The following is a 72089-nucleotide window of genomic DNA, read 5'->3' on the forward strand; positions in this document are numbered from 1 at the left end:
ATGTGATGCTGGAGAAGAGTTGTACTGATACTGTGGACTGCTGAAAAGACAATTAAATGGATCCTAAAGCAAATCAAGCCTGAACTATCCCAAGAAGCCAAGATGACTAAGCTGAGACGGTCATACTTTGGCCATATGCCAAGAAGCCATGCTCACTAGAAAAGACAATAATAATCTGTAATGTGGAAAACAAGAGGAAAAGAGGAAGACCGCATTACAGATGGATAGCCTCAATAAAGAAAGCCATAGCCTGAAAACTGGAAGGCCTTTCATTTGTAGGATCACCATAAGTCAAAGTTGATTTGATAGCAGTTAATAACAACAGCATTAGCACATCTTAATTTCTGCCTTGTTGAGTTGCTTTTATGTGCTGGGAGATTTTGTTTCTCCTGGTGGTGGCACCAGTACACAGATCCTCAAATATGAAATACTGAAACTGAGCAAATAGAACCAGAGAAATAGCTACACAGCCCTTTGACAGCTGATTAGCCGGAACACTCTCTATTTTGGATTACTTATAAATATAAAATTATACCTCACTCTTTACAGCCTTAACCCATATACTTTTTCCGTAAAATAAGTACAAGTTTGTACATTAATATCTTTCTGCTTTATGGTCAAAGCAGATTACAAATAAGCTAATGCATAGATCTTCAATCTGAGAGACACACAACAATGCCCAAAAACATTCTAGTGCGTAAAGAACAAAGGTGAATTGTTGGACAAAGAATGAAAGAATCTGTAATAGATAAGAGCCATCGTTTCACTGTTGAAAACAAAGCATTTGGTGCTTGTAAACAGTCTGCAGACTACTCTTATGGCACAGAAAGTTCAACAGCAGCAGCAATGCAGTGAATATAATCTTCACAGGCTCCTGCTCCCAAAAACAAAGGGAAGAGTTCTAAAATGACTTTAAAACTGTGGTTTACTGCTGACAGTACAACAAAAACTGGGACAATGAATTCTCTTGATGTACATAATTCCCACTGGTGTTAGAGAACAATAAAAGATTCACAAGATTTACTTTGGGATAAATCTGCCATCTTCAAAATACCTAAAAATCTCAGATAGCCCTGCACGTTTTAAGCTACGTTATTTCCATTGCAAGTTCATCCATGTGTCCACCAACTGACCATGTTCCCATTGGTGATAACAAACATTCAAATGTTTCTATTAGTTGAAAGCAGTGTTTGGTTGCTGCTCAGTTCTGCTCTGTTTGTTATGCAGACAGAGTTTTTCAACTCTGAGTAGGAAAGGGTTAAGGGAGAGGCAGTGGGCGGAGTCATACAAATTCCACATCAATGGAGAGAGTAAGAAACACTGGAATGTAATTGGTGGACGAATCACGTAAAATCTAGAATGAAATTGTCCTCGAATGAAAGCATTCCTTGGGTGGTGGGCTGTAGTGTTTGGGGAGGACATTGGCAGGGTTTGGGCTACATGTTCATGGTGTTTGCTATAACCTGAAATGTCATTGGAGGAACTGCTTTTGATGGCGCCTCAGTTCTATGAGTTATAGCTGTTTGTGGAAGCGGGAACCTGTCTGTGGAAATGAGCACCCCAGCCGCATACAAACAAACAGATTTTCACTTTTATTATGTGTACTAGCTTGGGGATGCGGTGGTGCCCGGATTATTAGAAGAAGTCATTGATTGTTTTGGGATGTTAGATAATAACACTGAAGTTTGGTCCAGATCCGTTGTTGGTTGGGTTCAGTGCTGTTTGGATAAGGGTGAACTACAACCTCCAGATTCCCAGGGTAATCATCCCCAAACCTTGTCAGTATTCACAGTTGGCCATGTTGGGTCTGTGTGCCAAATGTATTCCAGAACCATAGTCAGCTGGGTTCAGGGCTCTCTGGATAAGGATGAACTACAACTCCCAGATATGTCAATCACCCCCCAAACCAGGCCTGTATGCACAGTTGGCCATGATGGGTGTCTTTGCCAAGTTTGGTCAAGATCTGACATCAGCTGGATTCAGTGTTTTCTGGATGCAGATCATAGAATCATAGAACAACAACTCCCAAAATCAAGGTCTGTTCCCCTAAACTCCTGCAGTATGTTCAGTCGGTCATGGGGCTTTTCTGTAACAAGTTTGTCTCAGTCTATTGTTGGTGGGGGTCACAGTATCAGTGAGGGTACTGCAAGTCCCATGATCCGTGGCATGTTTGGTCCATCGTTGGTTGGGTTAAAAGTGCTCTCTGGATGTAGGTCAAGTACAACTCTTGTAAATCATGGTGAATTCTCCCCAAACCTCTCCAATATGTTCAGTGGCTGATCAATTCCTCTGTTAACTGTGTGCCATAGGAAAGGGTAGGAAAGGGTAAAGGGAGAGACAGCATGAAATTAAGGAACCCTGGGATGTCCATTCTGGAGGAAAAACAGAACATCTAGGATGAAATTGTCCCTGCATGAATGTCTTCACATGGGTGGGGGGCAGGATGGTGTTTGTAGAGGATTCTGGCAGGGTTTGGGCTACATGTTAATGGCACTATGACCTGCAATGTTCCTTGGAGGAAGAGCCATGGGTGTCTCCTGGTCAGTGGGAACTATAGCTGTTTGTGGAGGCAAGAAGTTGTCTGTGTAAGTGGACACCTCCTCCAAATACATACACATTTTTCACTTTTATTATGTGTACAGAAGATAGATAAATCATTAAGTGTGCTGTCCTCAGTACTATTGTCTTCATCTTTCCTAACCATTCTATTGTATAGTTTGGCAATCTTGGTTCAATTTGCTCATTATCTCTTGCATATCATCCAAACTGGTTTCTTATTTCTCTATAATGTTTCACTAATCATTGGCTGGTTTTATTGTCATTATTTGTTTTACTGCTTTACTGTTTTAAATTTATTTTTATGATTGCTGTCAGCCACTGTTTTGGTGATTGCAGTCAATGACATGTGAAACAAAAGAGCAGCATTGAAATTTCTTAAGCAGAGAAACAATCAAACAAAAAGACCCAAACTACAGCGATTCTTGCATTTGCTGGCAATTCTTTTGTCTTTTGCCTCACTTTTTCTTGTCATGTAATACAAATGAACCCCGCCCCATTCAAACTGGACTTGATGATGGCTAAGAGAAATCTCACCTATGATGAGTATTCCTGGATTCCTCACACAACCTATTATTATTATTACTACTACTACTACTACTACTACTACTACTACTACTCAGTCTTTCTTCTGTCCTTCATCATCTCTTCTTTTCTCTTTTACTTGAATTAAACAAGGGAAAGCAGATTGGAAGGATAATCCAGGAACAAGCTTGCCATTTTTCTAAGTATTAACTAGCACTCTCTCATAGATGCTTAAAAAGGGAGAATCACATCACTTTTCCCTATCAGGACATGCTAAGCTTTTACCCAGTGAGAATATTTCTGGAATTATGTATCATTAATAACTGCGCATGGATCACTTCAACTTCAGATTTATAATTGCTCTTTCAGCATATGATCTTTTTCCCGGACTAGTTTAACATCCATTTGTACATAAAGAAGGGGTCAAATATTTGACCACAGCAATATCTAGTAAAACATGACTTTGGAACACACCCTGTTCAGAAGAAGTTACCCAGAAAAACTTGGCATGTCCAGGAAGAGGTCACAAGGGCTCATGTTTCCCTTCTATTCTGAGCCTCTTCATGAAATATATGCAGCACAAGTTCTGCATGAGGCTTGCCAGTGTCACTGGGCTTGGGGAAAGCACTTTTAGAACTACAAGTCCTCATATAAAGCAGGAAAAGGTGGGGGCTGATTTTGAGTGCATAAATGGGATACTGAACTGTCTCTACTTTCCTCTCTGAAAGTAGTCTCCCAATTGTTTTACTCTCCTGATGCAGTCCTAAAATAAGGAAACCTTTCAAAAGACATAGAGACAGAGTTGAAGCACTTTCACTGGTGATGAGGAATGTCAGCACCAACTTCCCACACATTTTCTCGTAATTATGTCTTGCTTATCTATTTAAGGACAAAAATCCTGTAGCAGTGATGATGCTGTGGGGCCACTGCATTATTTACTAAAGCTAATTACAATCTCTCTCTCTCTCTCGCTCTCTCTTTCTCGCTCTCTCTTCCCCCCCCCCCCCCCTTACCCGAGGTGAATTTCTTATACTACACTTATGCCTATGATCATGCTGGATCTTCTTTCGATGCTAGTATTATATTACCTAGTTTATTCTAAATGAGTTTAGAGGGCTCTCTTTTTAGCGGTAATATAAAGCTTGGAAGGAAGCAGCCTCAGACAACTAGTATCTTAGAGTTAAGAAGATACTGAGCATGGGCGTTGTGGCCAAGACAAGATTACAACTGGCAGAATGCCTGGGATAGGATAAAATGGAAAAGATGGCGAGACAGAAGAAGCTATTAGCAAATCATCACTTTGCTAAGTGCTAAGCTTGTAGACATGCATGAGAAGAAAAGCTATGATCTAAATCCAATTCAAGAAAGCAAGCTGGGGAGATGTTGTTGAATGAACTATAGATTTTAGGAATACAGGGGAGACTCTGCTCTTTATGAAAGCATAGATTCTTATCAACAATCAGTGGAAATTGATTATAGAGATGGAGAAGCAGATGTAACAGTCTTCCAGCCGGAAGGCCCATGTTGTGACTGCGCCTTCGGGGATTATGGTTGATGGTGATGGGATTCGTAGAGGAAGAAAAAACCCTCGTGATGAGGGTTCACTGGAGGAATTGCGCAGGAAGCGACTTAGAGAGCTATATGGGGGATCTTCTGAGGAAGATTCAGATGGGGAGTTTGGGGAAATGGATGCTGAGGAACAGGTGGTGGCTGGGGAAGCGGGCACTGAATGGGCACAGCCACCGGAGATATTTGGGGATTTGGGGCCTATGGATACTACTGAACCTGGGGTTTCTGCAGGAGTTGATCCCACTTGGGATGCTTGGAGAAGGGAGGATGGTTCTTTAAGTGTTCATGGGGCTAAGTGTGGGCAGGATGATTGGGACTCCGACGAATTGCTAGGTACTCCGGATACACGAGCTCTAGCTGTGTGGAGTTCAGACTCTGAGTAGATTTGGGACACCTGGTGTTTGGGTGTGAGTGTTTGGTCACCCAGGAGGAAGGGGAATAAAATGGGAATGTTTGGCCACTGCACTTTGCGTGTGGCAAGGTGTTGCTGAGGCGCCATTGGGATCTCTGTGTTTCCGCGAAGACTGGACTTGGACTATGATTCGGATGTAAGTTATCTGGGACTGCTCTGCAGCAGAGGGATGGAACTGTGTGGGTTTCCCTGGACTGCATTCTAATTACTATTTCTAGCTGCTGATACCATCTGGCTTGGCTCTCGCTGTGTCTTATCGTGGACCTGGTTTGGATGACTGCACCCTCTTCGGACTTTGGATTGAATTTGACCTGACTTCTCTCTACGCCCTCTGACTGACGACTACTCCCGGCTTCTGACTACTGGTTTGCCTTTCGGAATTTGCTGCTGCCTCCTGACCTGACCTTGGATTCTTCTGACGACGGCTATTCATCATCCCTTTGAAGCTCTCGGCTTTATCTGCACCGTGGAAGCAGTTTTACTGCTTTTCTAGTTTGTTTGTTTGTTTTCTAGCCAGTTTGCTGTTTTTCTTTTGGGAACTGTTCCTTTAAATCCGCAGAGCCGGCTGTCTGTTTTCAGAAACGGTTTGAAGCCAAGAAAGGCTTTTGCACTTTCAGTTATACTCTGTAGTTTCTGGAAGGTTTCTAGCCTTCGTTTATTTTACATATTTTCTAGCAGTCAACTCTATTTGTTCTCCAAAGCTGAATTGAAGCGTCTTTTAGTTTTTTATTGAATGCCAGCATGGGAAAATAGCGTGGCTTGTTTTTGAGTTATTTTTGTCCAAACTACTCTTGAAACACTGATAAGTGAAGTGTTTCAAGGGTACTTTCTGTGTTTATGTTATTTTTGGCTTATCTTCGGAATAAACTCTGTTTTGTTTGTTAACTGGCGTCTGACTCTTGACAGCCCATGAGAAAAACTCAGCTTGTGCGTGCCCTGTCTCAGTTTTTACCGGAGGCTTCCAAACGGTGCCTCCGGTAAAAACGAATTAATTCAGAACAAAGCAACAACGTTTCCCTAGACTGTTCTGAATTAATTTGATACCCCATTAGATAGATTTCTGAAAGGCCCAGGTCTAATAGGGTATTGGGCCTGTGGAGAGTTACTTCCAGGTAGACTCAGGATTACCTGGGGGTGTGTTTCCATTGCCATCTCGCACCTTTTGGTCTCCTGGAGCCCAAAGGCATGAGATGGTGCCCAGTCCTCCAAGGCCCCAATTTCACCTTTCCACTTCATATTCTCTTGGTACTATAACTTTCCTCCTCGCCCCTTCCATCAGGCCAGGTACCTTTTACTTAACTTTTAGGGGGAAACTGAGGGGCTTTGGAGTGGCTGCATGCCGTGTAGCTATCCCCCCTGGAAAAGCCCAGGTTTTGGGGGGAGTGGAGTGGGGTCTCAAACCCACAGCAAAGCAGGTCCTGTCTGGAAGCACCCTGCAACTTGCACATTTGTTGTCTTCACTTATCCAAGTCACTGTTTTGCACCTGGCTACCACTGATGTTAGGAGTTTTAGGGGATTAAAGCAAAGTATGCCCTGCAAGGCTGAAGACTGAACTCCTCGAACTTAAAGCTGAACATCAGTTTTCAGAAATCAGAGCCAATTAAGAAGCACAGGAATATAACACAAGTCTGTGCTTCTCTCACTTCATTGTCATGTAGACACACATTAATATTATTTCCTTTCCTTTCCAATACTTAGGAGTTGTCATAACTTGCAATAAACAAGTCAAGAAGAACAATTTTAATGGGCAAAAACATGAAGCAGGAACTTGCTTCTCAGAATTATACCATTACAGGCATCATCAAAAATTAGAATTCTCCCAGGCTCATAAGAGTTCCATTATTTCAAGAATGACAGAGATTTTCAGATATGAGGCAAGAGATCCAGCTGAAGCAAGCCAACTAATGGGGATTGTGTGTCCTCTAATGGGAAATAACACTATGATTTGCTCCAGTTAAAGCATGCTATTGCTATTAGGAATGATCAAGAAAGGGAAATTCACTCCTGAAAGAGTTATCATGGGGAAATAGTGTCTACACTGAAGCTTTACCACCAATCCTTGTTTCCACAGCCAGCCAAAATTTTCAAAATCCAATTATCACAGGGACAGAAAATAGGGTGATCTCTTCTGAACAGAGGCACAGACATCAAAATAAATGCTACAGGACTGTTAACCCTTTCCTATGCTGGCCAAAGCGAAAACATATATACGTATATTTGGCTAGAGTTGTACTTTAAAAATGTAGCTGTTCTGATTTACAAACAAATTCAACTTAAGAATAAACCTAACAAACCTATTTTTTTCGTAATTTGGGGGCTGCCTATAATGTGACCATAACAGGGGAAGGGGAGAAATACAAGGGAGGGGGGCAACAAGAAAAAGTCAGGATATTTCAAGAAAGAGTTTGGTAATATGCAGGTAAAATCCAAGGAAAAGGGATCGAAAACTCTCAATACTTCAGGACCCTTCCACACAGTCATATAACCCAGAATATCAAGGCAGATAATCCACAATATCTGCTTTGAACTGGATCATCTGAATCCACACTGCCATATAATCCAGTTGTAGATTTTATACAGCTGTGTAGAAGGGGCCCCAGAGACATCTCCCCCTCATACTTCTTCTGGATGAACCAATGATTACAATCAGCCTCAGAACTGATAAATTTATAAATATACAATGATTCCTATGTCCAAATCATCCCCAAACACTTGTCCTGTGTTTTAGCTAGCTACTGCAGGTAAGGAGATTGTTGTGAATGCGCCTTCAGAGACTGTGAATGATGATGGTAGGATCAGAAGAGGAAGGAAAAACCCTCGCGAGGAGGGCTCATTGGAGGATTTGTTTAGGAAAAGAGTCAGGGAGACTGATGGGGAGTCTTCTGAGGAGGATTCATGTGGGGATCCTGAGGTGGAAATGGATGCTGGGTAACAGGTGTTAACAGAGGAATTGGGCACGGACTGGGCACGGGCACCAGAGATGCTTGGGGACGAATCAGGACCCATGGATACTGCTGATGCTGTGGAAGCTTGGGTGTCTTCAGAAGCAGATCCCACTTGGTCTGCTTGGAGGAGTGAGAGGGGGTCCACAGGTGTGGATAGAGTTGGGCATGGGCAGGATGATTGGGACTCTGATAAGGAATTCAGAACACCTGACCCAAGGGCATTGGCTGTGTGGAGTTCTGATTCAGATTAAGAAGTTGAGACACCTGCTCTTTGGGCGTGGACAGTTTGGAAGCCCAGGGAGACCTGGATATATTGGGGTTGTTTGGCCATTATACCTTGCGTTTGGCAAGGTGTTGCTGGGCGCCATTGGGTTTCCTGTGTGTGTTACTGAAGACTGGACTGGGACTTTGCAATGGATGTAAGTTTAATCTGGGTTATTCTTCAACGGAGGGCTGGAATTGTGTGGGTTTTCCTGGACTGCACTGTTATTACTATTTTGTATTAGCTGCTGTTCGCCCTCGTTGCTTTGGCTCTCTGTACCATTTTGTGTTGTGACCTTCTTGGATGACTTCAACCTCTTGGACCTTGGACTGGAACTTGACTCGGCTTTGCTCTTCGCTCTCAATCCATGGCTTGGCGTCGTTCTCCATTCCATGGCTGTCTGGTGTTGCTGACTACTACCTTCACTCCTGATACCGACGCTGTCTGCTTATCCCGACTTCGGATCGGCTTGATGACGTTCTCCCGCTCTGCTCCTTTAACTCTTGGTTTGGTGTACGTTCCAGCAGCAGTTGCTGCGAGCTCGCCAGCATCTCGCTATTTCGCTGGCTTTGCTGTTCTCAACTGGGAGTTCCCTAGCTCAGTTTGGGCGTTTGTTTGTTTTGAACTCCTTTTTGTACTTTTGAGTTTTGGGAAAGGTTTGTGGGCTTCAATACTACTTGCTTTAGTTCATGCCTCCGTTTTTCAGCCCATTGTGAACTTTTGGGTCAAGTTCTAGAACTTTAAGTTTAACCTGGATTATATCTCTGGCTAACCCGGATTATTTGCCAGTTCTTGTTTTTTGGGGTTTTTCCCGCTTGTTCTATTTAATAACACTGAAAGTTAAGTGTTTTAAGTCTTTTTAGTTTGTTGAGCTATTTTTGGACTGTTGCTTTAATAAACTCTATTTTGCTCTCTAATTGGCCTCTGACTTTTGACAGAGATTTTCAAACATTGGGAGACTCAAATGCTGAAATGCTAGGATTTGACAGGCTTAGCAGAGAAACAGAATCATTGTAGTCAACTGTAGAAACGTGCTATTTGATAGAAATATAGTTTCCCTATCTTTCATATCGAAATCAAAGTCTTTCATCTCTGGTATTGCAAACCTCCTTCTAGAAAGATTAATTTACATTAGTAATCAGGTGGGAGAGCCTTAGTCACAAGGTTTCCCCATCTGGTTCACAAGCTTCTATATTTGAGCTCTGCCCTTTCTTCCTACCCAGCAGGCAAAGGGTGGGGAGGTGCTATGTGTACAGGGAAACCTCATTTCTGAGATTTTTCCAAAATTAGAACTCTACCCAAAGCAAAAAAAAAATGCACCCAACTTGATATAACCCACATGAGTGTTGTTTTCTCATTCTGTTTCATTTATGGTATTTTGGGTATAAATGGATGCTTGTTGAATTTCTTATTTCAGTTTGAATTATAATTTATCACATGAATAATTTAGTAACAAAAGAAGCATATTTATGGGAAGCATGATATTCCTTAAAAGTGCTAAAAAGCCCCCCCCCCCCCCTTTGGATGAGAACATGAAGCCAGAATGTACTAATGCAATGGGAACAATATTATCCATTAGGAACAATAGGGTGTGGGCTTTTGGTGAAAAGTTCTAGCCAAAAGAAGAACTTGCCAGAAATACTGAGAACAGTGGCACAGAGAACAGAGAGGCAATAAAACACTGTTTTGCACCTAGTATTGCTAAGCATCAGTTTATCCCAGCTTGGCATTCCAGCAGATAAAGGCATGATATCATCTGCTTTCATTTGAGAACACTAGAGTGATACCTTCCAACGTTTTATAGATAAAACCAAGACACATGTGGCCAAGCAATATCAGAGTGTGGCCAAGTGGGCAAAAGTCTTTAAAGACAAAGAATATATAAGCTAGGACAGTATTTCTCAAACTGTGCCTCTCCAAGTGTTTTGGGCTTCAGCTCTCAGAAATCCCTGTCATTTTGCCAGCTGTTAGGAATTGTGGGAGCTAAAGTTTAAAATACCTGGAGGAGTACAGTTTGAGAAACTCTGAGCTAGGGGATGCTACAGTTGCTTGCTTTTGCCTAAACTAATGGTTCTCAACCTGTGGGTCCCCAGGAGTTTTGGCCTACAACTCCCAGAAATCCCAGCCAGTTTACCAATTGTTAGGATTTCTGGGAGTTGAAGGCCAAAACATCTGGGAGCCCACAGGTTGAGAACCACTGGCCTAAACCTCGCTCCTCCCCTCTCCATCCTGTTAAACTAAATGATGAAGAAAACTATTTCTGTATTTATTGCACAAATGTCTATTGTTTGCTAAGATACAGAGTTCCTTGTTATCCTTTTGTAATGACCTGGTGGCTAATTAAATGTAATACAATGAAATATATTGAGTTTATATTGGAATACATTTTGGTATTTAATTAAATGTTTGTATTTTAAATATACAAAGACACAGGACTAGGGTCACAGCAGCCAAAGTGGGGAAAAGTAAACCCCTTTCCCAACCACTGCCCTGGCGAAAATCACCATTCTGTGTTGCTATCACATTGGAAGAAAGGCTCACATTGGCATGAATAAGAGCTTTCCAACAAAAGCCAGATGGCCACATATAACATTTCCTCTGGAAGGATGGTGAAGGTACGAGTGGGGGTTCTTCCCTCATCTTATGGTCTTCTTAACCTATTCATACCTTAATGTCAATGCAAAATACATTTAATGTCACATTTAATTTAACTGCAACATGGAAACTCCATGGTGCCCTGTGGAAATTGAATATAAACCCAATGTTTTCAACCATACTATCCACAGTAACCAGTACAGAGAACTGCACCAACCGTAGCTTTTTGCCAAATGCTTTGGTTATGTATCTTCAAGTCAACTCCAATTTATGGTGACCCTTTCATAGGGTTTTCTTGGAAAGATTTCCTTAGAGGAGGTTGGTGGTGGCCTTCCTATAAGGATAAGAGAGCATAACTTGCCCAAGATCACTCAGTGGGTTTCTACAGCTGAATGTGGTTTTCAATTCAAGTCTCTCAGAGTTGTAGTCCAACACTGAAACCACTACACCACTTTGGCTTTCATGGTGTTAGATGTTAACTTCCTAGTTGATAAATCGCTCAATTTTTTTTTCCACAAAAGAAGCTACAGCAGCCAAATTAGAACTGGAAACTATGCTAGAGTACCCAGGTTGATTTGTATCAATAATGCTTTAAGCATGCCAATATTTTTTGTTTCCTCATTACACTGTGTAACATAATCTTTGTTCCTGAGTTATAAATGTCATTTCCCAATTGGTTTTATCATAAAAACAAGGAAAAAGTTTATTAAACTGCAAAAACTTTGCGTTGTTGAAGGCTTTCATGGCTAGAATCACTGGGTTGCTGTAACTTTTTCGGACTGTATGGCCATGTTCTCATAGCATTCTGTGGCTGGCATCTTAAGAGGACCTTTGAAGATGCCAGTCACAGATGCAGGCAAAACGTCAAAGGAGAATTCTATAAGAACATGGCCATACAAATTTATTTATTTATTTATTTATTTACAGTATTTATATTCTGCCCTTCTCACCCCGAAGGGGACTCAGGGCGGATCACATTATACACACATAGGGCAAACATTCAATGCCCATAAACACATCAAACAGACGCAGAGGCAATTTAACCTTCTCCTGAAGGGATGTTCGATTCTGGCCACAAGGGGGAGCAGCTGCTTCATCATCCACTCTGACGGCACTTCCTCATTCCAGGTCGTAAATTAGTTAAACTTGCCTCCCCACTTTTTTTTATAAGTGGTACCTTATTTCTTACTTGATAGATGCAACTATCTTTCAGGTTGCCAGGTCAGCAACGAGCAGGGGCTATTTTTTTTTAATTGACGGGTGCTCACCCCGCCACGGGCTGGCCTCGAACTCATGACCTCATGGTCAGTGATTTATTGCAGCTGCTCAACAGCCTGCGCCACAGCCCAGCTCACAGCAAAACTCACAGCAACCCTGCATAAACTGGAACATCATGCAGCACATTTTACTATAGTTTTTCAATTAATATTTCATAGAATCTCAACCAATTCAACAGTTTGTAGCATCCACAAAAATTACGTTTCTGGAGTATAACAACTACTTTTAAAGTAAGTACCACACACAAAAATAACATTTTCAAACTAGGAACAGAATTATTTTCAAATTTTGTTAAATACTGTTACTAGAAAAACACAAGCAAAGTTTTTGGAAAGTGAATGCCTTACAATGAGCACAGGGAATATTAGTTTTTTCTGCAGGAAGTACTCTGCCTGCATCACAACTTGTCCTGCTATGAGAGAAAGAGAAGAGAAACCAAAAGAGATGAAGATGGAGAGAGAAAAAGAATAATAACAACAACAACAACAATAATATAAACTTTATTTATGTCCTGCCACATACTCGGGGCAGCTCACAGAACACTCAAGGTATGACATACAAAATACAGTAGAGTCTCACTTATCCAACACTCGCTTATCCAACATTCTGGATTATCCAACGCATTTTTGTAGTCAATGTTTTTAATATATCATGATATTTTGGTGCTAAATTCGTAAATACAGTAATTACTACATAGCATTCCCGTGTATTGAACTACTTTTTCTGTCAAATTTGTTGTATAACATGATGTTTTAGTGCTTAATTTGTAAAATCATAACCTAATTTAATGTTTAATAGGCTTTTACTTAATGTCTCTTTATTATCCAACATATTCGCTTATCCAACATTCTGCCGGCCTGTTTATGTTGGATAAGTGAGACTCTACTGTACAACAAAAACATAGACAATAAAGTCAAACACAACATCATAAATTCACAGTACCCCGGGTAAAAACAAACTACAGCAGTTGCTGTTGATAAAACAGCAGTATTTGTAGGATTGTAAAGTGAAAATAAAGAATCTAAAGGTCCTCATATGTATCATTAGAGAGTCTAAACATGATTGAAGGCTTGTCAAAGAAAGCGAGAGCAAGAGATTTTCCCACACCTGTGAGGCATGAAAGGGTGTGTCAGCTGGTAACTGTGATTCCATGTACTGCAGCTTTAGAAAAAGCTGCTAATTATGTGATACTTTATGCTGTGTGAAAAGAAAAGAAAATGATTAGTTGAGATAATAATCTACAATTCTAGGACCATAGAAAACACAGTTTAGAAAACAGAATACAGCCACAAAGTTATTTGACAAACTGAAGGTCCTCATTTTCAACTCACTGAAAAAAAATTAAACATCAAACAGCAACAAATAAGAAAGATAACTTCTTACTTCAGACTAAAACTTTCCAGTGCTGGTTGAAGTTTTTACCCAGCTGTTTCTCTTATTCTTTATTCCTCATTCTATTCTTTCAAGCCGTTGTCCTCTCCGTGCTACTTTGATATTTCTATTTTAATACATTATGTGTTTATTGTAGCACTTCGTGTATTTTTATTTATTTAGTTTAAATACATTGAACTGTGTTATATGAATCTACTCTACACTGACCAAATGATGCAGTTGCAAACTGCACTATATGGCAGTTGCAAGCTACAATAAATGACAATGTAGAGACCAAAACAAAGTTGTTCAGTCAGTTTAGAATCAGAGATTGAACCATAGACTACAGAAAGAGATATATATTTTTTCAAATATGTATATTGGGTAAAGTAATGGCACAAAATGCAACTTTTAAGGGGAGATCAAGCAGTTCCCCTCTCACGCCCTTCTCCAAGCATGACCTGTCCATTTCTAGTGCTAAAATTTTGCCCTGGAAAAATGTGAATAAGAAAAAACAAAACAATACAGGTAAAATAAGTGGAAAGATGAAAGATTAAACATCAATCTTGCAAAACAAATATCATCCCTTTGTCCTTCTATTGTAATTACAAAGCACACATGGAAAAACAGAAGATACTGGGTAGGTTTAGTCTGAGGGCCCTTCCACGCAGTCCTATATCCCAGAATATCAAGGCAGAAATTCCCACAATATCTGCTTTGAACTGGGTTATCTGACTCCACGCTCAAATAATGTGAGATTTTCTGCTTTTATCTTCTGGGATATAGGACTGTGTGGAAGGGCCCTGAACAGAAAAAGGTGGAGTAGAAGCATGACAGCACTTTCAAAATACCAAAAGGACTATAAGAAAGAGAAGAAGAATGTGTTCTCTGCTGCCCCAATGGGTGACACTAGTTGTAATGACTTTAAGTGGCAAGATAGATTTTGGTTCAATATTAGGAGAATTTTCTTGACAGGAAAGAAAACTAGTCAGCAGAACCAATTACTAAGTGGGCTTACCTTTCTCTCAATGAAGATTCTCAAATGGACATACATCTGCTCTATAACTGAATTTCCAATATCAAGCAAGAGCTCTATGATTCTAAGAAAAACAGGAATGGGAAATGTAATTAATAATAATAATAAATAATAATAATATCCTATGAAAAAAATAGCCATCAGAGAGTGTGTGTTGACAGTTGAGACAGTAAATTGAAACCTCCTAACTTGTTCTTGGTGGTTTATAGAAGCAAATCTCAGCTTACAGAACTACTTATGGTAACCCTACTCTGTTCCAACCAAAATAACATGTGACATACTTTGAGAACACAAACCATAATAAATACAGTGGGGAAAACAAGATTATACTGCCATGACAAAGTGATTACTTTGTAATTGCCATGTATCAGAGGGTGTAATAACTTGGATCCAGATTGCAAAATGGGCAGGCTCCAACGAACATATGAATTTTTACACATATTAAAGAATTCTTCATTTGTGATTGTGAAACAATTAACTTAAATGTAAAAAAATTCTATGTAAGGCTTTCTTGTATTTGTTTTTACAACCAAATCACTTCCTTTTGGGTCAGAGACTACATATGCACATATGAATGCTTCTCAAATTGTGTCAAATATTATATGTAGCATGCATTGTACACATCTGTATCCAGATGTTCCAAAATAATAATAATAGAACAAGGGTTATCCAGAAAGTAGATTATGTTTTGGAATTAAAAATGAACAAAGTATAGGAAAAAAAATATTTATTATATGCAGTTGAAAGCCACACTTAAATATTACTTTTGAACATAGTCCCCATTCAAATTTAGGTACTTATCATAGCGATGAATGAGCTTGGCAATTCCTTCCTCATGAAATTCTCCCGCTTGCGTCTTCAACCAGTTGGTCACTTCTTCCTGCAGCTGCAGCTGCGCATCGTCCCTTGTGGCGCCGGGGTGTCAGGGAGGGCGCCATGGGCTCACCTCGGAGGGCTTCTTCCCCTTGGGGAATCCTGGAGGGCTAGCTCTGTCGCCTTCCCTCCCCACATTGCCTGATCCTTGCCTTTCCCCATCTCTGTGGCTCAAGGGAGGAAACCAGGTCAGTGGGCCGTAATCTACTTTCTCGATAACCCTCGTAACAACAACAACAACAACAAATAATCATTTTATTTGACACCCACCCCTCCTCACAGCTCAAGGGTGATACAATATAGATAAAACACAGAGATAAAACACACCATAATATTATTTTTTTCGTGTCAGGAGCAACTTGAGTCGCTTCTGGAGTGAGAGAATTGGCCGTCTGCAAGGACGTTGCCCAGGGGGCGCCCGGATGTTTTGATGTTTTTACCATCCTTGTGGGAGGCTTCTCTCATGTCCCCACATGGAGCTGGAGCTGATAGAGGGAGCTCATCCGCACTCTCCCCGGGTGGGATTCGAACCTGGCAGCTTTCAGGTCAGCAACCCAACCTTCAAGTGAAATATTAAAACATAGTATTAATGGAATGAAAATTTTAAATGCATAGTGTAAAAACAATCATTTCACAGTTTTGCACAAGACAAAGACTGTGTAATGGAGGCATTTTTCTGTGCCAGCATGACATAGTGGCAGTGGCACTTGACACCAAAAGCCTATTTATAGGTACCATGGTACCTTCTCTTCCCAATTTTTCAATTATTAAAAATAAATACATTTGGTTTCCTTCATTGAGGCATGTGGGGAAGATGAATAGGGTATCTGTGTGTTTTTATAGTGCAGTGGTTCTCAACTTGGAGTCCCCAGATGTTTTTGGCCTTCAACTCCCAGAAATCCTAACAGCTGGTAAATTGGCTGGGATTTCTGGGAGTCATAGGCCAAAAACATCTGGGGACTCCAGGATGAGAACCACTGCTATAGTGGATGAGTGAAGATTAACTGCATAATTGTGCATAGACAGAGGTTCCTATAGGTAAGAGAGGGCAAGGGGAGCAAGGTAAAGAACACCACCGTGATCCAGATGAGAAGAGTTATATGTGATGGTGATGAAACAAGGAGAGGAACATACATTTGATAGAGTAAACAGAATCATAGAGTTGGAAGAGACCACAAGAGCCATGCAGTCCAGCAATAAGTTAACTTTAGATGTGATTTGGGAATTTGGGTGAAATCATTGTTTAATATCTTCTTGAAATCCCAAGATTTCTATTGATGCAAAAAGATTAGGGGGTCCTGATTTAGGTAGCACAAGAAAGGCTCTAAGTGGGTCATGAGCACATTTTTGAATTCTGATCTGCTCGACACTCAATACAGAAAGTGTTGTAGTTCATCTCTTGATTGTGCCTGCACCTGATGTCACTGAGGAAGTCACTGGGATTTCTGGGCCTATGAGCCAGCAGGAGATTTTAAGTCCTGAAACTGAGCCGTCTCTGCCTCCAGTAGCTAGTGAAGGCCACATTCCAGAAAGTGGCCCAGATGTTGCTGAGAAGCCTTTCACTAGGGAAGCAAGATCAGAGGCTGAGATGAGCTCAGGGGTTGAAGTTCCAGATGCCCAGACTAATGAGCTGATAGATAGGAGATTTAGTTTTTACGAATGCAGAGTTACCCAGCAGAGTTTGTGAAAGTCACAGCGCTTGTTAGTAAAAAAAGCCGTTATCAACTTCTCAGGGTAGACAGCATGATTTCATGTCTAGATTAGAGACACCAGAGGGATTTTTCAAGTCTGGTCAATGTTGGAGTTTGAGAAGCAACACCAATGGTCAAATCTTAGCTAGCCTGCTAAGGGATTTCTAATTTCATGTTTCATGCTTTCAAGTTTAAGTGATTATTCCTGGATTTCTGTATTGGATTTTTATGCTGCCTTTTTTGCATCCTATGGTGGATGTCTTGTGTTATGATTTTGAAACAACTCTTGTACCTTGAATCTTATGGACTTTTTTTACATTTAGACTTTGACATTTTTACTATTTTTGCTGAACTGCTTTTTATATAATCTTCAATAAATTGCTTTGTTGTTTTAACTTGAACTGAAGTGTGGTGGTTAAGTGCAGAGGCCCTGGAGTACAACAGATAGCATGATACTCTGGTCGCTATAGAACTGAAGAGATCTGGGTTCAAGTCACTGATGCTCAGCCTGTTACTACCTTTTAGTCCAACATACCTCACACAGGTATGTTGTTGTGAAAACAAAATGGAGAAGAGCTTCTCCATGGAAGAAGTTTGTAATCAAAAAGTTATATTTAGTAGAACTGAATTTTGAAATTGAATAAGCCTTGGTAATCTTCTTACAAGCATGGCTGGGCAGTCAGCCTCCAGAAGTAAGGAAATACTACAATACAGCCGTAATGGCTAATATTTGGGCACTGGAGACAAACTAAATGTGTTCTAGTAAATTTGTGATATCCCTATTGATGTTGCTAAGTACAAGGTAATATGACTTTCTCTTGCAATAGAATTGATTTAAATATTGTTTGCTGGATTTACTCCCTAATCTTTATACATTCTTGGACAGAAGCAAGACATTTGTTTTCAATTACATTACACTATATGGCAACCCTTCTGTCATGCTTTAATCTACTCACCAAAGCTGATTAGTTACATTACATTTGCTGCAAGCCTTATTCCTCCACTCCCCCCTTTTCCATTAATGAATATTGTACAACACATTCCCCCATCTCTGATCAGAGACTGTTCAGTTGAGTCAGAAAGACATGCTGGAACCATGAACCTTGGAACTGCTATACCAGATCAGGCATGCTGCGTGCATAGTCCAGGTAACTTGTTTCTAGATTACTCATTATAACTATACAGTCAACTTTACTCACTTGAAAGTCCCAGCAGCACAGGATAGAAATTTTCAAAGGAGACTCAACAAATAAAAATAGTTTGTAATACAATTAGCTTCCTGTAACTACAGAACTCATAGTCACGGTTTCACTTGCTCAAGTCTAGAAGAAATTATCACTTTAGGAGTTTGCTAGGTTCTCCAGGCAATACTATAATACGTTTTTGCCAGAAGGTACCATAGAGTCAACCAGAAGAACATAGAGATTCCTAAAGAGCAATGGTTCTCAACCTGTGGGCCTCCAGATGTTTTGGCCTTCAACTCCCAGAAATCCTAAAAGCTGGTAAACTGACTGGGATTTCTGGGAGTTGAAGGCCAAAACATCTGGGGACACACAGGTTGAGAACCACTGCTAAAGAAGATACTTGCATGGCTACTCCATAGTATGCTGGGACTGGAAGTCTGGTAATTTAATAGTTTTTGATCATATCCATGATTTCAGGTAACCGTGATCCGGCCAGCAACACATTCCTTGTAGATATAAAAATCTTCTGCATATATATTCATTTAGGCTGTGACCCTTTAACACTTACTTGGAAAGGGCTGCCTGGGGCATAGGCCTTGCATGCAACAGGTCCTGCTCCAGTCTTCATAAAGTGTCACCAAAGAAGGCAAGATAAAATTCCATCATGGTTGAAATTGTGAAGAGCTGCTGCCATGACAGTTCCCTGCTTGAAGGAACAATTATTGATTCCAGCTATAGCTCCCACAATTCCTCCCCAGAAAATATATACCGGTAGTCCAAAAACATAACTTTTTCAGGCTCTGGGTCTGACTCAGCTTTAAATGTTTTATTTATTCAAATATCAATTAACCTGGTTAGAATAGTAGCTCTTTGAACACAATTAAGTGCCTCCATGTATGGTTTGTTATTCAGCTCTTTGTCATTTCTCCGTCCCAAGGATCCACATGCAGCTTTCTCACTCATTTATATGAATAGCGATGTTCCATGTAGGAGCTCTTTAAACACACCAGATGAACTTAGAAGACTTTTGTTTGAGTGGTGCATTTATCAGAATACCTGAGGCTTAAGAACTATATGTTCATGTTTAATGTATTAACTCCAAGTCATAATATAAAACATTAGATAAAGCATATAGTTGTTAAAACAGTGGCTTCAAGAAAGTATTGCAGGTAAAAAGGAAAAATGCAAGACAGTGGTTGCAACACATAATTTAAAGAAAATCCACGTATAAAATTTAAAAGGCCTACTACAGTTTGACCAAAGATAAAACAGGCACAAATCTTTTTCTGATTTAAGAGATAAAAAGGTAAAGCTAGCAACTTGGTAAGTAACAGATGGGACTGCATCTTTGGGTAAACAGTTGATACAATATAAAACATAGTTTTTAATATCTTCTACTTGTCTGAAACCAGAAAGAAAGCCACTGTTCTATAAGGAGCTTGCATCTTCCTTCAAGACACACAGAAGGGATACTGTGGAAAAATAAACTTGTAAATACCTTCCGTGAGGAAGCATTACTACTAAGGTCAGTAAGGTAGCAAGATTATTATTATTATTATTATTTTAAAAAAGGGTACCACTTGGAAAATTTCCAGTGCTGGGCCAAGCTAACATCTTTTTCTTAGTCTCAAAGCTACTATAAGATCCCTTTGTAAACCATACTATAAATTGATCAGTACATTCAGAAATATGTTTTCTGGAATGAGATTGTATATCATGCATTGTATTACACCCTGAACAAGTTTCGTGATTTTTATTTTAACAGAACCATTTGCCGTTCATTCCTGGTGTGATTTCTGCCTCTGTTCATACTTCTCTCACACACCTCCAAGCCTGGAATTCCTTTCTTTCAAATGCAGACAGTCTAGTCAGCAGCAGCTGTAGAGACTACGCTTGCCAGACTGCAATTCATGGTTCAGGAATGTCTCCTGTACGGGTTGAGCAATAACCGTTTAGTGAAATGCTTTTTCACAGAAACACAAATACCTTGGAATAGGGAAGAGACTAGTACTAGTATGGCTAGTAGAGGTTTTTCTTTTGCAGGTCTTTACAGTAATATCTGCAGGCTAGGCCATGAAATCATCTTTCGAAAACTGAAAAAGGTCGGCTTTTTCCATCCATCAGGACAGCTTGGACTGAATGACAAATAAAAAATAACAGTTTTCCCTCAATGATGTCTACCCCAAAATGATTAACCTGTTCTACTGCAGAAAACATTAATCTCAAGTTTCTTAAAGCAAGAATGTATACAATTTAGAGCAGAGCTTTCCAAATATTTAATATTGGTGATGCACTACTTTGATACATGCATACTTTCATGACACAGTAATACTAGCAAACCAGACGTTACACCAACCCCTTATAAGAAATACAGACACATACATAAATTGTAATTACGAAATGTATGGGGACACCACATAATTTATGAAAAATTTTCATTTATCTATATTTAAAATATATTATTTATTTCACTATGGAACCCCGGTGGCGAAGTGCGTTAAAGCACTGAGCTGGAGACCGAAAGGTCCCAGGTTCAATCCCCGGGAGTGGCGTGAGCGGCCGCTGTTAGCTCCAGCTCCTGCCAACCTAGCAGTTCGAAAACATGCCAATGTGAGTAGATCAATAGGTACTGCTCCAGCAGGAAGGTAACAGCGCTCCATGCAGTCATGCCAGCCACATGACCTTGGAGGTGTCTACGGACAACGCCGGCTCTTCGGCTTAGAAATGGAGATGAGCACCAACCCCCAGAGTCAGACATGCCTGGACTTAACATCAGGGGAAAACCTTTACCTTTTACTTTACTATTTATTTCACCTTCCACCTCATCACATTGGGACAAATTGCCTCTTTGCAGCACTTTGGGGACCAGGCCAGCTGAGTGCCATCACATGATGTTTGGCAGGGCCAGCCCAATGACTCTCCAAATGCCCAGGAAGCATTGCAAGACTCTTCCTCAGCTATGATGAGACAAAGTGTTTTTTGAGTTGCTCCAATGGAGCTACCGGCATTTTCATCTCCTTTTCCCCATCTGATGAGGGAAAGGGTAACACAACAACTCGTGTTGCCACCCTTTCCCCCATCTGATGAGGACGGGGACAGAAACAGGACGGCAACGCGCCTTGTCCCGTCCCCCACATGTGATGAGGGAAGGAGGGAGGGCACACAGGGTGAAACAGAGCAACAAGGAGGTAAGTGTGAAGAGGTCTCTAGACTCAGAGGTTTCTTGTTATGTTCATGTGACCCATCTACACACTGCAGAAAACACCAATGTGACAAGGTACACTGTTTAGAAAGTTTTGATTTTGAACATGTTTTCATTACTTAAAGAAAATGCAGGATTGGCCTTCTTATTTGGTGGAATGAGACATCTACTTCAAGTGACAGATGCTAAGAAGTTGGAAAGGCTAAAGGTGGGTGTGTGCCACGGAACCTCCTCTTTTCTTCCTTTGAGTTGCTCAGGGTGGCACGGGAGATGTTGTTCTAACATCAATGCTAAAGTAAGAATTATTTCTATTCACAGGTAAGATTCCCAACTGCAGACTGCAAAATGTTGTGAGCTTTGACTGAAACAGGAACTTCTCACATCTAAAGCAACACCTATCCTTCCAACACTGAGTTCCATGTGCTGGGAAAGAGAATGTGTCAGATTTAAAATTAGGCATTGGATCTCATTTAAAATTTTGGAGCATGTTTCCAAAAGGTATCAAATCCATCTGAACCAATTTTACAGAAATCTAAAAAAAAAAAAAACCATGCTGAGGATCAGAGCCGGTCCACCCACCAGGCAAGGGAGGCATTTGCCTGTGGCGCCATCGTCTGGGGGCGCCATTGAGGTCCTGGATGGCACCAGCCCCCACTTCCTCTTCCTCCTTTCCAGGCCTTCCTGCGGGGGGCGGGGCCGTGCAGGGGCGGGGCCACGCAGCCTGGCCTGCCCCTGTGCCATGCGGCCCCGCCCCCGTGGCCCCGCCCCTACTCGAGGCCAGGGCTGCAAATGAGGCCTGTTTGAAGGGAAGGCCGCAAGCACCGCCGGTCCTTTCCCCTTGCCTTCTGCCTGGAGGGAAGAGGGCAGCCCTGGGCTCAATGGCTGCCGGGCCAAGAGAACCGGGGCCCTGGACTCATCGGATCCATTTACTGCTGAAACGTGAGTAGGGGGGAGGGGTTAAACTGGAGCTTCCTGGGGCTCCCGCTCCACCTCTGCCTCACTTTCCCTCCTCCCCCTGCCATCCAGCCCCCCTCCCACTGCCTGGTGCCCCTCAGGTGCATCTACATGCAGGCTCCGAGGCAGTTTGGCACCACTTTCCCTGCCCCCTACCTGAGGGGTGCATCTATATGCATCCTGCTCCGCCCCCTCCCTTCCCTTCCCAGCTGAGCCCTCTGCAAGGCTATTCAATGCTCATCAAGGTGGCCAATGGCAACATTAGGAATTGTGGGGGTTATTGGAAATAATAATCAACCAGTATTTTTTTAAAAAAAACTCTAAATAAATAAAGTAAATAAAGAACAACACTCAGAAGACAGGAATTCTAGACACAAAACAATCAGGGACAGCTAACACCCCCCAACAAAGGATTCCCCCAGGCAGGAAGCAGCCAGGCTTTGGAGCTGCAAGACTATTTAATGCTAATCAAGCTGGCCAATTGCAACGTTCACACTTGCCTCAAGCAGAAAAGAGTTCTTTCTCCTTCCCTGGACATCATTCCACAGATATATAAACTCCACTTGCCTAGTTTCCAACAGACCTCACAACCTCTGAGGATGCCTGCTATAGATATGGGTGAAACATCAGGAGAGAATGCTCCAGCCCTCCGTTTCTATTTCATGTCATGGGATTTTTAGGTGAATATTTGTTATTTGCATGAAGGAAAGCCAGCAAAGGAGCTGGAAAAAGCCTTCTGCAGGACTGCCAGCTCCTCTTCCCCTCCCTCCCCCCATCTCTCTCTCTCCCTCTCTCTCTCTCTCCCTCCCTCTCTCTCTCTCTCTCTCTCTCTCGAGTTGACAGTGGGGCCTCCTTCTCTGGAGGCTTGAAAGCAGGCATGGGCCAACTTCAGCCCTCCAGGTGTTTTGGACTTCAACTCTCACAATTTGTAACAGCCGGTAGGGAAGGAGGGAAGGTCCAAGTTTGCCCATGCCTGCTTTAAAGCAAAAGCCTGATGGCCACCTGTTGACTGTGTGGTTCCTAGGGTTCAGCTTTCTCCCATACTAGGATCTTATGACTCCTTAGGAAACCTATCGGGTTTCCTAGCAGTTTGAATACATGCAAATGTGAGTAGATCAATAGATACTGCTCTGGCAGGAAGGTAATGGTGATCCATGCAGTCATGTCGGCCACATGACCTTGGAGGTGTCTATGGACAATGCTGGCTCTTCATCTTAGAAATGGAGACAAGCACCAACCCACAGAGTTGGACACAACTAGATTTAATATCAGGGGAAAACCTTTACCTTTTACTTATATTTATTTATTCTGTATGTCACCTTTTCCCCTCTAAAAATGCTCCAAAGCAGAGAATATCCATTAAAATAGCAACAATTTAGAAAATGTGTTAAAAACTAGAAGTTGTGCTAATTAGCATTATTGTTAGGATACTATATTTTATTTTTGATATTACTATTAATGTATACTGTATACCAATAAGCATTAAAATAGAATTAAACCTACAAAGGAATCATTAAAACAAATTTAAAATACGTGAAACATTACCCAACACAGATTAATGGTACAAGACACATAAGTGCAAACAAGAGATTTATTTTTATTTCATTAATGCACATATCTAGATCTACCAACTCTATTATTTTGTTCTGGATACAACACATTGAGTGATTCTTCTTCAACAAGAAGCCTATTATCTTTGCTATTTATCTCCATGGCTCTCTTCTCCCACTCTCTCTGCACTGGGTTATCTGACTCCACACTGCAATATAATCCAGTTGAAAGCAGACAATGTGGATTATCTGCCTTGATATGGCTGTGTGCTATATAACCCCGAATATCAAGGCAGAATAACCCACAATATCTGCTTTCAACTGAGTTATCTGTGTCCACACTGCCATATGAGCATTATCTGCCTTGATATTCTGGGTTATATGGCTGTTTGAAAGGACCATCAGGGCTGTTCCACACAGCCATATAACCCAGAATATCAAGGCAGAAAATCTCACAATATCTGCTTTGAATTGGGTTATCTAGGGTTCTCTCTCTGGCCCCTTCCACACATAACTGAATAAAATCCCACATTTTCTACTTTGAGCTGGATTATCTGGAGCTGGATAATCCAGTTCAAAGCAGATATTCTGGGATACAGGGCTCTGTAAGGGTCCTCCCTCTGGCCCCTTCTACACATAGCTAAATAAAATCTCACATTTTCTGCTTTGAGCTGGAATATCTGGCAGTGTAGACTCAGATAATCCAGTTCAAAGCAGTTATTCTGGGATGCAGGGCTCTGTAAGGGTCCTCCCTCTGGCCCCTTCCACACATAGCTGAATAAAATCCCACATTTTCTGATTTGAGCTGGAATACCTGGCAGTGTGGACTCTGATAATCCAGTTCAAAGCAGATATTCTGGGATGCAGGGCTCTGTAAGGGTTCTTTCTCTGGCCCCTTCTACACATAGCTGAATAAAATCTCTCATTTTCTGCTTTGAGCTGGAATACCTGGCAGTGTGGACTCTGATAATCCAGTTCAAAGCAGTTATTCTGGGATGCAGGGCTCTGTAAGGGTCCTCCCTCTGGCCCCTTCTACACATAGCTAAATAAAATCTCACATTTTCGGATTTGACCTGGAATATCTGGCAGTGTAGACTCAGATAATCCAGTTCAAAGCAGATATTCTGGGATACAGGGCTCTGTAAGGGTCCTACCTCTGGCCCCTTCTATACATAGCTGAATAAAATCCCACATTTTCTGCTTTGAGCTGGATTATCTGGAACTGGATAATCCAGTTCAAAGCAGTTATTATGGGATGCAGGACTCTGTAAGGGTCCTCCCTCTGGCCCCTTCCACACATAGCTGAATAAAATCCCACATTTTCTGCTTTGAGCTGGATTATCTGGCAGTGTGGACTCAGATAATCCAGTTCAAAGCAGATATTCTGGGTTATATGGCTGTGTGCAAGGGTCCTCTCTCTTTGCCTCCTTGTCATGTTGCTCAACTGACCCATGATTTGCATTTTTGCCTGCTGTAGCATGCAGAAGGAATCCCCAGCTTGCCAAAGTTTATATGCCACTTAGGGCCCTTCCAGATGGGACCTATATCCCAGGATCCAATCACAAATTTTCTGTTTATCCCAGATTATGTGGCAGCGCAGACTCATATAATCCAGTTTAACATCAAAAGCCTGGCCTGGGATCCTATTTTCACACCCTGCTCCTTTGGATCTTAATAATAATAATAATAATAATAATAATAATAATAATAATAATAATAATAATAATAATAATTTGTGTGTTGTCATGACCAGAATCAACGCTTTTATTTTTCAGTGATTGGTGTATGTGTGTGTGTGTGTGGGGGGGGGGGGGGGCAAAATTTCTGTTCGCCTATACTTGAAAATTACCTTGGACCTCCTCTGCTGAGGATATACATTTTTTGCTATAAAATGCAATTTTCCAAATCCTGTTCCAAAGTGATTTGATACATTTTGATAGTTTGATATGTACATAATATTCTATTCCTAACCAACAATGTGCTGCCACCTATAACTCATTTCTCAATTTTTTTGGATGTGTTACCTTTTAGAATCAAGTACCACAATTGTAGTTCCCGAAGACACTCAGAAACATGAAAAATATATATATATTTCAATCCTCAATGTAATATTTACTAAATTGTAGTGAAGGAATTTATTCTTAAATTTACTTCCTATTTGTTTTGATATATCTTGGCATGGATAATAGATGATGTTTTAAAAATGAAAATACGTAGAAAAGAATCACTGCTTTTTCCATGTGTAAAAGATTCTGCACATTTTAGTAATGATTTCCCCACGCTAACTTCCTTTATTCTGGGCCATGAAAACATACTATTTATTAGCAGAAACAACAATATTATTATATTATAAATGGTTCATACTTGACTTAATATGGTAAAAAAATGTAGCAGAAATCCAAGTGGCAGAAATCCAAGAACCTATTTAATAGCTACAAAGGTCAAACAAAAATGCTTTCTGAAAAGAGACTGATGCATTTATAGCCTAACAACTATTCAAACACATTGGAACCCATGACACAATCTGATTCAGATGACAAGCAATATGTTAAACTCCAGAAAAAAGCAAAAGCTATAGCAATCAGTATCTCACAGGAGAAGAAGAGACAATTGCATCTTTCGAACATGCACTGAGAGAAGAAAGTTTGGAAAATGCTGAGACTAAATGTATAATTCTTTCTTCAAAAATTTACATAGGGCAGACTTCAGACAAAGCTAAATACTTCCAAATCCGTTTGTTTTTTTCAATTTGTGCCCAACTTTTCCCCACAAAAAGGGATGCAAGGTGGCTAATGATAAAATTACTAAAACAAATGTTCAAAATGAAAATTCTAATAATTCAATTAAATGTCTTTTAAAGCCATTGTAAACACATCAGTGCCATTTACATAAATGGGATATGTCAATCCAGCAATGACACCTACCTGTTTTTTCAATTTAAATCAGTAAGAATTAGAAGTATTTATCGTTTTAAAAAGTAAGATAAATATGAAACACAACTCTTTCTTAGGATTTCAGTTTTTTCTGTTGAACATAATATTGAAAAGTTAAATGATAATTCATTACAAAATAAATGAGGCCAGCACTACCTGGGATAAAGATGCTTTATGTGTGTTTATAAGGGTGTATCATCTACATTGTTCTCATTGCTTTCATCCACTTTTCCCCAGAGCATAATAAGTACTGTAACATGTTCAAAATAAATTGTCATAATTGCTAAGAGGGCTGAATAAAGTATGAACAGGCTAAAAAAAAAATCAAATTTCGTTTTTAATTTGTCTTCCCACTGGAAGAACAATGGCTTTGCAAAATTTTAAGAGGCTGTAACAACATTAACAATTGACACTGATCAGTTTGCAAAGCAGATAATAGATTAATCATTTACATATGAATTCTTGCGTTAAGTCTAGGAATGAGATCTAGAGCATGAAAAAGAATGGCAAAGAGAACATGATCCATGATTATACAAATAATAAATTAAGCAGAAACAACTAAAATGGTGGTTATAGATACAAGTTTTAAAGGGTCGAAAGTCCTTAAAAGGCCAGAAAACATGTGACTCTATCATCACAGTGAATGAAAAAGCCTATAGAGAGGGAATCGAAGATTAAAAATGAAATTATAAAAAATCAAATGGAGTGGGGGGAAAAAACAACCCGAATTACCTTTGGATCACTTACTTGTTGCGGAGATAGCGGAAGGGAGGGTACTTCCTGCTCCATTTATATCACCATATACTGTAATTGTAAAAAAAAAAAATAATAATTCTACAGATAAGACATGTCAATAAAGGAGCATACCTATTCTGTGAAATCAAGCATTTCAGATGTAAAAGACATTTCATGTAATGGGCCTTTCTCTTTTTCTCATACCATTTGAAATCCTCTATGCTCCCTACCTTGGCAACCCTTTTCTGCAACTAGAGAAAACCTACAGATTATTGTGAAATACGGCTATAGGTACTGCACTAAAATGTGGGACTTTGAACAAGCAGGGTAAGATTCTTCCTCTTTACTGCAGGCAATTATTTCCATTCATTGCAGTCTTATAAGGCTTAGGCTCCTTCTAAACTGCCATATAAAATCCAGATTATCTGATGACAGTGTAGACTCAGATAATTCAGTTCAAAGCAGATAATATGGATTGTCTTCTTTCATAATCTGGATTATATGACAGTATAGAAGGGGCCATAATTATCACAAGAATAGTGTCCCCATTCCTCACTTTTAACTGGCTTTTTGATGAGGAATCTGCAGATGGAGAGGGAAGATCTGTTACACGCACTTCCACTTATGGAAGGCTAGATTTAGTCTAATTTATATTAATTATTTGGCTGAATGTTGTATATTCAATTAAAACTGACCAATTAATTGCTGGGAAATTAGGTTCTTTCTTAAAGTTAAATGCAAGGACATTTTTTTAAAAAAAAAAGCTTTTATGGAGATGGACAGCAGAGAAGAGGGGTTTTTTTGCCTTCTTGCCTGACAAGGATCACTAAAATCATATTCTAACTTCTTTTAGCTGCATCGTTTCTTTTTAATTGAGAAAGATGAAAGCAAATTCAGAATACACTAAAGGAGTATCACCAGTAATGTAGTGGGAAGAGCACCAAGTGAAAACGAGAGAGTGGGTAGGTGGAGCAGGAAGAATCTCCGAAATAACTCTTGGAAAATAATAGAGAAGAGGGCTGGAGATCATCAAATAGTCGTACGAAAACTTACTATATTAAACAATTTCAAGGGCAGCGGGTTAAATAGCATTACTAGTCCTTTTTATGGTAGTTGGGAGAAAATGTCGATGTCATTAGTACTTCCTAGCTACCATTCGAAAGAGAAAAATATATTGACTCACTAACTTTTCATGGATATTTCCTGACAAATTAAGGGATGGGTGCCTGAGACATCTTTAGCAGCAGCTATGCAATCCAAGTAATGTTACAAGTCTAAATATAAGAAAACTTTTATTCATATGGAAGCATCCAAACTATCTGACCTTGCTTCTCGCCTTCTTTGGAGAGAAGGTTGAACTGGTCTGACTTTGCCAATCTACTCGGTACATTTAAAAGAAAGTCGAGAAATGAAAGCGTCCATTTTAGACACCATGAAAACTAGGAAGATAAGAAAAGTTGAAGTTCTGAAAAGAGCCCTTTTCACTGAGCCTGCTAATAAAAACGGGCCATCTCTTCATTACCATGCTACACATCCACCTCAGTTAGACTTCACAAAGGGGGAAAAAGCGGTCTTTATAGTTGTACATGATTATATTTTTCTTTTGTATTGAGTTCAAAGTCTTTTTTAAAAAGCATGTGTAGATTGCTCACAATGTAATGGGCCATTCCCTGGAAATGGGGGGGAATGTGGCCTTGGTGTTTTATATTAATACAATAGGTTATGTATAAAACAGTTTTTAAAAAGTTAATGCATATTAGCTTCGAACAGCCATATTCTAACACTGTGCGGCTCTTCCAGTAGAGCAGATGAATGGAGGTACAGAAGAAGAAAAAAACCCCACAATGACAAAGGGATAAAGGTTTAACTAAAAGGACATGGATCTATGTTTCAGGTAGCTCTTTACCTTCCATCAGGAAACGAGTTATTAGGAGTAATGAAATCAGAGATTGACAATACAAAAACTTTTCAGATCCTCTGTACAAGGCGGCGACAGTGGCCTTTTACTTCTCCACTTTGTAATGATTTCCTTTGAGTTGCAGTTCTGAAAAAGCTGTGAGACATCTTCCTGTTAGTTCTTTTTCATCTGTTCCAAACACTGGCCAATAATAACCCTGGTCCTATTCTTTCCTTGCTTTTTTTGAAACACATATTGACTATAATGACTATGAATTATCTAGTCAATGTGCCGGGTTTGTGAAAGAGTTAGAGCTCCTCTGTGCTGCTGCTTGGTGCCTAGGTAGAAGTTTGACAAAATGGAGCAGGAATGGAGAGGGATCCATACTACTGTTACGTTCCCAGTTATAAGCTGCTGTAGCAAAGAAAATAATGTAAATGTTGTGTTCACCAGCAGGAATTGAGGTCAATTGTTATAAATAATTCTTCAATGGAGATAATCTTTTATTTTAAGTGTGGAAGTTCAAACGGGAATGCATGTAAAAATGCTTGAAAAGCTTTTCTAAGTGTCTTCATGGCCTACAAAACCCAATGAGAAAAGCTGCAGTAATCAAAACTAGCCAACTATACTTCCAATGTGAATGTATAATCTCTTGGTTAGTTTTTTTTAATTTAATTATTTATTACACCTATGGATGTAGATGAATAAATTAAAACATAATATTTTAAATAATAAAACAACAAGTAGAGTATAGTCTAAGGCACTGCTTCTTAAACTGTGGGTCCCAATCCCAAATGGGTCCCCTGAGTTCTATGTTGGGATCCCAACAAATTGGTTGGCACTAAATGTGGCTGTATTAGACATTTTACATAAATGTTGTACAGTGTTTATAGTGGCCTCTGTAAGAGATGCTTCCGCTATACTTCATAAAAATCAACTTGTTTAGCAAGCCTTGTAAAGGCGGATTTGATATCGGTAAATGATTGATTTTTATATCTATTTCAAGGTCACATAACATTTCTCAGGCCAAAAGGGGCCATGAATGGAAATTTTTAAGAAGCCCTGGTCTAATGTATTATTATAGTAATATTGTGGATCATTTCCTCCACACACTAGGTTCTCCAAAGATCTTCAAGAGTTTTTAGATTTGTTGGGGAACTCACTAACGGACTTGCTAGTTGTGGTTGTCATTTTTTTCAGTTCTCCCATCAAGCATACATCAATCATAATATGTAGCTCACTTGCCTTCACTCAATGCTTTCTTCAGTGGATTATTTTAACTAATATTTAGCCTTGCTTTGATTTAAAATGACATGGTTAGGCAAATTCTCATTCCATTTTTGTTTTACTTGGAACTTAGCACAATGCAACTTCCAGCAATGACACTTTACCATGTAATAATAGCAAAATTAGTGTTTCATTGACTAGATGCCCATAAAGTGTATAAACATCTCAAATGGTTCTCAATCTTATGTTTAAAAATATCCATTTTAATAATTTTAACCAAATATTTTGCTTTACTATATCATTATTTTTCCATATATTGTGAGCTATCTAGAACATACATTTGTTTTGAAGAAGGCGGCATACAAATTAAAATCTAAATCAGTTACTTATGGTCTCTTAAGAAGAATATCAGTATTACTTTCTTTAATTGGAAATATAAGAATTATAAATTGCTTCTAGTATCATTATGTCCACCCAAAGAACTGATACAATGTAATATAAAACTTGGAACAACAAAACTCTCAAATTCGTTAATTCCCTTGATTGTGACAGTCCCATAACACAATTGCACCAACATAATAGTTTCCCAACTAATCTCACTACCATAATTTTATATGAAATACATTTTACCTGTAAATATAAATATTCTATCTATATAACACAGTGCATTCATTTTATTACAAAATATCAGTTTATATGTATTATTTTCTTATCTCAATAGCAATGCCTTCATAATGGAAATCATTGCATTTTTATCGGATCTGTAAATTGCAAACAAAAACAAATTCCTGTATGACATTTGCATCTGTCCAGGCACATGTGCCAAGCAGCTATAATTTTACAATCAACCACAAAAGTTTAATCAACATACGCTAATAAATTTGTTAGAGTGCTTCCAGATAAAGTAATATGTGGCATCAAATTGTGCCTCTTTTGTGAGGCACCCTGAGTCCCCTTTGGGGTGAGAAGGGTGAGATATAAATGCAGTAAATCAATAAAGAGCTCTTAGAACATCTGGGTCCCCAGATGTTTTTGGCCTTGTTGTTGTTTATTCATTTAGTCGCTTCCAACTCTTTGTGACCTCATGGACCAGTCCACGCCAGAACTCCCTGTCGGCCGTGGCCACACCCAACTCCTTCAAAGTCAAGCCAGTCACTTCAAGTTTACCAGCTGTTAAGATTTCTGGGAGTTGAAGGCCAAAAACATCTTGGGACCTCAAGCTGAGAACCACTGTTCCTAGAAAGAAAGCTCAAAAGACCCTATACATTTAGTCTGTCATTTTTGCCTTATTTGATTTTTCTAGGAAGAAAAAAGATGGAAGAACCAGGGGAAAAATAATGTTAGTTACCAGTCTTCTAGTGCACCTAAAGTTCCTGTATAAAATACAGCAATCAGTTTAAATTACAAATTCTGCAGTAGGACATGTGGTTTTTAACTTTGAGCATGTTTTAATGGTTTTAACTAAGATTTTTAAAATACTGTTTATATTTAATCCTGTTTTAATTTTTTCATATTTGTATATTTTAAATTGTATCCTGATGCTTTTATGTTAAGCCACTTTGAGTCTCCTGCAGGAGAAATAAAGTGGGGTATAAGTAAATATAATAATAACAACAAAGATTTCACAAAGTAGTAAGAAGCTTTGAATTTTGGCGGATTTTTTTAAATTCCAGTTCTGCTCTTACAGATTTACTATTATTTATCTAACAATATTCATTTCCTGCAATATTGTTCACGGTCCCTGTCTAGTATGCAGTGACAAAACAACATTTAATTGCTTGTATGTTCTAATTGTTAGTCCATTCTTGCCAAAAATCATCACAAGGAAACATTATATCTACACTTATTTGTATGGAAATAGCTCCTGTTGTCATAGGACTGTCACAGTAGTGAGGCCTTAGCAAGCACACCAAGAGCTTATCTAATATTCTAGCCCAAACTATTACTGGCATCAAGATCAAAAATTTTAGTTTTTGCTAAATGGGTGTCATCATTTTCAAATACAAATAGCAATTGGGGGAGGGGGAGATTGGCATACTTCTGATTTTGCCTGAGGCTGTGTTCTGTGCAGTTTGCATAATTGTAGCAGAAGGCTGGTTTTCTCCATTGTAATTCCCAAAATGTGGAATAATCTCCCCATTGAAAGCATGTAGATCCTCAATGTAGCCATGTTTCTGTTGACAACTCTATGCCTTTCTGATCACAAGCCAAATCGATTAATTACACCAGTGATTTCAGTGACTAAAGTTAAACATTTAATAGTTTTATTCCTCCAGCCCTGTTTGGTTACTTGATATTATCATATTTTGTAGATATAGGTACCATAATATGTGGAAGGTAACGTCACATAAAAATGTTGTCCTAGATAGATAGATAGATAGATAGATAGATAGATAGATAGATAGTAGGTATGTGCAATCCAGAAAAAAATGGTTCTAAACTCTGTTTGAAGGTAGGGGTGCTGGTGCTTCATTTCTAAAGTCATTGACGAATTTTAAAGGCAAAAAGTTTGAAACTTTCCGGTCCTTCCAAATATTCATATGTACCTCATTAATGGCAGACACGCATGTGCATGAAGGAAAACATTACTGTCAATGGGGAAACTTGAGGGGCTTCTCTCTCCGTCATTTTTTGAGCTATCCTGATGAAACGTGCTACAGTGGTAGAGCACATTTACCACTGTTAGCTCACAAAAGGTTTGACTTATCCTCAAATTTTTGGTGATTTTAAAAGTTTTTCAAAGTTTTAATAAAAAAAATATTTTAATAATAACAAAAATGTGTTCCTGGTTTGAAAGTGTTATTTTCTGTTTCATTGGGTTGTTTTTACTTTGAAAGCCATTGTTCTACTTCAGAAACTTGGTTTTTGTGGCTGAAACTTTGTTAAATTGGTGGAGATTCAACAAACCATAATGTGCTATTTGTAGGACAATGTCCCTTGCACAAATACAAAGTTTTGGCACTGTAATAAAGTTTTGCCATGTTTTTATGACAGAACCAATTGGGAAATGACATTTATCAACCAGGAACAGAAATCATAGCACACCATCAAACCACTCCTGACAGATATCAGTCTCTGAATAAGGAAATCTGTTCCTGGTTTGAAAGTGTTATTTCCTGTTTGATTGAGTTTCCTGGGGCTGAGAGTGTGTGACTTGCCCAAGATCACCCAGTGGGTTTCCATGGCTGAGTCACAATCAAGCCACAATCGTAGTCCAACTCTCAAATTATGCTGATGCTGTCTCTCTCTCTCTAAACTTCTCATACCTTCCAAGAATTCATAAATGAAATCAAGGACACCTATGGTCAAGCATTGCAACATCCAAGTCAATCTTATTAATAAGGAAAGAGTGAGGACAAAAGGGGGTGGGGAATAGAGGAGAGAGGAACTGGGACATCTGGGAAATGTAGTTTTAAGGCAAACATATGGTTCCTCTGATACTATTGGGGAAATTTCAGGGGCTATCACCCTTATTTTTAAAGCTATTGGGGTGAAACTTGCAAATTTATCATGCTTTGCCCATCAAGCTTCATAATGTTTCACTTATTTGAGGAATTTTAGGGAATTAAGATTTTTAAAACAACTTTTTTAAAAGATCCTCTCTGCCCACCCCCTCCCTCCTCTGTCAGCCTTGATTGGCTGAGAGGCACAGGTTTAGCTTGGCTTCCCTAGTATTGACACACAACCACAGGTTTATATACCTGTACTATTATTTTCTTAACTCCTCTTTGCAGATTCCATGATTGTATATATTATAATAATTAGGCTGTCTCTCAATGCCAGAAATAGCTGCTCCAGCCCAATGCATTCTGGGAAATGTAGTTTAATGCAGGCATGTGGCTTCTCGCTTGGTGAAAATTCAGAGGCTCCTTTCTCCCACATTTTTAAAGCTATTGGGGGGAGACTTGCTACAATGGTCAAACATATTTATCACTGTTTGCCTATCAAGTTACATAATGGTTCACCCATCCACTGATTTTTTGGGAATTTTCAAAGTTTTTTAAAACAACGTTTTTTAAAAAAAGACTACAAGAGCAATGCCTCTGCCTCTCACTCCCTCCTCTGTCAGCCCTGATTGGCTGAGAGGCATGCCAACATTTTTGGCTTCACCTCTCAGGGTGGCTTGGTCACAGCTACATCCGAAGACATCTGAGACATAAGAAACAAAGGCTCCTTTTGATTCAAATTCTTAATATTGGGAAGGCAGTGAGCAGATGGGTTGGAACTCACTTCAAAAATGCTTTAGATCCAAAATAGATCCAAAATTTACGAAAATATGAACAAATCGCACAAGCCTAATCGATAGCTAATGCTATGTAACAAAATTTGGGGAAAAAAATCTGTTCCTGGTTTGAAAGTGTTATTTCTGTTTATGTGAGCAGTACTTACTATGAAAGTAATTGTTATAATCCAGAAACTGTGTTTTTGTGGCTGCCACAAACTAGGTTGAATTGGTTGAGACTCGGTGAGATATTCATTGAAAAACTATAGCAAAATGTGCTGCAGGATGTCCCACAAAAACAAAGTTTTTGCTGTTTTTCCCCATGTTTTTATGATAGAACCAATTAAGAAATGACATTTATAACCCAGGTACAAAAACCGTGTTACATAGTGTAATAGTGGAGAAACTCTCTTTAGTCCCTCTGCCATGGACCGACCACCACTTTGTCAAGTTTAGACTCACTACACTCCCTCACCTCCATAGGGGTGGTGGACCCATTAAAATGGTCCACCCCAGGAGACTTATGGATCCAGAAGGATTCCTGATGGCTCTTGAGGAATTTCTCACCACCAGGGTAGGTGATTCTGTTGATGATCTGGATGCTAGGGCAATAGACACAATCGCTCCAGAGAGACTCCTCTCGAGTAGCAGAGCTAAACCAGCCCCTGGGTTCAACAAGGAGCTGGCAGTGATGAAGTGAATGAAGAGGGATCTAGAGGGCGTGTGGCAGTCATCTCACAACGAGTTAGATTAAGTACGGGCATGTGCCTATGCAAGGGTGTACTCTGCGACAGTGAAGACCGTAAGAAAATCTCACATTGCAGCCAACATTGCATCTGCAAGAGACCAGCCGAGCTGTTTCAAACAGTCAGAAGTCTGTGGAACCTCGTCACCTGTGACAGGTCCCTGACCTTTCAACAGCTCGCTATGAGACATTTGCTTGGTTCTTTGCGGATAAAGTTGCTCTGATTTGCTCCAATCTGGACACCACAGTTACTGCAGCCTCTGAGGATGTCTGGTTTTAATGGATTCATTTCAATTTGTGCAGCCTGAGGACGCTGACAAAATTCTTGGAGAGACTAGGGTGACCACATGCATCCTGGACCCTGCCCATCCTGGCTGATAAAGGAAGCCAGAGGGGGTTTCACAGAGTGGGTAAAGATGGTGGTTAATGCCTCCCTTTGGGAAGGAAAAATTCCAGCGAGCTTAAAAGAAGCTGTGATAAAACCGCTGTTGAAAAAACTATCACTGGACCCCACTGATTTGAACAACTTTCGGCCAGTTTATAATCTTCCCTTTCTGGGCAAAGTCTTGGAACCTCACAGCTCCAGGGGTTCTTGGACAAAACTGACTATCTGGATTCATCACAGTCTGGTTTCAGACCGGTCATAGAACTGAAACAGCCTTGGTTGCCTTAGTAGATGATCTCCACAGAGAGCTTGACAGGGGGAGTGTGTCTCTGTTGGTTCTCCTGGACCTCTCAGCAGCTTTCAGTAATGTAGACCACGATATCTTCTGGGTTGTCTCACGAGGATGGGTCTTGGAGGCACTGTTCTGCAGTGCCTCCAGTCCTTCCTGGAGGATCGTACCCAGAAGGTGTTGTTGGGGGAAGTTGGCTTGGCCCTGCAGCCATTGTTCTGTGGTGTCCCGCAGGGCTCAGTATTGCCCCCCATGTTGTTTAACATCTACATGAAGCTGCTGGGTGAGATCATCCAGAGTTTTGGAATTCGATGCCATCTATACGCAGATGATGTCCAACTCTACTACTCCTTTTCACCAGATGCTAAGGAGGTTGTCCAGGTTGTGAACTGGTGCCCAGCCGCTGTGACAGTCTGGATGAGGGTGAACAAATTGAAGTTGACTCCAAACAAGATAGAGGTCCTCCTGGTCAGTCGTAAGGCTGAACAGGGTATAGGGTTACAGCCTGTCCTGAACGAGATAATACTCCCCTTGAAGGCACAGGTTCACAGCTTGGGAGTCCTCCTGGACTCATAGCTGAGCCTGGAACTTCAGGTTTTGGCGGTGGCTAAGGGGGCTTTCGCACAATTAAAACTTGTGCACCAGTAGTGCCCATACCTTGGGAAGCCAGACTTGGCCATGGTGGTCCACGCTCTCGTTGCATCTAGGATAGACTACTGCAACATGCTCTACCTGGGGTTCCCTTTGAAGACTCTTTGGAAGCTTCAAATAGTGCAATGAGAGACAGCCAGGTTAATAACTGGGGAGCACACAACTCCCATGTTGCATCATCTCCACTGGTTGCCAGTTTGCTACCAAGCACAATTCAAAGTGCTGGCTTTGGCCTATAAAGACCTAAATGGCCCCGGCACAATTAGACAGTGAAATAACAGCAGCAATAGGAAATGTTACCCTGCTGACTGGATCCAATACAGCTGACTTGTGATGGTTTTAAATAATTGTTTTTATAATAACTGATTTTAGTGTTTATGTATATTTATAGTTTATTTTATGTCCCGGCATTGAATGTTTGCCGTATATATGTTGTACTCCACCCTGAGTCCCTTTTGGGGTGAGAAGGGTGGAATATAAATGTTTTAAATAAATAAATAAATGTATACTAAATGCAAAAACAAATTTAACTTTGTGTCTATTTTGGCTCTTTCCTGAGAATGCACAGAATTGAGGTGCATACACTTTTAGGTTTTTATTTGAAAAAAATATACATAGGAAAATATTACATGGAACAACCTACATAAAATGCATGTTCTTTCATTATTTCTGCATTCTTCCACACTTGGAATACAAACCTGGATTTTTGGTGAATGAAGGAGAAATACACCAAGCAACCCAGCAAAAAACTGAAAGATTTAACCAAATAATAATAATTTTAAAATACTGTTCTCATCTGATTACTGCTTTTATGGAAGGCTGGCAACCATGGCAGTTTTAACGGCTTCTTCCTGGTTTTGTGTTTGATCATCTACACATATAAAATCAGATGTGCAAAGCAGCTATACTCTTTATACTAAATTGGAAAACCAGGTGGGCAGAATTTTCATATGGTGAGGAGAAACAAAAAAAAATCTTGGTTAGATGGAAAACTGACAGTGGTGGCATTCTGTGGAAATGCACATTAAATCCAAATTTACTCAAAGATGTTCAAAGATCAGAGAAGAAGGACACATATCAGAGAGATATTTTAAAAGAACAACTTGATTCTTAAGTCATTCTTTGTGGTGACATCATAATAGTATGTTAGATATTTAGGGCTAGAGTTATTTTAAAGTTTAAGGGTAATCTTTTCCCACATAGTGCTAGCACAAAAGTGCACAAGTAAAAGAAGATTAGGTTAATAGTTACACAGTGTGTAACCTACAAACCTCATATTCGTGAGAGATATTTTCCAAGATACACACACACCATAGAATCATAGAATCATAGAATCATAGAATAGTAGAGTTGGAAGAGACCACATGGGCCATCTAGTCCAACCCCCTGCTAAGAAGCAGGAAATCGCATTCAAAGCACCCCCGACAGATGGCCATCCAGCCTCTGCTTAAAAGGCTGGATGGCCATCTGTCGGGGGTGCTTTGAATGCGATTTCCTGCTTCTTAGCAGGGGGTTGGACTAGATGGCCCATGTGGTCTCTTCCAACTCTACTATTCTATGATTCTATGATTCTATGATTCTATGGTGTGTGTGTATCTTGGAAAATATCTCTCACGAATATGAGGTTTGTAGGTTACACACTGTGTAACTATTAACCTAATCTTCTTTTACTTGTGCACCACATGAATACCTAAATTTGTGGGCAGTAAGGAAGCCTGTATTTTGAATATACTTGGGCCTGAAGCATACCACATAATTTCACTGGGGAACCTAGAGAAGCACACAATATTTCCAGGGCCAGGGGATTTTGGGAGGGGCATAGGTCAGTAAAACCATGGATACCACACTTGTGGATAAGGGAATCATTCTGTCTCAGTCTCTGTTTGATGTGTTTATGGGCATTGAATGTTTGCCCTATGTGTGTATAATGTGATCCGCCCTGAGTCCCCTTCGGGGTTAGAAGGGCGGAATATAAATACTGTAAATAAATAAATATATAGTGTTATATTCTTTATGTACAAAATTATTCTGAAATTAATTCTGTATTATGTTAATACTACTTTGAAAAAAAATGGGCTAAAATGGGGATGTGAAACTATTGGACTGCAAATCCAGTCAGCCTTTCCCAACATGGTGAAGGAGGTAGGATTTGTGATCCAGTGACATCTGAAGGACCACAGCTGCCCAACCCACCAGCTTTAAAAATGTAGGAATTACCAGAGCTCCCCCCACCCAGTAAATTCTAAAAGTGGGACAAGAATTAAACTAGACATATATGACTGGACATAACGTCAGGGGAAACCTTTACCTTTTTATAATAGCATAACATCAAATATTGGTCTTAATCTCATTTTCTATGATACTGACAAATGACTCCATCACTTGCCAATGAGGAAGGTAATCACAGAAAAGCTGATGGTACCTGGGGGTGAGGTGTGAATGTTCAGTCTCATAAATTGCTATGACTCACTAACAAATTCCAAAGGTTAAAAGACAAGACAAACAGAGGTGAAGGTAAGATACAACAGCAGCAGCTAAGTTCGCGGGTTGTGTTGTTATAAAAGACACTTGATTTATTAGAATTGGAAATACCACATAAGAATGACCACCAAAAAGGTAAATGATCTATTTCATTTTGAGTTTGACCTACTTTCCATATCTGTGAATTCTGCTAAGTGACATTGAAGGCAGAGGACAGATACTTCTCTGATAGGACAGTGATGGCTGATAAACAAATGAATTGCCTCCAGGTTTTAACTTGAACATAAATTTCTAAGAATTTTGTTATTTCTTTTTATGTTCATGCAGTTATACACTGCAAGTGACACATGAATGTGTCATGACAAACAGTTTGGAAGACTCTGGTTTAAACTAAAACCTAGAGCAGACCTAATACCTCATTGACATATGATTCAACAATTACTGTCAGAATAGGATGAAAGTCTTTCTATACTAACATATCATATTACATGGAGTAATATTAAGAAGATAACAGGGAAACTTTGGTCCCAGGGTAAGATGCAGTCCATGACTGCCCTCCTTGGCCCCTGAAAAATCAGATTTCTCTTTTTTTTTTACTCAGCATAGAAACATGGAGGCTTGGTTCTCCTAGTCTTGACTGGAACTAAAGAGGTAAAATAACATCCTCGCCATGATCATGATCAGGATGTACACCCCTGCAACTACAATTTCAAGAGAGGGTTGCTCCAATACTGATGTGAGAATCCAGATCTGGAACTGAAGCAACATAATGGAGGGCAATGGTTGATGCTTTACTGTCTCCTTACTATAGCCTCACTCCTAAGAAAATCTCCTACACACAACATTTAGTGAGGAGAAATGTCCACTTGGCATGTCGATTAAAAATCTCCAACCATTGTACAGTGAGTCAAAAAGAATTTATTTATTTATTTATTTATGCTATTTCTATCCTGCCTTTCTCTACCCCGGAGGGGATTCAAAGTGGCAGATTTCATATACGCAAAGAAAATGGCTTTGACCTGGTCAGTCAATAAATGTATAGATCTTTTATTTGGTTAACTGTGTACTAAATCATGATATCACAATTCAAAATAATTAATCTGTTAGTTTCTTTTCTGTGGTCCTTCTTCCAGTAGACAAGACCTTTTAATTTAGAAAAGCTTTTGACAATTAACCTTGACATCAGGAGACTGGGTGGCATTATTTTTTATGTATGTAGTTTTAACTGTGCCTTAATATACATTCCTATTTTAATTCTGTTTAGGTTAGGTTGCTGTCATAAGTAATATAAAATGTATCATAGCTTCTATTATTTTTGTTAGTTTACACATTAAAACCAGGCAATTTTAATCAAATATAAATTAAAACTTTTCAAATACTTTGAAGATTCAAGGTTCCGCTGTAATTATAGTCTCTATAAAAACATTTAATATATATTGTTAAATAAAAAGCTGCACCCTTTGTACATATTATCTCTGTCTCCCAGAATAATTTCAGCCAGATTTATATCTCTCTATGTATATTTGGGGAGATTTTAATGGCTTTTGACTTACAATGCCAATAAAAATCAAGATGTGAAGTTGTAAAACATCTGAGCACTGACTCAAGTTCTTTTTGGACAGATTTGTTAATGTAATTTGCCATTCCAGTGATTTAATGCACTATATTTTAATGCTAAATCTAGCTTTTCCACGGGGGCGGGGGGGGGGGGGGTCATAAACCACAATCCAAGATGATATTAAAGTCTATTATCTGTGATAATATATATATATATATATATATATATATATATATACACACACACACACACAATATAATTTACAATAATATATAATAATTATAACATTGTATATACATATAATATTCATATTATATTGTAATACAATATAATACTCATAATACAATATAATATTAATTATATATTATATTTTACATGTAATATTACTAATAATATTACAATATATTGATACAGTACAATATAGTAATTTATTATCAGTATTGTACTATGCTAATATAATATTGTATGTAAATTTAATTTGTAAGCCGCTCTGAGTCCCCTTCGGGGTGAGAAGGGCGTCATATAAATGTAGCTAATAAATAAATAAATAAAAGTTAAGGAGTATAAAAAAGTACACAGACACAGCTATAGCTGTACACCAGCCTTAACATCTTCATCGGTTATCAAGTTAGTCTCAGTGTACATCTTCACTGTAGAATCAGAGCAGTTTGACACCACTTTAACTGTCATGATTCAGTGCTATGGAATCCTGGAAGGCATTGTTGGTGAGACACCAGCACTCTTTGACAGAGAAGGCTAAAGACCTTATAAAACTACAACACCCAGAATTCAATAGCACTTAGCCACTGCAGTTAAAGTGCAGTCAAACTGCATCCATTCTACAGTATAGAAGCAACCCGAAAACGGCTGGTGTCTTCTGTGTCAAGAGAGTGGTGAATATTATCCCATTTTCATTGAGAGCTACCGTGTTTCCCCGAAAATAAGACAGTGTCTTATATTATTTTCTACTCCCAAAGATGTGCTAGGTCTTATTTTCAGGGGATGTCTTATTTTTCCATAAAGAAGAATTCACATTTATTGTTGAACAAAAAAACGAACATTTATTCTATACTGTACAATAGTTGTCATCACAAACCAACATAACTAAACCAGACAAACGGTGACTCCTGTCAGGAATTTCTTGTTACTACCATTATTTCCATATACAACTGGTATGTACATTTACCAATCCTGCATGCTATGGTGTTTTGTTTGGTGGGCGCCAGGCATGCTTCCAAACAAAAACTTTGCTAGGTCTTACTTTCTGGGGAGGTCTTATATTTAGCAATTCAGCAAAACCTCTACTAGGTCTTATTTTTTGGGATGTCTTATTTTTGGGGAAACAGGGTATCCAAGGTACAGGACCATGTTTTACAAACATAAAATCTCAAGGCACTTCCACACTGCCATATAACCCAGTTCAAAGCAGATAATTTGGGATTTTATACAGCTGTGTGGAAGGGGCCCAAGAGAGTGTCTTTTAAGTTTAGACTAAATCCCAAAGTGGATTCTCTACCACAGTGACATGCACGTTACCAGTTGTCACTGTTTAGGTTCAGGCATTTTGCTCCCCTGATACAAATGAGATGAATGCTTGTAAAATCAGAGCAGGTTTCACTTTGATCCTGGTTATTAAACTGAGCAGAACTCAGTCCCTGAGTGATTCTACACTGACCAGCAAATGTTGGATTGGCCACAGGATGGTTGAGAATGCCAACCCCACAGTCACAGGTGGGAGTCTTAACTATCCTGCAGTGCTGAACCTCTGAGCAATTTGGCAATGCCGGGCTGCCATCCTTGCCAGTCCTCCCCATTCTCCTCAGCAGCCTCTAGATGTGACATGATTAATGTCGATCACTTGTCACCTGAAGTGACATCTGCCTGGCCATCAAAGTGATGCAGGAGAGGAGAGAGGAGGAGGAGTCATTACTCCTCTGGCCCCTACTTTCTCAGATCACCTCATCGGTGCCACCAGCATCACTCCTGTTAACAAACAACTGCCATGACTCATGTCACACCTGCTGGTTGTTGTAATGAGGAGCAGGAGGAAACGATGAATGCTTGAGGACATGGGATGTCCGGTAAACTGTTTATATGAGCTCAAACTGTTTATATGAGCTCAAAATCATAGTTTGCTCTGGATTTTCGGGGAGGACACTTTTATCAATCTGTAACATTGGTTAATGCAATTCAGGGCCATGTTAGGCAGCTCCATGGGTCATTTATCTGCCACTAAGCTGATTTGCTGGCCCTTCGTGCATAGTGGTCAGTGTATTTGTGCCTATTGTATTGTCTGAATCCAGTTTCCTCCTGGATCCAGATCTATCCCTTTTCTTTATTTAATTAGGCTGGTTCAGATACACTCTATACTCTCATCCATATTTTAATTGCCTGTCAATCACACAATGTATTCAGTGTTAGAACAGACTTGGAAATTTCTGAAGTATACCCTGAGGACTAGTCAGCTGGCAAACATAAAATGCATCTTCAGCCTTCTGTCTACACAAAACTGATAGATGGCCTAGTATAAAGTGTAGGTGCAATAGGGATGTTTCCACACCTTTAGCCCTAAAGTGACATCACTTTCCTACAATTAACCAGAAGCAGAATTGAAATGAAGATGTTCACAAGCACTTAATAAGGCACCACATTATCCCCAGGGACAGGGTCCTTCTGCTCAAATTAAATCAATTCCAGGAAAAATATGGTGCAGCATTAATTAATAGTTTCCTTCTTTAAAGTTAGGTTTCCTTGATTAATTGTTCAGCTGGTTTTAATTGCTTCTGGTGAAGAATAATGATAGGCATCCAGGGCTGTAGCCGGGGGGGGGGGGGGGGCGGGCGGGCACTGGGGTTCAACCTCCCCCCCCCTCGAAATTTTTCAGGTTTTTTTTAAAACCTGGTTTATTCATGAATTTTAACTGGTTAACCAAATCCCCATAAATGTCCACTGAAGCTTACCTGATTTCTAAATTATTTTGCATTATGGAACTACTCTTCATGATTCACTAAAAAAAAATTTCAACCCTCCCCCCCCCCCCTCCAAAAAATTTTTTTTTTTCTAGCTATGGCCCTGTGGTTATCCCACTAACTGCACAAAATCTCTCTTAGACCCATTTACACTGCCCAGGAGCGGCCCTAGTTTTTTTCGGTATGTACGCAAACCTAGGGCCGCGCCCCCCCCGAAATTACCCCCCCCCCCCAACTTACTGGCGGCGGCAACCATTGGGTCGCTTGCTGCGGAACAAGGAAGTACTTGCTATTCTCGCGAGATTTCGTGAGATTTCTGCGAGATCTCACGATATTTCTGTGAGATCTCGTGAGATCTCTCAGAAATCTCGCAATATTTTGCGAGATCTCGCAAAATCTTGCAAGAATAGCAAGGACTTCCTTGTTCCGCAGCGAGCGACCCAATGGTCGCCGCCGCCGCCGCCTCTTCGAGAGCACTCAGCAAGGGCTGCGTCAGAAGCGGCAGCTCCATTAAGAACCGGCCCTGACACTGCCATATAATCCAGTTTCTGAACCAATATTATCTGTTTAAACTGGATTATATGGCAGAGTAGACTCAGGGACCTTCCACACAGCCATATAATCCAGAATATCAAGGCAGATAATCCACAATATCTGCTTTGAACTAGATTAACTGAGTCCACACTACCATATAATCCGGTTCAATGTGAATTTTATACAGCTAGGTGGAAGAGGCCTCATATAATTCAGTTTAAAACAGATTAACTGGATTCAGAAACTATTATATGGCAGCCTCAAGGGCCTCTTCAATTCAGCATGGTGTCATGGCTTGAGTATTGGACTATGATTCTGGAGAACAGGGTTTGAATATTCACTCGGCCATGAAAACTCACTGGGTAACCTAGGGCAAATCACACAGCCTCAAAAAACAAGTTTACCTTAGGGCCACCATAAATTGGGAACAATTTTAAGGTATACAACAACAAATATATCTCTTGTGAATGTATGAAGTGTTACTACAATGCTCCTCACAGTTCACTGTTTTATACATGAACTAGCTGTGCCCGGCCACGCGTTGCTGTGGCGAAGTATGGTGGTATGGGAAATAAAGTATTGAGGAATTGGTGGTAGTTAAGGTAAAGGTTTTCCCCTGACATTAAGTCCAGTCATGTCTAATCCTGGGGGTTGGTGCTCATCTCCATTTCTAAGCTGAAGAGCCGGCATTGTCCGTAGACTCCTCCAAGGTCATGTGGGATGACTACATGGAGCGGCGTTACCTTCCCGCCGGAGCAGTACCTATTGATGCACTCACATTTGCATGTTTTCGAACTTCTGGGTTGGCAGAAGCTGGGGCTAACAGTGGGGACTCTCTCCGCTCCCCCAATTCAAACCTGTGGCCTTTCGGTCCAGAAGTTCAGCAGCTCAGCGCTTTAACACGCTGCGCCATCAGGGGATATTATTTCCTAAAGGTTGTGAATATACAATATTTCTGATTGGTTTTTTTTGTCTGTTGGAGGCAAGTATGAATGCTGCAATTAGGAAAAATGATTAGGATGTAATGGCCTTGCAGCTTTAAAGCCTGGCTGTTTCCTCCCTGAGTGAATTTTTTGTTGGGAGGTGTTAGCTGGCCCTGATTGTTTCCTGTCTGGAATTCCCTTGTTTTCAGAGTGGTGTTGTTTGCGATATTTTATGTGCTTCTACTGTCTGTGGTCCTGAGAAAACAAAGGATTTTCCATACTTTGATGATGGGAATACTTTGTTGGGAGGTGTTAGCTGGCCCTGATTGTTTCCTGTCTGGAATTCCCCTGTTTTCAGAGTGGTGTTCTTTGCGATATTTTATGTGCTTCTACTATCTGTGGCCCTGAGAAAACAGAGGATTTTCCAGACTTTGATGATGGGAATACTTTGTTGGGAGGTGTTAGCTGGCCCTGATTGTTTCCTGTCTGGAATTCCCCTGCTTTCAGAGTGGTGTTCTTTGCGATATTTTATGTGCTTCTACTGTCTGTGGCCCTGAGAAAACAGAGGATTTTCCAGACTTTGATGATGGGAATACTTTGTTGGGAGGTGTTAGCTGGCCCTGATTGTTTCCTGTCTGGAATTCCCTTGTTTTCAGAGTGGTGTTGTCTGCGATATTTTATGTGCTTCTACTGTCTGTGGCCCTGAGAAAACAGAGGATTTGCCTGATTTTGATGATGGGAATACTTTGTTGGGAGATGTTAGCTGGCCCTGATTGTTTCCTGTGTGGGAATCCCCTGTTTATTTACTGTCCTGGTTTTAGAGATTATATTGTTCTGCATTATTCTATCCCAGTAATTATTTCATATTAAAGAAGAATCTCACTTATCCAACATTCGCTTATACAATGTTCTGGATTATCCAACACAGTCTGCCTTTTCATAATCAATGTTTTTGTAGTCAGTGTTTTAAATTCATTGTGATATTTTAGTGGTAAATTTGTAAATACAGTACAGTAGAGTCTCACTTATCCAACATAAACGGGCCGGCAGAACGTTGGATAAGCGAATATGTTGGATAATGAGGAATTAAGGATAACCCTATTAAACATCAAATTAAGTTATGATTTTACAAATTAAGCACCAAAACATCATGTTAGACAACAAATTTGTCAGAAAAAGTAGTTCAGTACACAGTAATGCTATATAGTAATTACTGCATTTATGAATTTAGCACCAAAATATCACAATGTATTGAAAACATTGACTACAAAAATGCGTTGAATAATCCAGAACGTTGGATAAGCAAGTGTTGGATAAGTGAGACTCTACTGTAATTACAACATAGCATTACTGCGCATGGAACTACTTTTTCTGTCAAATTTGTTGTATAATATGATGTTTTGGTGCTTAATTTGTATAACGATTACCTAATTTGATGTTTAATTGGCTTTTCCTGAATCCCTTCTTATTATCCAACATATTCACTTTTCCTGCCGGCCTGTTTACGTTGGATAAGTGAGACTCTACTGTATATTTCTAATCTTATATTATCTGCTCAGAACTGGATTATCTGAGGCCCCTTCTTCACAGCTGTATAAAATGCACACTGAAGTGGATTATATGGTAGTGCGGAGTCAAGATAATCCAGTGCAAAGCAGATAATATAAGATTATAAATGGGTTATATAGCTGTGTGGAAGGGCCTTGAGTCTACACTGCCATATAATCCAGTGCAAATTAGATAATCTGTGGAAGAAGTCTAAGTAAGGCCTAAATCTGCCTGTCCCCTAACTGAAACCTGGCTGTCCCTTGGTTGCTAGGCAACCAAGTGGGCAGAGATTAGCCCTCTAAACTGGCAGCAATTGGATAAAAAAAATATTACTCTCCCTCTAATTAGGACTTTATTTTTCTTTTCTTTTTGTTGTATCAACCTTGAGGCGTGGATGATGGGTTGTGTTGTCAAATTTTGAGGTTGGGGGGCCTGTACTTTTGTTGTTTTGTGAATTGCCGTGATGCCATCACTCTTTTATATATATAGATGGGCAGATTATGGCCACAAAGCTTTTTTTTTTCAGTCTTCCTCCTTACAGATACCTCTGGGTGCTACAATTACCCTTTTACATAACATATGGTGCTTTACACTGTGTATTTTTATTATTTGTAGCATGAAATAAACAGGCCATCTATACAGATAACAAAAGTGAAAATCTGTATGTGTGTATGTGGCACGGGGTGTCCACTCACAGACAGCCTCCAGCCTCCACAAGCAGGTTATAGTTCCCAGTGCTGAGGACTCTTGGGTTCCTTTCTCTCTCGATTTGCATGACCCCTCCCACTGCCTCTCCCTTAACCCTTTCCTACCCTTTTCTATGGCACACAGCAAACAGGAATTGATCAGCAGCAGAACATACTGGTGAGGTTTGGAGAGAATTCATCATGATTTATAGGAATTGTAGGGACTGGGATGTCACCTGCAATCTAAGGGCACTCTGAACCCCACCAATGGTGGACCTGGAACTAACTTGGCACACAGGTCCAACATAGCCACATTTGCATACTGGCAGGGGTTTGAGGGTGAATGTCCTTGACATCCAAGAGTTATAGTTCACCCATATTCAAAGAACACTGAACCGATTTGATGATGGATCTGGACCAAACTTGGCACACAAATTCAACATGGCCAATTGGGAACACTGATGGACTTTGGGGTTGATTGACTTTTAACTGAGAGTTATTGCATTCCGTGAGCCCTCTAAACCCCATCAATGACGGATCTGGACCAAACGTGGCACACAGACCCAACGCTGCCAACTTGGAGTGGAGCCTCCAGTGGCCTAGGGGATAAAAGCCTCGTGACTTTGTTGTCGACCGCGTTTTAGGGGATCGGGCCCTTAAGGAGAGACCCGATCCGGTCCTGAGAGAACGGACCTTGGCGAAGCCAAAAGGAGAATTATGAGCCGCAATACAACCTGAAGCCGAAATGAAGAAGGTCCGCCAAAGTTGAAGGAAAATCCGCCAAGGAGTCTTTATTGAGCAATTCAGCTGAAGAGGACTCTAGTAGCGATCATTCGGTCTACTAGGGTACCATACAATCAAAATAAAGCCATATTTATACAAAATTTCAGTCTGGCAGCCCTTTGAATTTCCCGCCCTGCTCCCCCGCCCATCTGATCGTTGATAGGCTAGAAGGTTGAACGAGGCGGGCTTTCGTTTCCCGCCTTGCTCCGTTGGCCCAATAGGAAGCTGCCTTTTTGTCTCTACTCGGGCCAATCAGGAAAGAGAAGGCGGGAGTTGTTGAAACAATGAGGTGACAGGGCAGGAACTATCGGATTAGGTCCTGCTAGACCGATTTCTAAAAGGTGATTAATTTATCAATGGCAGCAATCAAGGGTGTCCGGGTTTCTGTCACGTATACAGATTTTTAGATATGCCTTGGGGTGTCAGAGGTGGAAGCAAAGATGGGTGGTGATGAGCCATATTGACAGGCTCTGCAGGGCGCCTTCCTGAGGTGTCCTGGATTTTCCTTTGGGTGAGATATGACAATGTTTGCCTTGGGGCGAATCACCTTTAGGTCAACACTCCGACTTCGGCGACTCAAGCCCTATATTGTCCATGCAATTTGAATTTGATTGGGTTTAGCGGTGGCAGATTATCCTTTTGTTTTTGGGAAGGGAAGCCTGGGTCATAGGAAATGGGATAAGTTCTGGGGTTCAGGTTGAGTTCAAAATATTTCCTATTTGATTTCATGACTTGAAAATTATATGAAATAAAATGAAAAATAAAATAAAGTTGGAATACAAACCATGCTGGGAAAAATACATATTTTCCGGGGATCCCAAAGAGTACAAATACATATAGGCAGATAGATAAATTTCATGGAAATAAGGGAGAATTCATAAAAGTGAGTTACATTGCATAAAAGGGAATCATGAATGATATAAACAATTGAAAATATTTGATAAGAACGAAGTTCATAACATCTGGAGAACCCAGCATGGAAATTCATAAAAGTGGAGTTTTAGCAGCATGATTTTACAATTCATGAAGTTAGCCCAACGATTAGAAATTCATATAACAGTGATTCATGAGGGTGTCCAGGTTCATAGAATATGAAAATTCACGGATACATTGGGAAAAGAGTTCATCTGTGGTGGAAGGAATTCATAGAAATAGCATGGGGAAGAGGTACATGTGAGTTGCAGTCTTTGGAAGTATAGGATTTCATAAGTTCAGGGGTAGGTTTGGGGAAGAGTGTTCTTCCCATTCATAAAATTATGAAGGTGTGAATGAAACGTGGAGGGCGCCCGTCCAGGCACCCTCCTGGCAGCTGTAGAGAGGGTGAAGGTCCTTGGAGAACTATGTCTCCCCAGCGGGAGAGCGATCCCCCATCCACAGTTCACAGAAAAGGACCAGTGATCTCTTAAAACCATCCCGCGGGTCGCGGGGAGAGGAAGGTCCGGGATAAGGCTGGAAAAGAGCAGTCTGGCTTGGAAAGAGCAGTCGGTTCCGTTTGACAGTCAGCTGATGAGGTGCCGAGAACTGGACCGATTTTGGTTCCGCTGGTGGTCCTTGGGTCAGGAGCCTTAGGAAGGGTTAGAACTAAAAGAAGAGCGTGCTAGGGGTAATTTTGATAAAGATATGAGCCAATTTGTATCGTCCGCTGTATTAACCTATGGCGGAGGAGCCTCAGCCAGAGTTTAAAGGACGGACGGGTTAGAGAGAGAGAGGGGGGGGGAGGATTGCATGTAAAAGAAGGAGTCAAGGAAAGACACAAAATAACCAGATAGAGAGTGCTACTGTTATAAAATGTATGCTACTTTTATTGGGGGGATTTGTTACATAGTTCAGGGAAGGGGAAAGTGAAGAAAAAAAGATCTTTTAATAATAGTCTGCTGCGGTCCCGCTCTGTTCCTTTTACGATGGATCTGCGGAACTCTCCGCTGCGGGTTCAAATCAATTTGAATGCTGGCGCTTCGGACATCAACTTGAAGGTTGGGTTGCTGACCTGAAAGCTGCCAGGTTCGAATCCCACCCGGGGAGAGCGCGGATGAGCTCCCTCTATCAGCTCCAGCTCCATGCGGGGACATGAGAGAAGCCTCCCACAAGGATGGTAAAACATCAAAACATCCGGGCGTCCCCTGGGCAACATCCTTACAGACGGCCAATTCTCTCACTCCAGAAGCAACTCCGGTTGCTCCTGACACGAAAAAAAAAAAACTTGGGGTGACTGACCTTGGCATCAGAGAGTTATAGTTCACCCATATTCTGAGAACACTGAATCCAGCAGATGACGGATCTGGACCAAACTTGCCACACAGATCCAACATGTTTAGCAACAACCTATCTCCACTAGGGTGACTAAGGTCCAGCTGCTGTTGTTTTGAAGACCTCCTAGCACATAACAATTAATATATATCAGAGACAATGACTTTAGGATTTATAACATACAATTTTATTAGGATTTCAAAAAGCATGAAGGCCTATCTTATCAGATTAATAATAAGCAGGTTACTTAAAGTGTAAAATTTGTTAGATAAGAATACTCAAAACAAAGTCTTGGGGCCCTTCCACACAGCCATATAACCCAGAATATGAAGGCAGATAATCCACAATATCGGCTTTGAAATGGGTTATCTGAGTCCACACTGCCATATATTCCAGTTCAATGTAGATTTTATACAACTGTGTGGAAGGTGCCTTGGATATCAATCTAGTGGCAAATACCTTTTTAAAGGGTCCCTTTGTATGTAAAAATATAATAGATTTCAAGCTTAGATATTTGCTTTGAGTAGTTACAGGTATATATCAATTATAATTGCAGTTCAGTTCAAGTCTTGAAGTTTGCACAGTCTAAAGGCAATGTAGGCCGTTGTCATTGTTGTTGCTGTATGCCTCCAAGCCATTTCTGAATTACGGTGGCCTTATCATGGGGTTTTCTTGTCTGAATTTGTTCAGAGTTGGTTTGCTCTTGCCTTCCTCTGAGGCTGAGAAAGTGTGACTTGCTTAAGGGTTTTAATGGCTAAGCAGGGGTTCACATCTTGATCTCCCAAAGTCCTAATCCAACACATAAACCACTACAACATGCTGGCTCTCAGGACCTCAGTCAATGTCATCATTGTTGTTTTGTGCCTTCAAGTCATTGCTGCTTTATGATAACCTTAAGAGTAATTTATTGTGGGGTTTTCTTTTCAGTGTCAATGGTTTGCCTTAATTAGCCCAATAACAACAAAAGAAAAATGTAGAAAAACAAGATTTCAAATGGCGAATAATATTACATTGTCAACAGCTTAGAAGAACCATTTTCCCTGGTCTTTTCCTAGACTTCAGTGTGTGGTTTCATATAATTTCTGCTGCCAATTGTTGCAGTTTCCGTGTGATTTATAATCATTTCATAATCCAGATTTTGCAAAGTGCTTCTTCGCTTTAGGGGGAAAACCTAAATGGCAGCATAAAACAATCATCTCAGCAAGAACAGCTGGCACTGCTTACATAAAGTGCCAAATAGCCCTAATACAACAGACTATAAATATCATTCTATACTTCGTTGTTTTTTAAACATGTAACTCTACCCAGATTAAACACTATAATGTCTGGTATCTGCCTGGACCACAACATTACAGGGCAAAAATGAAATGGTTCTAAGAGACACAATGCAGTGTTGGATATTTATTCATATTGTTTATATCAGGAAAGATTGTAGAATGCTTTGAAGACTACAGATGGGATTGGATGTGTGGAAATCTACATGAAAATGTGCCTGAATGTTCATTTGAATGGTCAAATACATTTCCTTTAACAAATGCCTTTTCATATGAGCTTTTGCAAAAAAAAAATGCACATTTTAAAAGCAGAATTTTCTTTATCTGATGCTTTTTTGCATTTTTCTTTCACTAATATATGCATTTGTGTGTCTATCCTCTTAAAGCATTTCTGTATATCCATGTTTTGTTGTTGAGAGAGATCTGTATGTAAAATCTGAAGAAGTTCAAGTACCAAAATGACAATGCAGAGTGATTACTTAGCTATCCAAAATATGATTCTTCCTTCTTAAGTAAGCATATGTAAGATTGTATGGTTGGACAACTAGCACAAGTCATCTCTAAATGAATTAGAAATGACTGGAAATTAATAATGAAAGAGGCCTGTCAAAATGAGGGTTTTCTAAGGGTCAGTCCACACAGTTCCACTTTATACCTTTAGACTTGGGCCTTTCAGGAATGCCCGGGTCTACTGGGGTATTTGATTAATTTTTAATAACCACAGTTATTCTCAATAAATCCTCTTTTACCGGAGGTGTTGTTTGGATGCCTGTGCTAAAGGCCTGATAGGGCCTGCATTTTGAGCTCTGTCTGGAAGGGCCTTGAAAAAAAAGCACCTGGTAAAGGTTTTTGCTGATGGTGAACCTGAAAACTTTGCAATATTATATCCTTATATTGATGTGAACATTGCCAAGAAAACTATCTAAGAATTTTCTAGGTCCTCCAGCACAACTATGGTAACTTTTGGCAGGAGTCATTTTTCAACTGACTTCATTTTTTTATCCATGGTTTTCTGTTTTTACTGTAGACTCATGACTGTATCCTCCCCAGATACCCGGGGGGGGGGGGGTGTCATAGACATAAAGTTAGCTTTATTGGTTCTTTCATCAAATATAGAACATTCCTGCAGTTGTATTACTGTCACCTATTATATTACCAACTAGCTTGGGGACTCAGCAATGCCCGGGTTATTTGAAAAAGGCTTTATTTGTCTTTGAATGTTAGGTATTCTCAGTTTGGAGTGGGTGAACTACAATCCCCAGAATCGTGGGTCAATCCTCCACAAAGCCTGCCAGTATTAAAAATTGGCCATTTTGGGTCTGTGTACCAAGTGTGGTCCAGATCTTTTGTTGGCTGGTCATCACCTGGCTGCAGTGCTCTCTGGATGGGGGTGAACTACTACAATTCCCAGATTTCCAGGGAAAGTGTCCCAAAACATGTCAGTATCAGGGCCGGCCGGAGATATTTTTTGATGTGAAGCGGGGGTGCTGAAAATCGCCCCCGCCACCGGCGCCCTGGCCCCGCCCAGCGTGCCCTGGCCCCGCCTCCCACGCTGCGTGGGAGGCGGGGCCAGGGCGAATAGTGAGGGGGCGGGGCCAGAGTTGGCCCCGCCCCCCGCCCAGCGTGCCCTGGCCCCGCCTCCCACGCAGCGTGGGAGGCGGGGCCAGGGCACGCTGGGCGGGGGGGCGGGGCCAGAGCTGGCCCCGCCTCCCACGCTACCCCCGCTCGCCCGTCTGGCCATTTCTAGCAGGCCAGAGTTCAGCGGAGGTTCCTCCAGGCCGCGATTGCGGCCTGGAGGAACCTCCGCTGAACTCTGGCCTGCTAGAAATGGCCAGACGGGCGAGCGGGGGTAGCGTGGGAGGCGGGGCCAGCTCTGACGCCGCTCCCCCCCCCCGCCCAGCGTGCCTTGGCCCTGCCTCCCACGCAACGTGGGAGGCGGGGCCAGGGCACGCTGGGCGGGGGGGCGGGGCCAGAGCTGGCCCCGCCTCCCACGCTACCCCCGCTCGCCCGTCTGGCCATTTCTAGCAGGCCAGAGTTCAGCGGAGGTTCCTCCAGGCCGCGATTGCGGCCTGGAGGGACCTCCGCTGAACTCTGGCCTGCTAGAAAAGGCCAGACGGGCGAGCGGGGGTAGCGTGGGAGGCGGGGCCAGCTCTGACGCCGCTCCCCCCCCCGCCCAGCGTGCCTTGGCCCCGCCTCCCACGCTGCGTGGGAGGCAGGGCCAAGGCACGCTGGGCGGGGGGGGAGCGGCGTCAGAGCTGGCCCCGCCTCCCACGCTACTCCCGCTCGCCCGTCTGGCCTTTTCTAGCAGGCCAGACGGGCCAGGGCGCACTGGGCGGGAGGCGGGGCACCGTCAGGGCGGTGCCCCGCCTCCCGCCCAGCCTGACGGCGCCCCCCCGGGCCTGCGCCCGAGGCGGCGGTGTCAGGTGCCTCATTAGTGGGGCCGGCCCTGGTCAGTATCCACAGCAGGCAATGTTGAGTCTGTGTGCCAAGTTTGGTCCAGATCCATCATTGGCTGGGGTCAGTGCTCTTTGGATGCAGGTGAATTACAACTCCCAAAATCAAGGCCCATTTCCACAAATCCCTGCAGTATGTTCAGTTGGTCATGAGGCTTCTCTGTGCAAAGTTTGATCCCAGTCCATTGTCGGTGGGGATCACTGTTTCTCTGGATGCAGGTGAACTATAACTCCCTTTTTCCCAAACTTGTCCAATATGTTTTGTTGGTTATAGGGGCTCTGTGTCTGAAGTTTGGTCCAGTTCCATCATCGGTGGGGTTCAAAGTGCTCATTCATTGCAGGTGGACTATAAATCCCAGTACCAACTACTCCCAAATGTCCAGGTCAATTCCCCTCAAAACCCACCAGTATTCAAATCTGGGCATATCGGGTATGCATGGCAAGTTTGGCCCAGAGCCATCACTGTTTGGGTTCATAGCATTCTGGGTGTAGGTGAACTACAACTCCTCTAAATTCCCCAGTAGGAGTCACAGTGCTCTGACCTGATGCAGGGTGAACTACAACTTCCACCATGTGGGGTCAATCCCCCAAACTCTTCCAGTAAGTTTAGTTGCCACTCAGTTCTGCTGTGTTTGTTATGCAGACAGATTTGAAAGGGAAGGGCAGTAGGCGGGGTCATGCAAATTTCACAGCAATGGAGAACCCTGGGATGATTGTTTGTGGTGGAAGAAAATGCAAAATCTAGGATGAAATGGTCCCCAAACGAAAACATTCCTTGTGTGGTGGGCCGTAGTGTTTGGGGAGGACATTGGCAGGGGTTGAGGCTACATGTTCATGGTGCTCACTGTAACCTGCAATGTCAGTTGATGGAGTGACTTGGTGGTTCCTCAGCACTGGGAACTACAGCCTGTTTGTGGGGGCTGGAGGCTGTCTGTGTGAATAGACACCCGTGCCACATACACACATACAGGTTTTCACTTTTATTATAGACTAGCTTGGAGACCCGGCGATGCCCGGGTCATTTGAGAAAGGCATTGTTTGCCTGTGTTCCAAGTGTAGCCTATATCCAATGTCAGCTGGGTTCAGTGGGTGTGGGTGAGCTCCAACTCCCATATGCAACTCCCATCGTCCAGTGTCCATCCCCCTCCAAACAGAGCCAGTATGTAGAATAGGTCATGAGGGCTCCATGTACCATGTTTGGTCTTGATCAGTCATTTGTGTGGGTCGCGGTGCTCTCAGGAAGTGAGTGAAGGTATTGGAAGTCCCATCGTCCATGGTCCATCATCCTCCAAACTGCACCTGGGTGTAGAGTGAGTCATGGGTGTTCTCTGTTTGAAGTTTGGTCTTGATGAGACATTGATGGGGGTGACAGTGGTCTCAGGAAGTGAATGAATATACTGCAAGTCCCATCATCCAAGGTCCAAGGTCTTTCAAATCTCACCAAGATGTAGAGTGGGCCATGGTGGCTCTATGTGCCAAGTTTGGTCTTGATCAATCATTGGTGGGGGTCACAGTTGTCCCAGGAAGTGACTGAAGATATTGTAAGTCCCCTCATCCACGGTCCCTCTTCCCCCAAACTGCACCAGGATGTAAAGTGGGCTACCCTGCACCTGCGTGTCAAGTTTGATACAGTTTTGTCATTCATGGGCATCACAGTGGTTTGTGGGAGGTGAATTGGATGAATGTACTGCAAATCCCATAATCCTTGGTCCACCCTCAGTCAAACTGCTGCAGCATGTGAAGTGTGTCATTTGGGATATGTGTGCCTGGTTTGGTTCAGTTGTGTGATTTGTGGCAGTTGCTGTGGCCTCAAGAAGTGAGGGAAGGTACTGCAAATTCCATCATCCTTGGTCCATCCTGCCCCAATATACATCAGAATGTAAAGGGGTCGACAGGAGTTCTGTGTGCCAAGTTTGGTCCATTTCTATCATTGGTGGGCATTGCAGTAGTCTGTGGGAGTTAAAGTGTTTGAAAGTACTGCAAATCCCATCATCTGTGGTCCATCCTCCCCCAAATGGCAGCAGGTCATAAAGTGCATCGTGGGGATGAAGTGTGCCAAGTTTGGTGCAGATCCGTCATTCCTGTTGGTCTCAGTGGCCTGGGATAGTGGCGGCCAATCAAAACGCGAGCACATATTCCGCCAGGCCAATCAAAACGCTGATACATACTCCGATTTCACTTTTATTATATAGATAGATAGATAGATAGATAAATAAATAACATAGATATAGATATAATAGATATAGATAGATAGTATTAAGAAAGGACAATGTGCTTATTTCCCATCCTCATTTCCCATCCTAGCAGGAAAAAAACCAAATGAGCTCATTTCCCTTGCTTACCTTAGGAGGTAATGAATGGCTGTGAGCCTTTTAAAAATAAAATTGGCATAAATTTCAAAAGCGAGTGCCATTTCTGTACACAATACATTACACAATTACTACCCCTTGCCCATCTTTATGTGATAAAGGACAGGAACTGGGGAATCTGTCAGGGTTCACGTTGTTTTGTATTCAAGTGTTTTTATACCTCAAGATCTTTTGGTTAATATTGAGGGATTGGTGAACTATTTAAAACTGAATGGATATACCATAATATTGACAATGGTGAAATTCATTGTAATACTTTGCCGTGATGTTTTATCTTCTTGCCAAATGAAAGAGATGATAATGCCTCTCAAGTAAAGAACAATCAATCAGTAATTGTAGTTTACCACCAACATGTTTAAATACACATAGATTTAAAACCAGACTTCTTGGAAGGAATATATTCTACTCAGGTCACAGGTTTGAATATATTAGTTTCTGCCACTTTTGAATTTTTAAAATCTGAAATTTTTTTCACAAAGATAAAGAATTTATTTGAGATTTGTTTTATGTTAATTTTAAACTATAATTACATGTTCATATGTAGCAGTAAAGACTTCTGAACACAAAATATGATAAATATTTATTTTTCCAATCTTTGAGAATAAGGGTTTTTTTCCAACAGTAAAATCAAGTGAGATCCAACATGATGACCATCAATTGAATCTCACATCTCAAGGGTATTAAATGCCCTTTAAATGGGGCTGCCTTTGGAATCGGTTCAACATATTTGTTTATGTCCAATGAAGCACTGAATTTTTGCCTAGACGTATGATGTACACTGCTCTGAGTCCCCCATGGGGTGAGAAGGGTGGGATAAAAATGAAGCAAATAATAAACGTAATATTGCTAGACTATTAATCAGAGCTCGTTACAAGGAATCTATACATCTTATTTGCAGAAGTCCTACTAGTCTACCAGTTCTTTTCTAGGCACAATTAAAGGTGATATTTATGACTTACAAAGTCAAGGCTATTTGAAAACGCCTATCTCCCTGTATAAGTCTGTTCAAGTTTTAAGAGCTTCAAGAGAAATATTCATAGTACCTGCTCCCAAACTATAAGCTTGCCACTCACAGGAGACTGAGGGAGGTTATTCAGAGACACTATACTCCAGTTTAGATGTGGATAAAACTAACTGGTTTTGTTGTGCAATGTCTACTGCAGGAACCGTTGCAAGGCTGGGCCACAACATCCACTGACTGAAGATCAGAACGACACCCAGGAACCGTAGTATCCACAGCTAAATTACCACCATCTTTCAATAGCGGCCGATGGAAGCGTGGTTTATAACCCTGATCTGATTTTTGTAAATGAAAGCATAATCCATCAATGCATTAAAAGGGTGTTAAACCCGATACCCAATACTCAACACAGACCAATATACTGCGCAGCATATGCAGCTTTAAGACCAAACAGTGTCCCATTCCGCAGAAGATATAACTTCAATAAAGCTAACTGGACAAAGTTTACAGAGACCTTGGAAGCAGCTATTTCTGATATAGAACCTTCTCTAGAAAATTATGACCTGTATGTAGAAGCTGTGAAAAGATCCTTGAGGCTCTCAATCCCTGGAGGCTGTCGCACAAGCTACCTACCAGACCTAAATGAAGAATCGCTAAATCAGCTACAGGAATATCTCAGACTATTTCAAGAGACTCCATACAGTGATGTGACTATAGTAGCAGGCAAAAAACTATCTACAGCCTTAGCTAATGCTAAGAAAGACTGCCGGATAGAGCTGCTTGAGAACCTTGATATGTCCAAGAGTAGCCAAAAAGCCTGGTAATTGCTGAGACGCCTGGATAGTGACCCTCTGGTCAACCATGGGCATGCAAACGTAACACCAGACCAGATAGCTCACCAGCTAATTCAGAATGGGAAAACCAACTGCAGCAGAGTAAAGATGAAAATCAACAGGGTGCCAGAACTTGAAACCCACCAGTTGTCATATCCCCTAAACCTGAAAGAACTGAGAGAAACCATCAAGTGATGTAAAACTGGTAAAGCACCTGGCCTAGATTACCTGATGATGGAGCAAATCAAACACTTGGGGCCCAAAGCTGAAAACTGGCTTTTGAAATTCTACAATCAATGCTTGGCACAGAAACAGATTCCCAGAACATGGAGGAAAACTAAGATCATTGCCATTTTAAAACCTAGTAACCCTGCCTAACCCTGCCAAGACACAAGTGTGTGTTTTCCACCTACATAACAGTGAAGCCAACAGAAAACTGAAAGTTACTTGGGAAGGCCAAGAGCTCGAACACTGTTTTCATCCTAAATACCTTGGTGTCACCTTAGACACTAACATATAGGAAACACTGCATGAACACCAAGCACAAAGTAGCTGCACGCAAACAACATCCTGCGGAAACTTACTGGCAGCACATGAGGTGCAGACCCACAAGTAATAAGAACATCAGCCCTGGCCTTGTCTTTCTCAACTGCTGAGTACGCCTGTCCTGTCTGGCAAAAGTCTGCCCATGCGAAGCAGGTGGGCATAGCACTGAACGAAACATGCAGAATCATCACAGGATGCCTTAAACCTACACCTGTTGATAAACTCTATACGTTAGCTGGCATTGCCCCTCCCGACATGCGATGGGAAGTTGCTGCTAACGGTGAGAGAAATGAGGTCGAACATTGTGAAAGCCACCCATTGCATGACTATCAGCCTCCTCCCGCCAGACTCAAATCAAGGAAAAGCTTCATGATAACCACCACTCCTCTTGATGTTCCTCCACCACTCCTCTTGATGTTCCTCTGGGCAGCTAAACCAGGCAATTCCAACTGGATGGCCCCCCATGAGGGTCTTCCTCCAGGGGCAAACAAGAATGGGCAACTTGGAAATCCCTGAACAGACTCAGAAGCGGAGTGGGCAGATCTAAAGATAACCTGGCAAGATGGCACTACCTGGAGGAATCCTCCACCTTGTGTGACTGTGGAGCTGAACAAACAACTCTGCATATGTATGCTTGCCCACAATGCCCTGCCTCATGTACGGAGTAGGAGTTGTTTAAAGCTACGGATAATGCGGTCGCTGTTGCCCACTTTTGGTCAAAACTATTTAGCTATTTGTGATTCCTTTATTTTATCACTTTTGGACTTGTTTGTTATGCAATGCTTTTGACACGAAATAAAATAAATAAAATCCACAGCTAAATGGCCACCAGAAAATTCTGGGTTTTTTCCATAACTAATCCATCGAGATGCACTAATGCACATATGCAAGTCCATTCAGGATCACCCAGGCTTTGTGCTCTGCATGGTATAGAATTCTTATTGGCTTCAGTACATTATCTGGCTTGTTCAGACTTCGAAAGAGTTTTTTACATATGCTGTTTCTGGCTTTATGCATGTGTGTAAGTTTTGCCCTTGAGCCAAACTGCATTATTGTGTCTGAGTAAAGCCACCCTAACAATTTATCTCCATTGTAGAATTAATGTAGTTTGACATGACTTTGTCTTGACTTAATGTTATGGGATCCTGGGAATTGTAGTTTTGTGAGGCACGAGCATTCTTTAACAGAGATGGCTAAACACCTTGTAAAACTAAAAGGTAAAGGTAAAGGTTTCCCCTGACGTTAAGTCCAGTTGTGACCAACTCTGGGGGTTGGTGCTCATCTCCATTTCTAAGCCGAAGAGCCGGCGTTATCCATAGACATCTCCAGGTCATGTGGCCGGCATGACTGCATGGAGTGCCATTACCTTCCTGTCGGAGCGGTACCAAGTGATCTACTCACATTTGCATGTTTTCAAACTGCTACGGTAGGTTGGCAGGAGCTGAGGCTAACAGCAGGCGCTCATTCAGCTCCCAGGATTTGAACCTGGGACCTTTCGGTCCGCAAGATCAGCAGCTCAGGGCTTTAACACACTTTGCCACTGGGGCTCCCCAACTACAACTGCAATAATTCCATAGCATTGAGCCATAGCCGTTAAAGTGGTGTCAAACTGCTCTGGTTCTACAATAAAGATGACCCCAAATTGATCCTTTGTCTGTTATGGTGGTAAAAGATCCTTTTATTTGGGCAGATCTTTGGTCTCTCACTGGCTATCACAGAAGGATCTTTTAAAGTGTTGTTGTATTTTATCTTCATTATTATATTTTATTTTTAAAATTTTTATTGTTTCATAGTATATATTAAAAAGAAAACAGACTGTAAAAACAAAAAAAAACAGAAAAAAGAAAGAAATAAAGAAAAATGCAACAGAATAAGCATGCTTATAAAATGGTATATACAGTCAACACTCTGTTAAACATGTGAAAAATCAAATGAGCCTGTACAGTTATTATACCTTAACATTTCTTATCCCACTAACCCCACACCCGTGAACCCAACCCCCATGACCTCCGACATCCCTCAATATGGATCACATAACTAACCAGCAACTACCCATATGTCTTCTTTCACTAAATCCCCTTTATGGCAATCTTCAAATCTACCTTTATCTTCTTTTTCAGATACCCAAGTGCCAGCCTCCATTAGTTTACAAATTCTTTATTATTTCCTCCTCTGCTGTTTTTTGTCAGCTTAGCCATTTGGATATAATCTGCTAATTGATCTTTCTAGTCTTTAATAGTTAATTCTTGTTTTTCCCCTTCCATGCTTTAGCTATTATTAGTCTCACAACAACAAAGCAATATTGACAAATTTCTTCATCACCTGAGCTAATAAATCTTCTAAATACTCTGCTATGCAATTGCTTCTCACCCTTTTGGCTAAGATCAAGTGTAGATTCATTATTATGTTTTAAATGCTTTCAAACTCTTTTAAATTCATCTTTTTAGTAGAATTACTTATTTTTAATGTGAATCCCACACTGGGAGGAAGACAGTCTGCTACTTAATTCATTTATTTTTAAGACTAATGTACGTTAATGCCAAATATATTTTTTCTAATGAAAACTAACAGGTTATGTTACATCCAACCAAAAATCGTTAATTATTACTATTATTATTTTTGTTATGATTATCATTTTCTTTCTTACCAGTCTCTCCTCACACATCGAGGTGGGTTACAACATTGCTAAAACACACAATCAAAAAATATAATAATTTAAAAACACTCCATAAATTACACATATTAAAACATATTTCCAAAAAATACATATTAAAATACACAAAACAAAAGTTAGACATAGAGTGGAAGTTTATAATTCATCATTATAACACATAGAGGTGATGAATAATCATGAATGTGGTTCTACAAGGTTAATGAATGAATCCCAGGGGCGGGGGAAAGCCCCTTTAAATGGCTCTTGACACATACAAGGAAAATACCAGTCTGGAAGTTGGGAAGTATGCAAGCATTTCCTGTGGAGCCTTTCCCTGAGGTGATATACATATTTACAAAGGGATATATTAATGTTTCTGGTGTGTGCAGTTAGTCAGCCTTCCATACCATGGTCAATTAAAGTAGGGCAAAGGGATGAATGGAGGAATGCAGCCTTCCCGGTATTGTGAAGTTGTTAAAAATATAAAATAAAAATAAAACATTCATGTTCAATCATAATAAGCTTGAACTGAATCCAAATTTTAGGAGGCGGGGTCCAATTTCTCCATAACAATATGAAATATATTTGAAAGAGCAATAATGGACACGTTGTCTGTTCCAATCAGAGAGAAGTCTTTGGATAATTTTTCAAAAGATTTGGAACCTTAAAGAATGGAAAATATGACTTGGGGATTATGAATGTTAATCTTTAGGTACAAGTTGGGGACTCATTTAACTCTTCTTTAAAGAGGATTAACCTCTAGACTTGTGCACGGATTCATTTTGGCCATTTGCCTTCGGCTTCTTTGGTTTGTTCAGCTTGTTCAGATGGCCATAACGACAAGGGCTCAGCCGCCATGTATTTTTTTACCAAAAAATACATGGCTACCGGTCATAGCTATCTAAATATTAAGGTGGCTCTGAGCCTTGAGTCACCTTTTAGCTTCTTCTCTTTTCTCTCCTATGTTTCTCCTCCCTCCCCTTCTTCAGAAAAATACTTTTAAAATTTAATAATAATAATAATAATAATAATAATACATCACACAGTCCTAGACACTTGGGAAGTGTTCGACTTGTGGTTTTGTGAAACGAAATCCAGCATGTCTATCTTGTTTGCTGTGTCATACAATGTCGTTGTGTCAATAATAATAATAATAATAATAATTCCAGCAAAAAAGAAAAGCTTTATTCTCAGAAAACTACCACCAATACCTATAATTTCATTCCTTTGCAAACAAGTTTGCTCTGTTGTCTCTCTCTGTGCTCTCAGCCTTCTTAATTTCTATTAATAATCATCATAATCATTTGGCTGTTGCCATATGCTACTACTAGTAATAATAATAACAAAACTATTGGGCTTCTGTGGAAGTTTTCATTTCTAAAAATTGGGGATGACCTAAACGTTATGAAACTTGGTGGGCTAACGGTGATATATGTGTCCTCCAAGTGTGGCCATTTTAATCCCAACAGCCCTTAAAATGATGGGAAGAGGAGCCCAGGAAGCCCCCCACTGCCACCAATGGCCCAGATCTAGCCACATTTTTCGGCTGCGGACCAAAAACGGCTATTTGGCCACCTGCCCATTTTTGGGAGGTGCACAAAAATGGAACCGGGGGTCCCCTGAAATTTGGGTAGCAGAAATGGATTGAGGTGCAGCTGAGGTGTACAACCTATTAACCACTGGACATGTCCTCATCATATAACATAGGGAAACATTTTCTGTTTTACATCACTAGCATTGTTGAAGTAGACAATCTCTTTCTCAAAAGGTTATAATGGCACCCAACATATCCAAAACATCAGTATTTGCTGAATTGAACAAGTTGTATATGAGTAAAAATTCATGCATTTCAATACATTGCTTTCCAAACTGAACAATGCTCTGATCTAAAAATAAATTAAATCCCCAACTATTGCTGCTGGTATAAAAAGGAAAGAAAAGGAAAATAACATGGAGCAGCTGTGGCATCATCACCAGCTAACTCTATTTTCTTCACCAGGGTTTCATCCCATTGGGACTTGGCATATGTCATAGCAGTAGGGAATAAAAGCTCATAGGCTAAAAGAAGCACAGACATGACTTGCTATGCATGGCAATTGCACCTGGACAGTTACTTCATCGCAATGTCAACACAAATTAAGAAGAATATTTCATGTAATAGTTGTAAATCAGGCTGTAGTAAGGATAAGGACTTTGTCCACATTAAATATGAATTCTCCCCTCATACACATTTTTTCTTCACTTTCCAAATTTATAGCACTGCACAGAGTGAGATACAAACTAAAAATCATTCCTAGCAGGAACTCATGTTCACTGTATTCACTGTGTTCACATTTCCTTGCCTGTTCCTTTTATTTGGAAATCTACCCAGTTTTCCTAAACATCGACTGATGTTTTAAGGTGCTGCAATGCTAGAGATTTGGGAATCAGTGGAAAATTTCATGAGGGGCAGACTTCTTATTTGGAATGGGTCATGTCCTCAATTGCCCTCCCTCATCTGCACCCCTGGGGTAATAACCAATGGAGCTGGGAATAGTTAATTCTTTTAGCTAAAGCAAGGCTCCCCAAACTAAGGCCCACAGGCCGGATGCAATCTTCTGAGGTAAGTTATCTGACCCTTACCCTAACTTTTAGACTTAGAGTTGCCCTAGTCTGAAATGACTTGAAGGCACACAACAACAACAGTCCTAATTAACTTGACTCTTTCATCAGGCAAAAGCAGACCCACGCTTCCTATTGAAATACTGGTACGTTTATGTTGGTTAAAATTGTTCTTCATGTGTTTTGCACTATAAATAAGATATGTGCAATGTGCATAGGAATTCTTTCATGTTATTCAAACTATAGCCTGGACCCCAACAGCCTGAGGAACAGTAAATTGGCCGTCAATTTAAAAAGTTTGAGGATCCCTGGTCAAAAAGTCCTGAAATGGTCATACTGAAGAAGTTCAGGGAATTATAGTCCTTGAACTAGAATACTTGATGGACACCACTTCCACAAAGTAAACTTGAATAGTTTTGCTACTGAAATACAGGGTTTTTCGTGTCAGGAGCAACCGGAGTTGCTTCTGGAGTGAAAGAATTGGCCGTCTGCAAGGACGTTGCCCAGGGGACGCCCAGATGTTTTGGATGTTTTTACCATCCTTGTGGAGGCTTCTCTCATGTCCCCGCATGGAGCTGGAGCTGATAGAGGGAGCTCATCCGCGCTCTCCCCAGGTGGGATTCGAACCTGGCAGCCTTCAGGTCAGCAACCCAAACTTCAAGTTACAAGACTTTAACCCACTACTCCACCGAAGGCTCCAAATAAAGGGTAAAATGTATCTATTGTAGAGGATCAATGATAATTGGTTTCAAACAGTTCAAGAGCTCTTCAAGCTTTAAAACTCAGAGTGAGATCATTTATCAAAAGTGATTCTACAAAAACAGGAAAAAATCTAAATAAATAAACAAAAACCTTATGGTTTTTATTCAATGGGAATCAAACACAGAAAATGCAAACAAGAGTATAGAAAACTGAATTTTAATTTGAATCATTACGGCTTTCTCTCTAGCACAGGGGTCCCCAAACTATGGCCCGGGGGGCGGATGCGGCCCTCCGAGGTCATTTACCTGGCCCCCGCCCTCAGTTTTATAATATTATATATTTTATATACATATAATATTGATAATAATATTATAATGTAATACAATATAACACTAATAATAATACCATATAATAATATTAATTATATATTCTATATTACATATAATATTACTAATAATATTACAGTATAGTGGTATAGTTCAATATAGTAATATATAATGCTAATATTGTGCTATGCTAATAATATAATATATTGTATGTACATATAATTTGTAAGCCACTCTGAGCCCCCTTTGGGGTGAGAAGGGTGTGATACAAATGTAGTAAATAAATGCAGTAAATAATAAATAAATAAATAAATTTTAGACTTAGGCTCGCCCAAAGTCTGAAATGACTTGAAGGCACACAACAACAACAACAACAACAACAACAACAACAACAAAAACAACAACCCTAATTAACTTGACTATCTCATTGGCCAGAAGCAGAACCACACTTCCCATTGAAATCCTGATAAATGTATGTTGGTAAAATTGTTTTTATTTTTAAATATTGTATTGTTCTTTCATTGTTGTTGTTGTTGTTTTTGCACTACAAATAAGACATATCCAGTGTGCATCGGAATTTGATTGTATTTTTTTTCAAATGATAATCCGGCCCCTCAACAGTCTGAAGGATTGTGGACTGGCCCTCGGCTTAAAAAGTTTGAGGACCCCTGCTCTAGCATATGGTCATACATCTACAAGACATACAAAATTCATTTGCACCCTACTTAGCATGTTTCCACATACTAGTAAGTAATTCACAGTATGTTTCAAACAACTTATACTGAACACTATGCATTGAATTTATTGCATGTTGTTTATTGTGAAACAGGGATTAGCTTACACCACTAAATATATTTTCTGAAGTATGAAACCCAATGAATTCAGTAAGTAACATGGAGAGATAAAACCAGGCTACATGTCTACATGAGTTTGCTTCCTGGAATATGTTCCCCACCCAACAGAATAAACACTATTGAGTTATTTCAAACATTCACCTTCATTTGACTCACAGCTGGAGGCTAGGTACAAGGCAGTGGCTTTGCTTGAATGAGTTTACCTCAATTGGTGTTTGCCCTGTTTTCCCTCTCAGTTATGAAGTGAGTGAGGATATCATATTGTGAATCATTCTGCATTTCATCACTCTAATCACTCTGTTAATGCCGCAGCAAGTATTAACAAGTCATAGCTTTTGTAAGGAAACTTTTGACTCTTTTTTTAAAATTGTAGACAGATTGTAAAAACACAAGACAAAGAAACTGTGTCATTTGGGACTAATTAACACTTTGAGAGGTTCCATATGAAATTCAGGCTGAGAACCTCAAAATAGAGTACAGTCATCCCTCCACTTCCTCTGGGGTTAAGGGTGCAGAACACCCGTAAAGATGAGGAAAAAAACAAAAGAAAATTGCTATTTTTTTAAAAAAAATTGATGGACCACTTCTATAGGAATTTCTAGATCCTCAGCACAACTCTACCGACAACTTCTGACTAATGGTTATTACAGCTTTAATTGAGAGTCTTGTCAATAATTAAAATAGTCATCACATAGGTTGGTTTAATTTGTATTCTTTTTTTTCTGATCAGGATCCATTTTTAACTCAGACTAGCATTGCTGTGGCTTATGGAAATCATTTGTTGGCCAGGTGGAATAGAAGTGAATAGCCTTGCAGCCTCAAAGCCTGGCCGTTTTCTTCTTATGGTAATCCTTGTTTGGTGAGCTGGAATGCAATGGAATAGGGTTGCTGCCAGAAAGCCTGGGAACTTGTGTTCTAGGAAAATGGGTTTTGGGGCTGCTAGAATTGCAACAAATAGCCTCACTGCTTCAAAGCCTGGCTGCTTGCTACCTAGGGGAATCTTTGGTTGGTCAGCTTCAATAGTACAGAGTAGTATCGCTGCTTCAAAGCCTGGCTGCCTTCTACCAAGATTAATCCTTTGTTGGTTTGGTCGAATTGCACTGAATAGCCTTGCAATTTCAATGCCTGGCTGTGTTATAGCTAGGGGAATCCTTGTTTGGCGAGCTAAAGTAGCAATCAAATCAAAGAGCCTGGCTACTTCCGTTGTAGGGGAATCATTGTTTGGACAGCTTGAATTGCACTGAATAGTCTTGCGGCTTAAAATCCTGGCTGCTTTCTACATAGGGCATCCTTGCTAGGCCAGGTTGAATAGGACGAAGTAGCCTCATGGCTTCAAAGCCTGGGGGTTTTCTATCTAGGGGAAATCTTGGTTGGCCAGGTTGAATAGCACTGAATAGCCTTGCTGCTTGCAAGCCTGTCCACTTTCTACCTTTCAATCAATCAATCAATCAATTTATTAATGCTCCGACCAATGGTCATATGCATTTACAGAAACAACATCAAACAAACATCAAACAAACATCTATACAAAACACTGTAAAATCCAACACTAAAAAGTAGGATGCAAGCAGGATAAAACAGAACATGCAAACTATGCATTGTGTGGTGCAGCAGCACAAGTGCAACATGTGCTGGGGACTGCACAATTCCCGGTAAAATGCCAATGTATAAAATCAGTCATTTAAAAAAACATAAGTAAAAATATCAACCAAGCGTCTATAGAAACCCCGTAAACAGTTCCACAGTTAAAAGCACGGTGCCTGGAGTATAAAACAGAGCTTGCAAAATATAACCAGTAAAAAGCCAATATAAAATATCAGTCATATTAAAAACTAGATAAAATCAGCTCCGGCGCAGTCGACTGCAATGTCCGCAATCAGTCTTGCTCTGATTTTATTTGCTGCCAAGGCAAAGAGAGAGACCTTATATGTGATTGTGGAGTTGGTGTCAGGTAAAAGGTAGAAGATCTTTTCTGCAACCGTGTTCGATTGTAGGTACCATAGAATGGGCCCTAAGAATTTATTTCTTGGTGCAGAGTATAGAGTGCATGCAAACAAATAGTGGGGCAAGTCCTCAATTTCTGGGGCCCCGCACACGCATATCATCTACCTTTCAGAATCCTTGGTTGGCCAGGTTGAATAGCAATTAATAGTCTCGGTACGGCAAGTATGACTACTGCAATTAGCTTCAAAGCCTGGCTGCTTCCTGCCTGGGGGAACCCTTTGTTGGGAGGTGCTAGCTGGCCCTGGTTGTTTCCTGTCAGGAATTTCCCTGTTTTCAGAGTGTTGTTCTTTATTTACTGTCCTGATTTTAGAGATTATATTGTTCTGTATTATTATACTGCAGTAATTATTATATCTTACATTTATAATCTTATATCACCTGCTTAGAACTGGATTATATGAGGCCCCTTCTACCTAGCTGTATAAAATCTACTGAAGTGGATTATATGGCAGTGTGGACTCAAGATAATCTAGTTCAGGGGTCCTCAAACTTTTAAAGCAGAGGGCCAGTCCACAATCCTTTAGACTGCTGAGGGGCCGAATTATCATTTGAAAAAAATACGAACAAATGCCTATGCATACTGCACATGTCTTATTTGTAGTGCAAAACAACAACAATGAAAGAACAATGCAATATTTAAAAATGAAAACAATTTTAACCAACATTTCAATGGATTTCAATGGAAAGTGTGGGCCTGCTAATGGCCAATGAGATAGTCAAGTTAATTAGGATTGTTGTTGTGTGCCTTCAAGTCATTTCAGACTTTGGGCGAGCTTAAGTCTAAAGACTGGACATGACATGACTAGACTTAACGTCAGGGGAAACCTTTACCTTTACCTTTTTAAGTCTAAAATTAATTATTTATTTACTACATTTATTTACTACATTTATATCCCACCCTTCTCACCCCGAAGGGGACTCAAAGCAGCTGTATGGACATACAATATATTATAATATTAGCATAACACAATATTAGCATTATATATTACTACAAGATAATCCAGTGCAAAGCAGATAATATAAGATTATAAATGGGTTATATAGGTGTGTGGAAGGGCCTTGAGTCTACACTGCCATATAATCCAGTGCAAGTTAGATAATCTATGGAAGAAGCCTAAGTGAGGCCTAAGTCTGCCTGTCCCCTAACTGAACCCTGGCTGTCCCTTGGCTGAGTTGGTTGCTAGGAGACCAAGTGGGCAGAGATTAGCCCTCTAAACTGGCAGCAATTGGATAAAAACAATTATTGCTCTCCCTCTAATTAGGACTTTATTTTTCTTTTCTTTTTGTTGTATCAACCTAGAGGCGTGGATGATGGTTGCGTTGTCAAATTTTGAGGTTGGGGGGCCTGTAGTTTTGTTGTTTTGTGGGTCGCCGTGATGCCATCACTCATTTATATATATAGATATTGAACTATATCACTATACTGTAATATGTGTAATATATAACATATAATTAATATTATTATATGGTATTATTATTAGTATATTATATAACATTATAATATTTTATCAACATGATATGTATATAAAAATATTATATTATAAAACTGAGGGTGGGGAGCCAGGTAAATGACCTTGGAGGGCCGCATCCGGACCCCGGGCCTTAGTTTGGAGACCCCTGATCTAGTTCAAAGCAGATACTGTGGATTATGTGCATTGGCATTCTGGGTTATATAGCTGTGTGGAAGGGCCTTGAGTCTACACTGCGATGTAATCCAGTTCAAATCAGATAATCTGTATTTTATAGGCAGTATGGAAGAGGCCTAACTGAACCCTGACTGTGCCCTGGGCGCCATTTTGGCTGAGGGAATTGCTAGGACATGAAGGGGGCGGGGCCTAAAGGCAGCGGGGGCCGAAAGGCAGAAGGGCCTACCTTTCTGACTGGCAGTAAGGGGGAGAAAGGTTCTTCCCCATCCTCTGTAATTTGGACTATTTTATAGGGTTTTTTTTATTGAAAGACATAGATTGGATGACTATGTCTTTTGTGGCCAAATTTGGCATGATTTGGTTCAGTGGTTTTGTTGTTTACTTCATAGTAAAACTTTGAGTTTTTTTACATTTATATATATACTAGCTGTGCCCGGCCACGCGTTGCTGTGGCGAAGTCTGGTGGTATGGGAAATAAAGTATTGAGGAATTGGTGGTAGTTAAGGTAAAGGGTAAAGGTTTTCCCCAGACATTAAGTCCAGTCGTGTCTGACTCTGGGGGTTGGGGCTCATCTCCATTTCTAAGCCGAAGAGCCAGCGTTGTCCGTAGACTCCTCCAAGGTCATGTGGGATGACTACATGGAGCGGCGTTACCTTCCCGCCGGAGCAGTACCTATTGATGCACTCACATTTGCATGTTTTCGAACTTCTGGGTTGGCAGAAGCTGGAGCTAACAGTGGGGGCTCTCTCCGCTCCCCCAATTCAAACCTGTGGCCTTTCGGTCCAGAAGTTCAGCAGCTCAGCGCTTTAACACGCTGCGCCATCAGGGGATATTATTTCCTAAAGGTTGTGAATATACAATATTTCTGATTGGTTTTTTTTGTTTGTTTGAGGCAAGTATGAATGCTGCAATTAGGAAAAATGATTAGGATGTAATGGCCTTGCAGCTTTAAAGCCTGGCTGTTTCCTCCCTGAGTGAATTTTTTGTTGGGAGGTGTTAGCTGGCCCTGATTGTTTCCTGTCTGGAATTCCCTTGTTTTCAGAGTGGTGTTGTTTGCGATATTTTATGTACTTCTACTGTCTGTGGCCCTGAGAAAACAGAGGATTTTCCAGACTTTGATGATGTGAATACTTTGTTGGGAGGTGTTAGCTGGCCCTGATTGTTTCCTGTGTGGAATTCCCCTGTTTATTTACTGTCCTGGTTTTAGAGATTATATTGTTCTGCATTATTCTATCCCAGTAATTATTTCATATTAAAGAAGAATCTCACTTATCCAACATTCGCTTATACAATGTTCTGGATTATCCAACGCAGTCTGCCTTTTCATAATCAGTGTTTTTGTAGTCAGTGTTTTAAATTCATTGTGATATTTTAGTGGTAAATTTGTAAATACAGTACAGTAGAGTCTCACTTATCCAACATAAACGGGCCGGCAGAATGTTGGATAAGCGAATATGTTGGATAATAAGGAGGGATTAAGGATAAGCCTATTAAACATCAAATTAAGTTATGATTTCACAAATTAAGGACCAAAACATCATATTAGACAACAAATTTGGAAGAAAAGGTAGTTCAATACACAGTAATTCTATGTAGAAATTACTGGATTTATGAATTTAGCACCAAAATATCACGATATATTGAAAGCATTGACTACAAAAATGCGTTGGATAATCCAGAACGTTGGATAAGCGAGTGTTGGATAAGTGAGACTCTACTGTAAATACTACATAGCATTACTGCGCATGGAACTACTTTTTCTGTCAAATTTGTTGTATAATATGATGTTTTGGTGCTTAATTTGTATAACGATTACCTAATTTGATGTTTAATTGGCTTTTCCTGAATCCCTTCTTATTATCCAACATATTCACTTATCCTGCCGGCCTGTTTACGTTGGATAAGTGAGACTCTACTGTATATTTCTAATCTTATATTATCTGCTCAGAACTGGATTATCTGAGGCCCCTTCTTCACAGCTGTATAAAATGCACACTGAAGTGGATTATATGGTAGTGCGGAGTCAAGATAATCCAGTGCAAAGCAGATA

The 72089-nt window shown here is 40.5% G+C and overlaps 2 long non-coding RNA genes across 2 annotated transcripts; one reads left to right on the top strand and one right to left on the bottom strand.

Annotated features, from left to right (window-relative positions):
* Nucleotides 1-13037: 13037 nt before the first annotated feature.
* On the bottom strand, nt 13038-18594 carry LOC134294185 (uncharacterized). The gene is made up of 3 exons (XR_010001158.1): nt 15751-18594; nt 14533-14614; nt 13038-13340 (listed from the first exon to the last, which is right to left on the bottom strand). It is a non-coding gene; the product is annotated as an uncharacterized LOC134294185 (long non-coding RNA).
* A 3586-nt stretch (nt 18595-22180) lies between these two features.
* LOC134294186 (uncharacterized) lies at nt 22181-60069 on the top strand. Its single transcript, XR_010001159.1, has 2 exons — nt 22181-22439; nt 58077-60069. It is a non-coding gene; the product is annotated as an uncharacterized LOC134294186 (long non-coding RNA).
* The last annotated feature ends 12020 nt before the right edge of the window (nt 60070-72089 follow it).

Source organism: Anolis carolinensis, chromosome 1 (genome assembly GCF_035594765.1).
Source record: "Anolis carolinensis isolate JA03-04 chromosome 1, rAnoCar3.1.pri, whole genome shotgun sequence".
NCBI classification, from domain to species: Eukaryota; Metazoa; Chordata; class Lepidosauria; order Squamata; family Dactyloidae; genus Anolis; species Anolis carolinensis.